The 69,883-nt window shown below is 41.2% G+C and overlaps 8 protein-coding genes across 19 annotated transcripts in view; 3 read left to right on the forward strand and 5 right to left on the reverse strand.

The window, feature by feature from the left end:
* Nucleotides 1-30,143: 30,143 nt before the first annotated feature.
* LOC115767766 (N-glycosylase/DNA lyase) lies at nt 30,144-31,646 on the reverse strand. Of its 2 annotated transcripts, XM_030712088.1 has the most exons (5): nt 31,506-31,646; nt 31,135-31,449; nt 30,552-31,038; nt 30,376-30,485; nt 30,144-30,189 (listed from the first exon to the last, which is right to left on the reverse strand). In XM_030712088.1, the coding sequence occupies exons 1-4, from the start codon at nt 31,595-31,597 to the stop codon at nt 30,408-30,410; spliced, it is 972 nt and encodes a 323-aa protein (XP_030567948.1). In that variant the 5' UTR covers nt 31,598-31,646; the 3' UTR covers nt 30,144-30,189; nt 30,376-30,407. The 2 variants fall into 2 exon arrangements, with proteins under 2 accessions (XP_030567948.1, XP_030567947.1); XM_030712087.1 differs by lacking the exon at nt 30,144-30,189 and having other exon boundaries at nt 30,278-30,485.
* Nucleotides 31,647-32,044: 398 nt separating this feature from the next.
* Nucleotides 32,045-34,758, forward strand: LOC115767764 (solute carrier family 25 member 46). Its single transcript, XM_030712086.1, has 5 exons — nt 32,045-32,229; nt 32,325-32,438; nt 32,503-32,657; nt 32,727-33,066; nt 33,151-34,758. The coding sequence occupies exons 1-5, from the start codon at nt 32,195-32,197 to the stop codon at nt 33,920-33,922; spliced, it is 1,416 nt and encodes a 471-aa protein (XP_030567946.1). The 5' UTR covers nt 32,045-32,194; the 3' UTR covers nt 33,923-34,758.
* Nucleotides 34,759-35,011: 253 nt separating this feature from the next.
* Nucleotides 35,012-36,484, reverse strand: LOC115767751 (39S ribosomal protein L3, mitochondrial). The gene is made up of 4 exons (XM_030712067.1): nt 36,369-36,484; nt 36,199-36,313; nt 35,592-36,136; nt 35,012-35,537 (listed from the first exon to the last, which is right to left on the reverse strand). The coding sequence occupies exons 1-4, from the start codon at nt 36,404-36,406 to the stop codon at nt 35,117-35,119; spliced, it is 1,119 nt and encodes a 372-aa protein (XP_030567927.1). The 5' UTR covers nt 36,407-36,484; the 3' UTR covers nt 35,012-35,116.
* Nucleotides 36,485-36,651: 167 nt separating this feature from the next.
* Nucleotides 36,652-39,619, forward strand: LOC115767750 (pre-rRNA 2'-O-ribose RNA methyltransferase FTSJ3). Its single transcript, XM_030712065.1, has 2 exons — nt 36,652-38,720; nt 38,910-39,619. Exons 1-2 carry the CDS (start codon nt 36,836-36,838, stop codon nt 39,515-39,517), a joined length of 2,493 nt encoding a protein of 830 aa, XP_030567925.1. The 5' UTR covers nt 36,652-36,835; the 3' UTR covers nt 39,518-39,619.
* Nucleotides 39,620-40,302: 683 nt separating this feature from the next.
* On the reverse strand, nt 40,303-41,626 carry LOC115767747 (beta-lactamase-like protein 2 homolog). Of its 3 annotated transcripts, none has more exons than XM_030712060.1 (4): nt 41,338-41,612; nt 41,108-41,277; nt 40,819-41,043; nt 40,303-40,752 (listed from the first exon to the last, which is right to left on the reverse strand). In XM_030712060.1, exons 1-4 carry the CDS (start codon nt 41,454-41,456, stop codon nt 40,373-40,375), a joined length of 894 nt encoding a protein of 297 aa, XP_030567920.1. In that variant the 5' UTR covers nt 41,457-41,612; the 3' UTR covers nt 40,303-40,372. The 3 variants fall into 3 exon arrangements, with proteins under 3 accessions (XP_030567920.1, XP_030567921.1, XP_030567922.1); XM_030712061.1 differs by having other exon boundaries at nt 40,819-41,028; nt 41,338-41,611; XM_030712062.1 differs by having other exon boundaries at nt 40,693-40,766; nt 41,338-41,626.
* Nucleotides 41,627-43,019: 1,393 nt separating this feature from the next.
* On the reverse strand, nt 43,020-50,669 carry LOC115767771 (ras GTPase-activating protein 1). 3 transcript variants are annotated; one of them, XM_030712096.1, is made up of 9 exons: nt 49,516-49,967; nt 48,631-48,796; nt 47,101-47,214; nt 46,952-47,024; nt 46,471-46,880; nt 44,756-45,605; nt 43,788-44,694; nt 43,566-43,716; nt 43,020-43,478 (listed from the first exon to the last, which is right to left on the reverse strand). In XM_030712096.1, exons 1-9 carry the CDS (start codon nt 49,552-49,554, stop codon nt 43,330-43,332), a joined length of 2,859 nt encoding a protein of 952 aa, XP_030567956.1. In that variant the 5' UTR covers nt 49,555-49,967; the 3' UTR covers nt 43,020-43,329. The 3 variants fall into 3 exon arrangements, with proteins under 3 accessions (XP_030567956.1, XP_030567955.1, XP_030567954.1); XM_030712094.1 differs by lacking the exon at nt 49,516-49,967 and adding an exon at nt 50,342-50,669 and having other exon boundaries at nt 43,021-43,478; XM_030712095.1 differs by lacking the exon at nt 49,516-49,967 and having other exon boundaries at nt 48,631-49,461.
* Nucleotides 50,670-51,044: 375 nt separating this feature from the next.
* Nucleotides 51,045-59,103, forward strand: LOC115767754 (zinc finger FYVE domain-containing protein 1-like). 4 transcript variants are annotated; one of them, XM_030712070.1, is made up of 8 exons: nt 51,045-51,384; nt 53,160-53,588; nt 53,652-53,853; nt 54,593-55,202; nt 55,267-55,465; nt 56,294-56,486; nt 57,629-57,821; nt 57,895-59,103. In XM_030712070.1, the coding sequence occupies exons 1-8, from the start codon at nt 51,319-51,321 to the stop codon at nt 58,514-58,516; spliced, it is 2,514 nt and encodes an 837-aa protein (XP_030567930.1). In that variant the 5' UTR covers nt 51,045-51,318; the 3' UTR covers nt 58,517-59,103. The 4 variants fall into 4 exon arrangements, with proteins under 4 accessions (XP_030567930.1, XP_030567932.1, XP_030567933.1 ...); XM_030712072.1 differs by having other exon boundaries at nt 57,651-57,821; XM_030712073.1 differs by having other exon boundaries at nt 57,714-57,821.
* A 2,404-nt stretch (nt 59,104-61,507) lies between these two features.
* Nucleotides 61,508-69,883, reverse strand: part of LOC115767787 (homeobox protein extradenticle) — a 12,732-nt gene continuing 4,356 nt past the window's right edge. For all 4 annotated transcript variants that reach the window (XM_030712116.1, XM_030712115.1, XM_030712117.1 and 1 more), the window contains 3 exons: nt 63,535-63,853; nt 62,194-62,452; nt 61,508-62,128 (listed from right to left, as the gene is read on the reverse strand). In XM_030712116.1, the coding sequence (XP_030567976.1) occupies nt 61,841-62,128; nt 62,194-62,452; nt 63,535-63,853 (866 nt within the window). In that variant the 3' untranslated portion in view covers nt 61,508-61,840. The remainder of the gene's footprint in view (nt 62,129-62,193; nt 62,453-63,534; nt 63,854-69,883) is intronic.

Here is a 69,883-nt window from a genome sequence, read left to right on the forward strand (position 1 = left end):
CACGCACACACACGCACACACACACGCGAACATATACATTAACACACACATGCAACATCCACTTTAAAGGCAAATTGAGCGCGCGGAGTTGTCGCTTTTTCATTTTTCAACACTCTCAAGTTACACCCACCAAATGTGTGTGTGTGTGCGATGGTGTGTATGTGTGTGTTAATATTGACTTGCTACTTTGGCGGAAATTGGGTTAAATGGAGCAAAGCGGAGATTGTCTCCTTGCTGAAATTGCATTTGAATTAAATCAGCAGCCAATCTGCAGTCCATATTGCCGCCTGCCCCACATACAGGACAAAAGGACAACCCCTTACCCTAATCCCACAGATACCCTACCCCCTCCCCCTGCTCCTGGCAGTTGCTGTCCTCCGCCTCGATGGGCCACCAATTATGGGCATTAGTGGTTAATAAGTCACAATGCCCTCAATTGGATCCACAGTTACTAATTGAACAGCATTTTTTGTACCCCTTTCGGAGGGAGGTGGAGGGTTATGGTCTCCCAGAGTGCGGGCCTGTGGCTGTTGGTTAGCTTGTGGGGATTGTGCCGTAACCAAGGCGATTATGAAACGCATCATTTCAATTAAGCCAAGACAAAGGCGAAAAAGTGAAAATGAAAAAACGGAAGAGAGCTTTAAGCGAATGACAAGGGTAAAATCCAGATGGACCAAGAGATTGCAAAAAAAAAAAAATGAACAAAAAAAAAACCTGAAAAAGAGGTAGAGAGAGAAAAAAAAGGCGCCAATGAATCAGTCGATAGATGTCGAATAAATGCATAAAACGGTCGTTGCAAAATTAGAACCTGGCTTAGAAATTAGCAGTGCCCGTTCAATATACCCTGAATCCAGATCTTAGTGCAAATGCATGTAACAATCAGATGGAAGTCAGCTGCGAGCACGAGTCAACAACTTTAACAGCGGCATCAAGAACAACAACAACAACAACCGTGTCCATCTAGACATGTCCGTCTGTCGAACGCACTCAGCTCGTGGTTGAGTTTTTTAATTAAAAATATAATTATTCGCCTTTACCCGTGTGCTGAATTTTTCATTTCATTCTCGATAAACATAACAAATATTTCACTGCACCTTGCCAAAAATGGGCAAAAATCATATTTACATTATTCCTATTCAATTCAAAAGGAAATAAATATATTGTCATAACCAAACTCAAAACGAGTTTATCATCATACACTTCTGTCGATAACTCTTCACATTTCTGTAATATCGATAACTATCGATAGATACGGTTAATCATATCGACAACTCCTCACATTTCTGTAATATCGATAACTATAACGATTTGTAGACCTGGTTGGCACAATTCGTAAGCTCAGGATTTTTATTAGCCTATGCGATATACAAAGAGTGGTTCGATAACTTCGATAACTCTCCACATTTCTGTAATATCGATAAGTATCGATGTTAAGACAATGTTCTTGAATCACAACTCGAAAGTTTAAGTTTTTAATCAATAAATAAATAAATTATTCAATGCCATATATTCATAGAAAGAGCTTAAGTTTTTTCTTTGACCTTTGGTATATATTCACCCTTTGATGGCATATTTAAGCATTGAAAATTTTATAGAGATCGGACTATAAGCAGCGCAGTTAATTGAGGATGCATTTGACAGAGTTAGTGTTGGGGCAAAGAGCAGAAGAAGCACGGCTGTTGGTTGTGCTTGTGCTTGCAATATATACAAAAAGGAATACTTCAATATATCTAAGGACAGCTTGTCGCTTGATTAAGCGTATGTCTTAGTCAGGCACTTTAAACGATTGCATTTATGAGCTATTCTATAAGGCATATGTGAAGCCTACTTTATCACTACTTACGGAATTTGAGATTTTCAGTTAAGCTAACTTGAAGTCGTACTTTATGCTAATCAAACATAGCACAAGTTTTAAATGTGAGAGCATCCACATTGGCAGCACATTGCAGCCAAATCTCATCCGATTTTCACGAAGTTTGGATTTTTCTTCAGGTTTTCCCTCTAGATTAATCTGGCATTCAAATCTCGACACCGATTTTTTAGTCGAAATTCATGTCCAAATCTTACCCCAAGATTCGTATCTAGACATGGGTCACAAATTACCACCCTCATAACTCGGTCAAATCTTATCCGATTTTCACGAAGTTTGGCTTTTTCTTCATGGTTTTCCCTCTAGATTAATCTGGCATTCAAATCTCGACATCGATTTTTTAGTCGACATTCATGTCCAAATCTTACCCCAAGATTCGTATATAGACATGGGTCAAAAATTACCACCTCCATATCTAGGCCAAATCTCATCCGATTTTCACGAAGTTTGGATTTTTCTTCATGGTTTTCCCTCTAGATTAATCTGGCATTCAAATCTCGACACCGATTTTTTAGTCGAAATTCATGTCCAAATCTTACCCCAAGATTCGTATCTAGACATGGGTCACAAATTACCACCCTCATAACTCGGTCAAATCTTATCCGATTTTCACGAAGTTTGGCTTTTTCTTCATGGTTTTCCCTCTAGATTAATCTGGCATTCAAATCTCGACATCGATTTTTTAGTCGACATTCATGTCCAAATCTTACCCCAAGATTCGTATCTAGACATGGGTCAAAAATTACCACCTCCATATCTAGGCCAAATCTCATCCGATTTTCACGAAGTTTGGATTTTTCTTCATGGTTTTCCCTCTAGAATAATCTGGCATTCAAATCTCGACACCGATTTTTTAGTCGAAATTCATGTCCAAATCTTACCCCAAGATTCGTATTCCTACCCCAAGATTCGTATATAGACATGGGTCAAAAATTACCACCTCCATATCTAGGCCAAATCTCATCCGATTTTCACGAAGTTTGGATTTTTCTTCATGGTTTTCCCTCTAGATTAATCTGGCATTCAAATCTCGACACCGATTTTTTAGTCGAAATTCATGTCCAAATCTTACCCCAAGATTCGTATCTAGACATGGGTCACAAATTACCACCCTCATAACTCGGTCAAATCTTATCCGATTTTCACGAAGTTTGGCTTTTTCTTCATGGTTTTCCCTCTAGATTAATCTGGCATTCAAATCTCGACACCGATTTTTTAGTCGAAATTCATGTCCAAATCCTACCCCAAGATTCGTATATAGACATGGGTCAAAAATTACCACCCTCATAACTCGGTCAAATCTTATCCGATTTTCACGAAGTTTGGATTGTTCTTCATGGTTTTCCCTCTAGAATAATCTGGCATTCAAATCTCGACACCGATTTTTTAGTCGAATTTCATGTCCAAATCTTACCCCAGGATTCGTATTCCTACCCCAAGATTCGTATATAGACATAGGTCAAAAATTACCACCTCCATATCTAGGCCAAATCTCATCCGATTTTCACGAAGTTTGGATTTTTCTTCATGGTTTTCCCTCTAGATTAATCTGGCATTCAAATCTCGACACCGATTTTTTAGTCGAAATTCATGTCCAAATCTTACCCCAAGATTCGTATCTAGACATGGGTCACAAATTACCACCCTCATAACTCGGTCAAATCTTACCCGATTTTCACGAAGTTTGGCTTTTTCTTCATGGTTTTCCCTCTAGATTAATCTGGCATTCAAATCTCGACACCGATTTTTTAGTCGAAATTCATGTCCAAATCCTACCCCAAGATTCGTATATAGACATGGGTCAAAAATTACCACCTCCATATCTAGGCCAAATCTCATCCGATTTTCACGAAGTTTGGATTTTTCTTCATGGTTTTCCCTCTAGATTAATCTGGCATTCAAATCTCGACACCGATTTTTTAGTCGAAATTCATGTCCAAATCTTACCCCAAGATTCGTATCTAGACATGGGTCACAAATTACCACCCTCATAACTCGGTCAAATCTTATCCGATTTTCACGAAGTTTGGCTTTTTCTTCATGGTTTTCCCTCTAGATTAATCTGGCATTCAAATCTCGACACCGATTTTTTAGTCGAAATTCATGTCCAAATCTTACCCCAAGATTCGTATCTAGACATGGGTCACAAATTACCACCCTCATAACTCGGTCAAATCTTATCCGATTTTCACGAAGTTTGGCTTTTTCTTCATGGTTTTCCCTCTAGATTAATCTGGCATTCAAATCTCGACACCGATTTTTTAGTCGAAATTCATGTCCAAGTCCTACCCCAAGATTCGTATATAGACATGGGTCAAAAATTACCACCTCCATATCTAGGCCAAATCTCATCCGATTTTCACGAAGTTTGGATTTTTCTTCATGGTTTTCCCTCTAGATTAATCTGGCATTCAAATCTCGACACCGATTTTTTAGTCGAAATTCATGTCCAAATCTTACCCCAAGATTCGTATCTAGACATGGGTCACAAATTACCACCCTCATAACTCGGTCAAGTCGTATCCGATTTTCACGAAGTTTGGCTTTTTCTTCATGGTTTTCCCTCTAGATTAATCTGGCATTCAAATCTCGACACCGATTTTTTAGTCGAAATTCATGTCCAAATCCTACCCCAAGATTCGTATATAGACATGGGTCAAAAATTACCACCCTCATAACTCGGTCAAATCTTATCCGATTTTCACGAAGTTTGGATTGTTCTTCATGGTTTTCCCTCTAGAATAATCTGGCATTCAAATCTCGACACCGATTTTTTAGTCGAAATTCATGTCCAAATCTTACCCCAAGATTCGTATTCCTACCCCAAGATTCGTATATAGACATGGGTCAAAAATTACCACCTCCATATCTAGGCCAAATCTCATCCGATTTTCACGAAGTTTGCATTTTTCTTCATGGTTTTCCCTCTAGATTAATCTGGCATTCAAATCTCGACACCGATTTTTTAGTCGAAATTCATGTCCAAATCTTACCCCAAGATTCGTATCTAGACATGGGTCACAAATTACCACCCTCATAACTCGGTCAAATCTTATCCGATTTTCACGAAGTTTGGCTTTTTCTTCATGGTTTTCCCTCTAGATTAATCTGGCATTCAAATCTCGACACCGATTTTTTAGTCGAAATTCATGTCCAAATCTTACCCCAAGATTCGTATCTAGACATGGGTCACAAATTACCACCCTCATAACTCGGTCAAATCTTACCCGATTTTCACGAAGTTTGGCTTTTTCTTCATGGTTTTCCCTCTAGATTAATCTGGCATTCAAATCTCGACACCGATTTTTTAGTCGAAATTCATGTCCAAATCCTACCCCAAGATTCGTATATAGACATGGGTCAAAAATTACCACCTCCATATCTAGGCCAAATCTCATCCGATTTTCACGAAGTTTGGATTTTTCTTCATGGTTTTCCCTCTAGATTAATCTGGCATTCAAATCTCGACACCGATTTTTTAGTCGAAATTCATGTCCAAATCTTACCCCAAGATTCGTATCTAGACATGGGTCACAAATTACCACCCTCATAACTCGGTCAAATCTTATCCGATTTTCACGAAGTTTGGCTATTTCTTCATGGTTTTCCCTCTAGATTAATCTGGCATTCAAATCTCGACACCGATTTTTTAGTCGAAATTCATGTCCAAATCTTACCCCAAGATTCGTATCTAGACATGGGTCACAAATTACCACCCTCATAACTCGGTCAAGTCGTATCCGATTTTCACGAAGTTTGGCTTTTTCTTCATGGTTTTCCCTCTAGATTAATCTGGCATTCAAATCTCGACACCGATTTTTTAGTCGAAATTCATGTCCAAATCCTACCCCAAGATTCGTATATAGACATGGGTCAAAAATTACCACCCTCATAACTCGGTCAAATCTTATCCGATTTTCACGAAGTTTGGATTTTTCTTCATGGTTTTCCCTCTAGATTAATCTGGCATTCAAATCTCGACACCGATTTTTTAGTCGAAATTCATGTCCAAATCTTACCCCAAGATTCGTATTCCTACCCCAAGATTCGTATAGACATGGGTCAAAAATTACCACCTCCATATCTAGGCCAAATCTCATCCGATTTTCACGAAGTTTGGATTTTTCTTCATGGTTTTCCCTCTAGATTAATCTGGCATTCAAATCTCGACACCGATTTTTTAGTCGAAATTCATGTCCAAATCTTACCCCAAGATTCGTATCTAGACATGGGTCACAAATTACCACCCTCATAACTCGGTCAAATCTTATCCGATTTTCACGAAGTTTGGCTTTTTCTTCATGGTTTTCCCTCTAGATTAATCTGGCATTCAAATCTCGACATCGATTTTTTAGTCGACATTCATGTCCAAATCTTACCCCAAGATTCGTATCTAGACATGGGTCAAAAATTACCACCTCCATATCTAGGCCAAATCTCATCCGATTTTCACGAAGTTTGGATTTTTCTTCATGGTTTTCCCTCTAGATTAATCTGGCATTCAAATCTCGACACCGATTTTTTAGTCGAAATTCATGTCCAAATCTTACCCCAAGATTCGTATCTAGACATGGGTCACAAATTACCACCCTCATAACTCGGTCAAATCTTATCCGATTTTCACGAAGTTTGGCTTTTTCTTCATGGTTTTCCCTCTAGATTAATCTGGCATTCAAATCTCGACACCGATTTTTTAGTCGAAATTCATGTCCAAATCTTACCCCAAGATTCGTATCTAGACATGGGTCACAAATTACCACCCTCATAACTCGGTCAAATCTTATCCGATTTTCACGAAGTTTGGCTTTTTCTTCATGGTTTTCCCTCTAGATTAATCTGGCATTCAAATCTCGACACCGATTTTTTAGTCGAAATTCATGTCCAAGTCCTACCCCAAGATTCGTATATAGACATGGGTCAAAAATTACCACCCTCATAACTCGGTCAAATCTTATCCGATTTTCACGAAGTTTGGCTTTTTCTTCATGGTTTTCCCTCTAGATTAATCTGGCATTCAAATCTCGACACCGATTTTTTAGTCGAAATTCATGTCCAAATCTTACCCCAAGATTCGTATCTAGACATGGGTCACAAATTACCACCCTCATAACTCGGTCAAATCTTATCCGATTTTCACGAAGTTTGGCTTTTTCTTCATGGTTTTCCCTCTAGATTAATCTGGCATTCAAATCTCGACACCGATTTTTTAGTCGAAATTCATGTCCAAGTCCTACCCCAAGATTCGTATATAGACATGGGTCAAAAATTACCACCTCCATATCTAGGCCAAATCTCATCCGATTTTCACGAAGTTTGGATTTTTCTTCATGGTTTTCCCTCTAGATTAATCTGGCATTCAAATCTCGACACCGATTTTTTAGTCGAAATTCATGTCCAAATCTTACCCCAAGATTCGTATCTAGACATGGGTCACAAATTACCACCCTCATAACTCGGTCAAGTCGTATCCGATTTTCACGAAGTTTGGCTTTTTCTTCATGGTTTTCCCTCTAGATTAATCTGGCATTCAAATCTCGACACCGATTTTTTAGTCGAAATTCATGTCCAAATCCTACCCCAAGATTCGTATATAGACATGGGTCAAAAATTACCACCCTCATAACTCGGTCAAATCTTATCCGATTTTCACGAAGTTTGGATTGTTCTTCATGGTTTTCCCTCTAGAATAATCTGGCATTCAAATCTCGACACCGATTTTTTAGTCGAAATTCATGTCCAAATCTTACCCCAAGATTCGTATTCCTACCCCAAGATTCGTATATAGACATGGGTCAAAAATTACCACCTCCATATCTAGGCCAAATCTCATCCGATTTTCACGAAGTTTGGATTTTTCTTCATGGTTTTCCCTCTAGATTAATCTGGCATTCAAATCTCGACACCGATTTTTTAGTCGAAATTCATGTCCAAATCTTACCCCAAGATTCGTATCTAGACATGGGTCACAAATTACCACCCTCATAACTCGGTCAAATCTTATCCGATTTTCACGAAGTTTGGCTTTTTCTTCATGGTTTTCCCTCTAGATTAATCTGGCATTCAAATCTCGACACCGATTTTTTAGTCGAAATTCATGTCCAAATCTTACCCCAAGATTCGTATCTAGACATGGGTCACAAATTACCACCCTCATAACTCGGTCAAATCTTACCCGATTTTCACGAAGTTTGGCTTTTTCTTCATGGTTTTCCCTCTAGATTAATCTGGCATTCAAATCTCGACACCGATTTTTTAGTCGAAATTCATGTCCAAATCCTACCCCAAGATTCGTATATAGACATGGGTCAAAAATTACCACCTCCATATCTAGGCCAAATCTCATCCGATTTTCACGAAGTTTGGATTTTTCTTCATGGTTTTCCCTCTAGATTAATCTGGCATTCAAATCTCGACACCGATTTTTTAGTCGAAATTCATGTCCAAATCTTACCCCAAGATTCGTATCTAGACATGGGTCACAAATTACCACCCTCATAACTCGGTCAAATCTTATCCGATTTTCACGAAGTTTGGCTATTTCTTCATGGTTTTCCCTCTAGATTAATCTGGCATTCAAATCTCGACACCGATTTTTTAGTCGAAATTCATGTCCAAATCTTACCCCAAGATTCGTATCTAGACATGGGTCACAAATTACCACCCTCATAACTCGGTCAAGTCGTATCCGATTTTCACGAAGTTTGGCTTTTTCTTCATGGTTTTCCCTCTAGATTAATCTGGCATTCAAATCTCGACACCGATTTTTTAGTCGAAATTCATGTCCAAATCCTACCCCAAGATTCGTATATAGACATGGGTCAAAAATTACCACCCTCATAACTCGGTCAAATCTTATCCGATTTTCACGAAGTTTGGATTGTTCTTCATGGTTTTCCCTCTAGAATAATCTGGCATTCAAATCTCGACACCGATTTTTTAGTCGAAATTCATGTCCAAATCTTACCCCAAGATTCGTATTCCTACCCCAAGATTCGTATATAGACATGGGTCAAAAATTACCACCTCCATATCTAGGCCAAATCTCATCCGATTTTCACGAAGTTTGGATTTTTCTTCATGGTTTTCCCTCTAGATTAATCTGGCATTCAAATCTCGACACCGATTTTTTAGTCGAAATTCATGTCCAAATCTTACCCCAAGATTCGTATCTAGACATGGGTCACAAATTACCACCCTCATAACTCGGTCAAATCTTATCCGATTTTCACGAAGTTTGGCTTTTTCTTCATGGTTTTCCCTCTAGATTAATCTGGCATTCAAATCTCGACATCGATTTTTTAGTCGACATTCATGTCCAAATCTTACCCCAAGATTCGTATCTAGACATGGGTCAAAAATTACCACCTCCATATCTAGGCCAAATCTCATCCGATTTTCACGAAGTTTGGATTTTTCTTCATGGTTTTCCCTCTAGAATAATCTGGCATTCAAATCTCGACACCGATTTTTTAGTCGAAATTCATGTCCAAATCTTACCCCAAGATTCGTATTCCTACCCCAAGATTCGTATATAGACATGGGTCAAAAATTACCACCTCCATATCTAGGCCAAATCTCATCCGATTTTCACGAAGTTTGGATTTTTCTTCATGGTTTTCCCTCTAGATTAATCTGGCATTCAAATCTCTACACCGATTTTTTAGTCGAAATTCATGTCCAAATCTTACCCCAAGATTCGTATCTAGACATGGGTCACAAATTACCACCCTCATAACTCGGTCAAATCTTATCCGATTTTCACGAAGTTTGGCTTTTTCTTCATGGTTTTCCCTCTAGATTAATCTGGCATTCAAATCTCGACACCGATTTTTTAGTCGAAATTCATGTCCAAGTCCTACCCCAAGATTCGTATATAGACATGGGTCAAAAATTACCACCTCCATATCTAGGCCAAATCTCATCCGATTTTCACGAAGTTTGGATTTTTCTTCATGGTTTTCCCTCTAGATTAATCTGGCATTCAAATCTCGACACCAATTTTTTAGTCGAAATTCATGTCCAAATCTTACCCCAAGATTCGTATCTAGACATGGGTCACAAATTACCACCCTCATAACTCGGTCAAATCTTATCCGATTTTCACGAAGTTTGGCTTTTTCTTCATGGTTTTCCCTCTAGATTAATCTGGCATTCAAATCTCGACACCGATTTTTTAGTCGAAATTCATGTCCAAATCCTACCCCAAGATTCGTATATAGACATGGGTCAAAAATTACCACCCTCATAACTCGGTCAAATCTTATCCGATTTTCACGAAGTTTGGATTGTTCTTCATGGTTTTCCCTCTAGAATAATCTGGCATTCAAATCTCGACACCGATTTTTTAGTCGAAATTCATGTCCAAATCTTACCCCAGGATTCGTATTCCTACCCCAAGATTCGTATATAGACATGGGTCAAAAATTACCACCTCCATATCTAGGCCAAATCTCATCCGATTTTCACGAAGTTTGGATTTTTCTTCATGGTTTTCCCTCTAGATTAATCTGGCATTCAAATCTCGACACCGATTTTTTAGTCGAAATTCATGTCCAAATCTTACCCCAAGATTCGTATCTAGACATGGGTCACAAATTACCACCCTCATAACTCGGTCAAATCTTACCCGATTTTCACGAAGTTTGGCTTTTTCTTCATGGTTTTCCCTCTAGATTAATCTGGCATTCAAATCTCGACACCGATTTTTTAGTCGAAATTCATGTCCAAATCCTACCCCAAGATTCGTATATAGACATGGGTCAAAAATTACCACCTCCATATCTAGGCCAAATCTCATCCGATTTTCACGAAGTTTGGATTTTTCTTCATGGTTTTCCCTCTAGATTAATCTGGCATTCAAATCTCGACACCGATTTTTTAGTCGAAATTCATGTCCAAATCTTACCCCAAGATTCGTATCTAGACATGGGTCACAAATTACCACCCTCATAACTCGGTCAAATCTTATCCGATTTTCACGAAGTTTGGCTTTTTCTTCATGGTTTTCCCTCTAGATTAATCTGGCATTCAAATCTCGACACCGATTTTTTAGTCGAAATTCATGTCCAAATCCTACCCCAAGATTCGTATATAGACATGGGTCAAAAATTACCACCCTCATAACTCGGTCAAATCTTATCCGATTTTCACGAAGTTTGGATTGTTCTTCATGGTTTTCCCTCTAGAATAATCTGGCATTCAAATCTCGACACCGATTTTTTAGTCGAAATTCATGTCCAAATCTTACCCCAAGATTCGTATTCCTACCCCAAGATTCGTATATAGACATGGGTCAAAAATTACCACCTCCATATCTAGGCCAAATCTCATCCGATTTTCACGAAGTTTGGATTTTTCTTCATGGTTTTCCCTCTAGATTAATCTGGCATTCAAATCTCGACACCGATTTTTTAGTCGAAATTCATGTCCAAATCTTACCCCAAGATTCGTATCTAGACATGGGTCACAAATTACCACCCTCATAACTCGGTCAAATCTTATCCGATTTTCACGAAGTTTGGCTTTTTCTTCATGGTTTTCCCTCTAGATTAATCTGGCATTCAAATCTCGACATCGATTTTTTAGTCGACATTCATGTCCAAATCTTACCCCAAGATTCGTATCTAGACATGGGTCAAAAATTACCACCTCCATATCTAGGCCAAATCTCATCCGATTTTCACGAAGTTTGGATTTTTCTTCATGGTTTTCCCTCTAGATTAATCTGGCATTCAAATCTCGACACCGATTTTTTAGTCGAAATTCATGTCCAAATCTTACCCCAAGATTCGTATCTAGACATGGGTCACAAATTACCACCCTCATAACTCGGTCAAATCTTATCCGATTTTCACGAAGTTTGGCTTTTTCTTCATGGTTTTCCCTCTAGATTAATCTGGCATTCAAATCTCGACACCGATTTTTTAGTCGAAATTCATGTCCAAATCTTACCCCAAGATTCGTATCTAGACATGGGTCACAAATTACCACCCTCATAACTCGGTCAAATCTTATCCGATTTTCACGAAGTTTGGCTTTTTCTTCATGGTTTTCCCTCTAGATTAATCTGGCATTCAAATCTCGACACCGATTTTTTAGTCGAAATTCATGTCCAAGTCCTACCCCAAGATTCGTATATAGACATGGGTCAAAAATTACCACCCTCATAACTCGGTCAAATCTTATCCGATTTTCACGAAGTTTGGCTTTTTCTTCATGGTTTTCCCTCTAGATTAATCTGGCATTCAAATCTCGACACCGATTTTTTAGTCGAAATTCATGTCCAAATCTTACCCCAAGATTCGTATCTAGACATGGGTCACAAATTACCACCCTCATAACTCGGTCAAATCTTATCCGATTTTCACGAAGTTTGGCTTTTTCTTCATGGTTTTCCCTCTAGATTAATCTGGCATTCAAATCTCGACACCGATTTTTTAGTCGAAATTCATGTCCAAGTCCTACCCCAAGATTCGTATATAGACATGGGTCAAAAATTACCACCTCCATATCTAGGCCAAATCTCATCCGATTTTCACGAAGTTTGGATTTTTCTTCATGGTTTTCCCTCTAGATTAATCTGGCATTCAAATCTCGACACCGATTTTTTAGTCGAAATTCATGTCCAAATCTTACCCCAAGATTCGTATCTAGACATGGGTCACAAATTACCACCCTCATAACTCGGTCAAGTCGTATCCGATTTTCACGAAGTTTGGCTTTTTCTTCATGGTTTTCCCTCTAGATTAATCTGGCATTCAAATCTCGACACCGATTTTTTAGTCGAAATTCATGTCCAAATCCTACCCCAAGATTCGTATATAGACATGGGTCAAAAATTACCACCCTCATAACTCGGTCAAATCTTATCCGATTTTCACGAAGTTTGGATTGTTCTTCATGGTTTTCCCTCTAGAATAATCTGGCATTCAAATCTCGACACCGATTTTTTAGTCGAAATTCATGTCCAAATCTTACCCCAAGATTCGTATTCCTACCCCAAGATTCGTATATAGACATGGGTCAAAAATTACCACCTCCATATCTAGGCCAAATCTCATCCGATTTTCACGAAGTTTGGATTTTTCTTCATGGTTTTCCCTCTAGATTAATCTGGCATTCAAATCTCGACACCGATTTTTTAGTCGAAATTCATGTCCAAATCTTACCCCAAGATTCGTATCTAGACATGGGTCACAAATTACCACCCTCATAACTCGGTCAAATCTTATCCGATTTTCACGAAGTTTGGCTTTTTCTTCATGGTTTTCCCTCTAGATTAATCTGGCATTCAAATCTCGACACCGATTTTTTAGTCGAAATTCATGTCCAAATCTTACCCCAAGATTCGTATCTAGACATGGGTCACAAATTACCACCCTCATAACTCGGTCAAATCTTACCCGATTTTCACGAAGTTTGGCTTTTTCTTCATGGTTTTCCCTCTAGATTAATCTGGCATTCAAATCTCGACACCGATTTTTTAGTCGAAATTCATGTCCAAATCCTACCCCAAGATTCGTATATAGACATGGGTCAAAAATTACCACCTCCATATCTAGGCCAAATCTCATCCGATTTTCACGAAGTTTGGATTTTTCTTCATGGTTTTCCCTCTAGATTAATCTGGCATTCAAATCTCGACACCGATTTTTTAGTCGAAATTCATGTCCAAATCTTACCCCAAGATTCGTATCTAGACATGGGTCACAAATTACCACCCTCATAACTCGGTCAAATCTTATCCGATTTTCACGAAGTTTGGCTATTTCTTCATGGTTTTCCCTCTAGATTAATCTGGCATTCAAATCTCGACACCGATTTTTTAGTCGAAATTCATGTCCAAATCTTACCCCAAGATTCGTATCTAGACATGGGTCACAAATTACCACCCTCATAACTCGGTCAAGTCGTATCCGATTTTCACGAAGTTTGGCTTTTTCTTCATGGTTTTCCCTCTAGATTAATCTGGCATTCAAATCTCGACACCGATTTTTTAGTCGAAATTCATGTCCAAATCCTACCCCAAGATTCGTATATAGACATGGGTCAAAAATTACCACCCTCATAACTCGGTCAAATCTTATCCGATTTTCACGAAGTTTGGATTGTTCTTCATGGTTTTCCCTCTAGAATAATCTGGCATTCAAATCTCGACACCGATTTTTTAGTCGAAATTCATGTCCAAATCTTACCCCAAGATTCGTATTCCTACCCCAAGATTCGTATATAGACATGGGTCAAAAATTACCACCTCCATATCTAGGCCAAATCTCATCCGATTTTCACGAAGTTTGGATTTTTCTTCATGGTTTTCCCTCTAGATTAATCTGGCATTCAAATCTCGACACCGATTTTTTAGTCGAAATTCATGTCCAAATCTTACCCCAAGATTCGTATCTAGACATGGGTCACAAATTACCACCCTCATAACTCGGTCAAATCTTATCCGATTTTCACGAAGTTTGGCTTTTTCTTCATGGTTTTCCCTCTAGATTAATCTGGCATTCAAATCTCGACATCGATTTTTTAGTCGACATTCATGTCCAAATCTTACCCCAAGATTCGTATCTAGACATGGGTCAAAAATTACCACCTCCATATCTAGGCCAAATCTCATCCGATTTTCACGAAGTTTGGATTTTTCTTCATGGTTTTCCCTCTAGAATAATCTGGCATTCAAATCTCGACACCGATTTTTTAGTCGAAATTCATGTCCAAATCTTACCCCAAGATTCGTATTCCTACCCCAAGATTCGTATATAGACATGGGTCAAAAATTACCACCTCCATATCTAGGCCAAATCTCATCCGATTTTCACGAAGTTTGGATTTTTCTTCATGGTTTTCCCTCTAGATTAATCTGGCATTCAAATCTCTACACCGATTTTTTAGTCGAAATTCATGTCCAAATCTTACCCCAAGATTCGTATCTAGACATGGGTCACAAATTACCACCCTCATAACTCGGTCAAATCTTATCCGATTTTCACGAAGTTTGGCTTTTTCTTCATGGTTTTCCCTCTAGATTAATCTGGCATTCAAATCTCGACACCGATTTTTTAGTCGAAATTCATGTCCAAGTCCTACCCCAAGATTCGTATATAGACATGGGTCAAAAATTACCACCTCCATATCTAGGCCAAATCTCATCCGATTTTCACGAAGTTTGGATTTTTCTTCATGGTTTTCCCTCTAGATTAATCTGGCATTCAAATCTCGACACCAATTTTTTAGTCGAAATTCATGTCCAAATCTTACCCCAAGATTCGTATCTAGACATGGGTCACAAATTACCACCCTCATAACTCGGTCAAATCTTATCCGATTTTCACGAAGTTTGGCTTTTTCTTCATGGTTTTCCCTCTAGATTAATCTGGCATTCAAATCTCGACACCGATTTTTTAGTCGAAATTCATGTCCAAATCCTACCCCAAGATTCGTATATAGACATGGGTCAAAAATTACCACCCTCATAACTCGGTCAAATCTTATCCGATTTTCACGAAGTTTGGATTGTTCTTCATGGTTTTCCCTCTAGAATAATCTGGCATTCAAATCTCGACACCGATTTTTTAGTCGAAATTCATGTCCAAATCTTACCCCAGGATTCGTATTCCTACCCCAAGATTCGTATATAGACATGGGTCAAAAATTACCACCTCCATATCTAGGCCAAATCTCATCCGATTTTCACGAAGTTTGGATTTTTCTTCATGGTTTTCCCTCTAGATTAATCTGGCATTCAAATCTCGACACCGATTTTTTAGTCGAAATTCATGTCCAAATCTTACCCCAAGATTCGTATCTAGACATGGGTCACAAATTACCACCCTCATAACTCGGTCAAATCTTACCCGATTTTCACGAAGTTTGGCTTTTTCTTCATGGTTTTCCCTCTAGATTAATCTGGCATTCAAATCTCGACACCGATTTTTTAGTCGAAATTCATGTCCAAATCCTACCCCAAGATTCGTATATAGACATGGGTCAAAAATTACCACCTCCATATCTAGGCCAAATCTCATCCGATTTTCACGAAGTTTGGATTTTTCTTCATGGTTTTCCCTCTAGATTAATCTGGCATTCAAATCTCGACACCGATTTTTTAGTCGAAATTCATGTCCAAATCTTACCCCAAGATTCGTATCTAGACATGGGTCACAAATTACCACCCTCATAACTCGGTCAAATCTTATCCGATTTTCACGAAGTTTGGCTTTTTCTTCATGGTTTTCCCTCTAGATTAATCTGGCATTCAAATCTCGACACCGATTTTTTAGTCGAAATTCATGTCCAAATCTTACCCCAAGATTCGTATCTAGACATGGGTCACAAATTACCACCCTCATAACTCGGTCAAATCTTATCCGATTTTCACGAAGTTTGGCTTTTTCTTCATGGTCTTCCCTCTAGATTAATCTGGCATTCAAATCTCGACACCGATTTTTTAGTCGAAATTCATGTCCAAGTCCTACCCCAAGATTCGTATATAGACATGGGTCAAAAATTACCACCTCCATATCTAGGCCAAATCTCATCCGATTTTCACGAAGTTTGGATTTTTCTTCATGGTTTTCCCTCTAGATTAATCTGGCATTCAAATCTCGACACCGATTTTTTAGTCGAAATTCATGTCCAAATCTTACCCCAAGATTCGTATCTAGACATGGGTCACAAATTACCACCCTCATAACTCGGTCAAATCTTATCCGATTTTCACGAAGTTTGGCTTTTTCTTCATGGTTTTCCCTCTAGATTAATCTGGCATTCAAATCTCGACACCGATTTTTTAGTCGAAATTCATGTCCAAATCCTACCCCAAGATTCGTATATAGACATGGGTCAAAAATTACCACCCTCATAACTCGGTCAAATCTTATCCGATTTTCACGAAGTTTGGATTGTTCTTCATGGTTTTCCCTCTAGAATAATCTGGCATTCAAATCTCGACACCGATTTTTTAGTCGAAATTCATGTCCAAATCTTACCCCAGGATTCGTATTCCTACCCCAAGATTCGTATATAGACATGGGTCAAAAATTACCACCTCCATATCTAGGCCAAATCTCATCCGATTTTCACGAAGTTTGGATTTTTCTTCATGGTTTTCCCTCTAGATTAATCTGGCATTCAAATCTCGACACCGATTTTTTAGTCGAAATTCATGTCCGAATCGTACCCCAAGATTCGTATCTAGACATGGGTCACAAATTACCACCCTCATAACTCGGTCAAATCTTATCCGATTTTCACGAAGTTTGGCTTTTTCTTCATGGTTTTCCCTCTAGATTAATCTGGCATTCAAATCTCGACACCGATTTTTTAGTCGAAATTCATGTCCAAATCCTACCCCAAGATTCGTATATAGACATGGGTCAAAAATTACCACCTCCATATCTAGGCCAAATCTCATCCGATTTTCACGAAGTTTGGATTTTTCTTCATGGTTTTCCCTCTAGATTAATCTGGCATTCAAATCTCGACACCGATTTTTTAGTCGAAATTCATGTCCAAATCTTACCCCAAGATTCGTATCTAGACATGGGTCACAAATTACCACCCTCATAACTCGGTCAAATCTTATCCGATTTTCACGAAGTTTGGATTTTTCTTCATGGTTTTCCCTCTAGAATAATCTGGCATTCAAATCTCGACACCGATTTTTTAGTCGAAATTCATGTCCAAATCTTACCCCAAGATTCGTATATAGACATGGGTCACAAATTACCACCCTCATAACTCGGTCAAATCTTATCCGATTTTCACGAAGTTTGGCTTTTTCTTCATGGTTTTCCCTCTAGATTAATGTGGCATTCAAATCTTGACACCGATTTTTTAGTCGAAATTCATGTCCAAATCTTACCCCAAGATTCGTATATAGACATGGGTCAAAAATTACCACCCCCATAACTCGGTCAAATCTTATCCGATTTTCACGAAGTTTGGTTTTTTCTTCATGGTTTTCCCTCTAGATTAATCTGGCATTCAAATCTCGACACCGATTTTTTAGTCGAAATTCATGTCCAAATCCTACCCCAAGATTCGTATATAGACATGGGTCAAAAATTACCACCCTCATAACTCGGTCAAATCTTATCCGATTTTCACGAAGTTTGGATTTTTCTTCATGGTTTTCCCTCTAGATTAATCTGGCATTCAAATCTCGACACCGATTTTTTAGTCGAAATTCATGTCCAAATCTTACCCCAAGATTCGTATCTAGACATGGGTCAAAAATTACTACCCTCATAACTCGGTCAAATCTTATCCGATTTTCACGAAGTTTGGCTTTTTCTTCATGGTTTTCCCTCTAGATTAATCTGGCATTCAAATCTCGACACCGATTTTTTAGTCGACATTCATGTCCAAATCTTACCCCAAGATTCGTATCTAGACATGGGTCAAAAATTACCACCCTCATAACTCGGTCAAATCTCATCCGATTTTCACGAAGTTTGGATTTTTCTTCATGGTTTTCCCTCTAGATTAATCTGGCATTCAAATCTCGACACCGATTTTTTAGTCGAAATTCATGTCCAAATCTTACCCCAAGATTCGTATCTAGACATGGGTCACAAATTACCACCCTCATAACTCGGTCAAATCTTATCCGATTTTCACGAAGTTTGGCTTTTTCTTCATGGTTTTCCCTCTAGATTAATCTGGCATTCAAATCTCGACACCGATTTTTTAGTCGAAATTCATGTCCAAGTCCTACCCCAAGATTCGTATATAGACATGGGTCAAAAATTACCACCCTCATAACTCGGTCAAATCTTATCCGATTTTCACGAAGTTTGGATTGTTCTTCATGGTTTTCCCTCTAGAATAATCTGGCATTCAAATCTCGACACCGATTTTTTAGTCGAAATTCATGTCCAAATCTTACCCCAGGATTCGTATTCCTACCCCAAGATTCGTATATAGACATGGGTTAAAAATTACCACCTCCATATCTAGGCCAAATCTCATCCGATTTTCACGAAGTTTGGATTTTTCTTCATGGGTTTCCCTCTAGATTAATCTGGCATTCAAATCTCGACACCGATTTTTTAGTCGAAATTCATGTCCAAATCTTACCCCAAGATTCGCATCTAGACATGGGTCACAAATTACCACCCTCATAACTCGGTCAAATCTTATCCGATTTTCACGAAGTTTGGATTTTTCTTCATGGGTTTCCCTCTAGAATAATCTGGCATTCAAATCTCGACACCGATTTTTTAGTCGAAATTCATGTCCAAATCTTACCCCAAGATTCGTATATAGACATGGGTCAAAAATTACCACCCTCATAACTCGGTCAAATCATATCCGATTTTCACGAAGTTTGGCTTTTTCTTCATGGTTTTCCCTCTAGATTAATGTGGCATTCAAATCTTGACACCGATTTTTTAGTCGAAATTCATGTCCAAATCTTACCCCAAGATTCGTATATAGACATGGGTCAAAAATTACCACCCCCATAACTCGGTCAAATCTTATCCGATTTTCACGAAGTTTGGCTTTTTCTTCATGGTTTTCCCTCTAGATTAATCTGGCATTCAAATCTCGACACCGATTTTTTAGTCGAAATTTATGTCCAAATCTTACCCCAAGATTCGTATCTAGACATGGGTCACAAATTACTACCCTCATAACTCGGTCAAATCTTATCCGATTTTCACGAAGTTTGGCTTTTTCTTCATGGTTTTCCCTCTAGATTAATCTGGCATTCAAATCTCGACACCGATTTTTTAGTCGAAATTCATGTCCAAATCCTACCCCAAGATTCGTATATAGACATGGGTCAAAAATTACCACCTCCATATCTAGGCCAAATCTCATCCGATTTTCACGAAGTTTGGATTTTTCTTCATGGTTTTCCCTCTAGATTAATCTGGCATTCAAATCTCGACACCGACTTTTTAGTCGAAATTCATGTCCAAATCTTACCCCAAGATTCGTATCTAGACATGGGTCACAAATTACCACCCTCATAACTCGGTCAAATCTTATCCGATTTTCACGAAGTTTGGCTTTTTCTTCATGGTTTTCCCTCTAGATTAATCTGGCATTCAAATCTCGACACCGATTTTTTAGTCGAAATTCATGTCCAAATCCTACCCCAAGATTCGTATATAGACATGGGTCAAAAATTACCACCTCCATATCTAGGCCAAATCTCATCCGATTTTCACGAAGTTTGGATTTTTCTTCATGGTTTTCCCTCTAGATTAATCTGGCATTCAAATCTCGACACCGACTTTTTAGTCGAAATTCATGTCCAAATCTTACCCCAAGATTCGTATCTAGACATGGGTCACAAATTACCACCCTCATAACTCGGTCAAATCTTATCCGATTTTCACGAAGTTTGGATTTTTCTTCATGGTTTTCCCTCTAGATTAATCTGGCATTCAAATCTCGACACCGACTTTTTAGTCGAAATTCATGTCCAAATCTTACCCCAAGATTCGTATCTAGACATGGGTCACAAATTACCACCCTCATAACTCGGTCAAATCTTATCCGATTTTCACGAAGTTTGGCTTTTTCTTCATGGTTTTCCCTCTAGATTAATCTGGCATTCAAATCTCGACACCGATTTTTTAGTCGAAATTCATGTCCAAATCCTACCCCAAGATTCGTATATAGACATGGGTCAAAAATTACCACCTCCATATCTAGGCCAAATCTCATCCGATTTTCACGAAGTTTGGATTTTTCTTCATGGTTTTCCCTCTAGATTAATCTGGCATTCAAATCTCGACACCGACTTTTTAGTCGAAATTCATGTCCAAATCTTACCCCAAGATTCGTATCTAGACATGGGTCACAAATTACCACCCTCATAACTCGGTCAAATCTTATCCGATTTTCACGAAGTTTGGCTTTTTCTTCATGGTTTTCCCTCTAGATTAATCTGGCATTCAAATCTCGACACCGATTTTTTAGTCGAAATTCATGTCCAAATCCTACCCCAAGATTCGTATATAGACATGGGTCAAAAATTACCACCTCCATATCTAGGCCAAATCTCATCCGATTTTCACGAAGTTTGGATTTTTCTTCATGGTTTTCCCTCTAGATTAATCTGGCATTCAAATCTCGACACCGACTTTTTAGTCGAAATTCATGTCCAAATCTTACCCCAAGATTCGTATCTAGACATGGGTCACAAATTACCACCCTCATAACTCGGTCAAATCTTATCCGATTTTCACGAAGTTTGGCTTTTTCTTCATGGTTTTCCCTCTAGATTAATCTGGCATTCAAATCTCGACACCGATTTTTTAGTCGAAATTCATGTCCAAATCCTACCCCAAGATTCGTATATAGACATGGGTCAAAAATTACCACCTCCATATCTAGGCCAAATCTCATCCGATTTTCACGAAGTTTGGATTTTTCTTCATGGTTTTCCCTCTAGATTAATCTGGCATTCAAATCTCGACACCGACTTTTTAGTCGAAATTCATGTCCAAATCTTACCCCAAGATTCGTATCTAGACATGGGTCACAAATTACCACCCTCATAACTCGGTCAAATCTTATCCGATTTTCACGAAGTTTGGCTTTTTCTTCATGGTTTTCCCTCTAGATTAATCTGGCATTCAAATCTCGACACCGATTTTTTAGTCGAAATTCATGTCCAAATCTTACCCCAAGATTCGTATCTAGACATGGGTCACAAATTACCACCCTCATAACTCGGTCAAATCTTATCCGATTTTCACGAAGTTTGGATTTTTCTTCATGGTTTTCCCTCTAGAATAATCTGGCATTCAAATCTCGACACCGATTTTTTAGTCGAAATTCATGTCCAAATCTTACCCCAAGATTCGTATATAGACATGGGTCAAAAATTACCACCCTCATAACTCGGTCAAATCTTATCCGATTTTCACGAAGTTTGGCTTTTTCTTCATGGTTTTCCCTCTAGATTAATGTGGCATTTAAATCTTGACACCGATTTTTTAGTCGAAATTCATGTCCAAATCTTACCCCAAGATTCGTATATAGACATGGGTCAAAAATTACCACCCCCATAACTCGGTCAAATCTTATCCGATTTTCACGAAGTTTGGCTTTTTCTTCATGATTTTCCCTCTAGATTAATCTGGCATTCAAATCTCGACACCGATTTTTTAGTCGAAATTCATGTCCAAATCCTACCCCAAGATTCGTATATAGACATGGGTCAAAAATTACCACCCTCATAACTCGGTCAAATCTTATCCGATTTTCACGAAGTTTGGATTGTTCTTCATGGTTTTCCCTCTAGAATAATCTGGCATTCAAATCTCGACACCGATTTTTTAGTCGAAATTCATGTCCAAATCTTACCCCAGGATTCGTATTCCTACCCCAAGATTCGTATATAGACATGGGTCAAAAATTACCACCTCCATATCTAGGCCAAATCTCATCCGATTTTCACGAAGTTTGGATTTTTCTTCATGGTTTTCCCTCTAGATTAATCTGGCATTCAAATCTCGACACCGATTTTTTAGTCGAAATTCATGTCCAAATCTTACCCCAAGATTCGTATCTAGACATGGGTCAAAAATTACCACCCTCATAACTCGGTCAAATCTTATCCGATTTTCACGCAGTTTGGATTTTTCTTCAGCTTCGCCGTTTTTCCGTCCTAATTTCGAATCAATTATAAAACTTAGCCCCGCATTTGGCATTGATCTGTGGAAATGCATCTATTTGACATTTAATTGGCATTTCCATTAGGCAACCAGCAGCTCAGTCCGTTAATTGCTTTTTTTTCTAACTACTTTTTATTTTTATTTTTTTGTTGCGTTCCCTTTGCTGTTGGATTTTATGCTCGAGATTATGCCCATTTGCAGGTTTCACCTGGCAGTGGCCCGTGGAGCCGCCATTGGCATTTGCTCTGTAACCTGGCTTTGGCCATTTAATAAACCCAACGCTTTACAGCTCTTGGGCAACTTTTTGGGGTAGCCTGCAACTTTTTGGCAACTTAACAACAATTTCTGGTTATGCAAACTTGCAACTTTTGCGACCACCAGCGACCATCCAAAACCATTCCACATTCATACCCAAACAGCCAACAGGCAACAAACAGTTCGCAGTTTTCGAACATTTTCACTCCGCGGCAAACACAGAAAACTTTGGCGTTTTACGCGGTTAATGCCGAGAAGCTGAAAACTCGTTGCATGTGACGCTGTAATTTATGTGTAACCTGCACCAACAACAACAACAACAATAACAATAACAAGAACAAGAAATAGCAACACCTTGGCAAGAACTCCATCTTTATGCTCATCTCCAGTAGCTGACGCAACCTTCACTCCCCTTTCTAAACGCCCGTCGTATTTATGACCATTATTTGCGTGGCTGTCGAAAAAGTTTACAACCTGGTCACTGGGGCAATGGCAAAGGTTGCTGAATGTGCCGCTCGTCGAGTGAGCTCAACTGCTTGGCCCTTCGACATGACTGAGATGCCAGCGTTAATTATTACAAATTCGATTCGGGACAGGCTCAATGCAGTTGACATGCTGCCAACGTGCGGCTATTTCTTCAAAATTTCGACCTATGTCTATATACGATAATTGAGCTACGACTTAAACATGCATTTTGACCAGGAATAATGTTGCCAGCTTTAGATGCCAAATTGAGCTAGGGGCCAAACCATGAACAACGGCACAAAACTCGTGAAAAGCGATTTTGTTTTGACCGAGGATCTAGATACTAGAACCAGAGTCTAAGTCAGAGTCAAAGTCAGAGTCTAAGACAGAGTCTAAGTCAGAGTTTGTTAAGAAACATCAACAACAAAATGTGGCTTAGCTGTGTTTGAGCATCGGAATAACAAACGGCTGGTCGCCAGTTCAAACTCAGCAACAATTTTCGATTTTAAACCCGATTTTTATAGTTTACGAATTAAATTAATTAATTAATAGATGTACTTACCTTCTTATATTTAATTTTCAACAGCTTCTTTTTGTCACAGAACTTAAATCATTTTTATCACAAAACAGGAAACACACTTAAACATATTTATGGCGCTCAGAAAAAAAAATTAGAAAAAAATATGAAATCATGAATTAAAACACATTTCCTTGAAGCGAAAAAAAAATAAACATTTTGTCCAAAACTAGGGCAACACAATGAAACACAGAAAAAAAAATCACAGAAAAAATATTTTAAAAAAATTAAATTATTGATTTTGGAAAGCTTCTTTAAAAGAAATCAAATTAACTTTTTATCCTAAAAGAGGAAGCACAGTTAAACACAGAAAAAAAAAATTTGAAAAAAATATAAAAGCACACACATGACACTTTTCCTTTTTGCAATAACTGAAAAACAGATAAAAAGAATTTGAATAAGAAAATATAATTGTCGAAAATCATATATAAAACAAGTAAGAGGTTCTAGTCGGGAGCTCCCGACTAGGGGATACCCTGAACCCTCTTCTTCCAACATCAAATGCATATATATACTCTATTTTAGTAGCTATATGTCAAGTTTGGTGACTCTAGCTCTTATTATTTACCAAAATTGCCCAAAAACAGGGCAAACCGATATCGATTTTTATCGATTGCTTGGAAACGGAGTAAGTTATCGATTATCGGAAACAAACTCGATCTGCGCGGGAACTAGGAGCAACTACATCTAACTCTCTAGCTCTTATAGGTTCGGAGATCCTTGCGTTCATACATACGGACGGACGGACGGACGGACGGACGGACGGACGGACGGACGGACAGTCGGACATGGCTAGATCGACTCAGCTACTTATGCAGATCAAGAATATATATACTTTATGGGGTCGGAGTTGCTTCCTTCTGCCTGTTACATACATTTGGATTTTGCACAAATACAATATACCCTTATACCCATTTTCAATGGGTTCAGGGTATAATTATAATATAGCTCAGCCTTGCCCGTGGCACGTCCAGCATAATTTTCTCTCAATGATCTTTGAAAATGAGTTTGCAGCCGATCAGACTTAAAAGTTTCATAGATGATGAGGATGGAATTTTCCTAAACCTCGTCCTCACACAAGTGCAAATTTCAGTTTCCTAGCTCTTACAGTTTCTGCTGAGCGTCAATCAGTCAGTCAATCAATCAATCAGTCAGTCAATCAGGACAAACAGTTTTATATATAGAGATAACAAACTTGTTGCAATTATAGTTAAATAATTTATTGATTAATATTAATTTAATAACTAGCAGCAATTACAATTACTCAAGTAATTATGAGCCAGGAGTTTAATTACTCAAAGTAATTATGCATGTTAATTGCAGTATTTTAACTACACAGCTCGCACAAGTACCTCAAGTTGTTTTTGCTATTATATTTATGGACACACACACACACACACACACACACACACACACACACACACACACACACACACACACACACACACACACACACACACACACACACACACACACACACACACACACACACACACACACACACACACACACACACACACACACACACACACACACACACACACACACACACACACACACACACACACACACACACACACACACACACACACACACACACACACTCACACACACACACACACACTCACACACACACACACACACTCACACACACACACACACACACTCACACACACACACTCACACACACACACACACACTCACACACACACACGCACGTACACCCATCAGTTAGCTTGAAATTTTGATTTGCTGTGCAAGTTATTTGATTGCACTTCGTGCAACGCATTTTGCAATGTTGTGAATTGAAAATTAAACTGTCTAATAAATAATTTAGAGCATGAAACCCATAACTGTGACGCCCACGTCCAAGTCAGTTAATCCAATGTGTGTATGTGTGTGTGTGTGTGTGTGTGTGTAGTATGTCTGCTTCCGGTGCCGAAAGTTAGGTGTATGTATGTGTGGTCGGTTGGCTGCGGTTAGCTGTTGTCTAAATTAAATTATAGCTGACACCACATGGACTCTTCCCCCCTTAAGGAGCACAAGGACCACGAACCGTGCTCAGCATTAGAGATGGGCGCGTGACAACACAAATACAAACAATGTTGGGGATAAGAGATTCCTAAAACATAAACAAAACAAATACAAGTAGAAACATTTTGCCTTTCCTCTATGTACATTCACAAAGGAAGCACGTGCTTCCTCTTCACCTTGCCGCAGACTATGTCTAGGAATTGCATCCTCAATTAACTTCGGTGTTTAAAGTCCGATTTTTATGAAATTTTCAGTGCTTTAATATGGGCTCTTAAAGTCTTCGAGCTATGCCTTAAAAAAACCGTGTGCGAGATCGATATTTACCAATATTTTTTAAATGACGAGAATCTTCGATAAGGGTTTGAAAAAAAGAACCGAGTCGTTTATCGATACTTATCGATGTTGAGCAGATGCCTGAGTAAATAACTTACAAATATACTTGATCTCACGTACTTCTAAACTCTGAAATTGTTGCGCAGTAGAAGACTCTTCTTTTAAATAAATAAAGAGAATTAAATTTCAATTTCAGATCTTCCTCAAGATTCAAATTAAGATCTAGATTACGTTCAGTCGAGTAAGAAAACAGAGCTGAACACGCTCGCAGCTCCAACTTAAATTTCTTACACAAAAGACGTGCATCTGATGTGACACGAAGCTCAACACGTGCCCATCTCCAATGAGTATCAGCTGGCCGTTAGGAGCGCGTGTTCGTTTCCATATAGAAAAACCTAAGACAAGACACGAATGCACGAACACGACAAACACGCATCTCTAAGCAAAGGTCATCAGTCGTGCCAGTTCGTGTTACGAATGAGTGCACAACTCACGCGAACCATTTATCTTTACACTCGATTCGAAGGTCGTGTCGGTTAGCCTGTTATTTGTCCGACAGGACAAATAGAAAAACCTAAGACAAGACACGAAGACACGTGTCACGAGGCACACCTGATACCAAATTCGTGTCTGGTGCGTGTCACGTAAAAATCAACTGAAATCTATTCGATTTCAATTACGATAGTGTACACGTGACACGCGCTCATCCCTAAGCAATTGTATGGTTAGCCCGTTATTTGTCGGTGCCCAGGTGAATTGGCGGCTTGCATTTTTCTACCAACCTTTATGCCCTTACAGAGGGTATTCGAATTATCTGAGAAAGTGTGCATGGAAGGCAATCGAAGCCAACGGGCATATTTCTATATAAGAATATGAAGACACGAGTCGATTTGGCTGTGCGGCTCGCTCTGTGAGTTGAAGTCAGATAGATCGTACGACTATAGCATATAGCTTGCATAGAAACAATCAAACAACTGAACTCTTTCCCTATAAAAATATTCCTTGTGTTTTTTTAAGATATCTCAAGCAAGCTTGGAACAAGCTAAACTGTATGACTCTCACATTGTTTAAATTAAGACATTTGTTGTTTTGCCAGAAACTGCGTCGGACTGACAAGCGAAGGGTCGCTGGTTCAAATTGAGACCTTGCCAGGGCATTGATTATTCGGCGTGCCAAGGAGATCTTTGCAGAGCAGCAGCTCTTTTTGTTTGTGTTTTTTAGTCCTAAAATTGTTGTGCAAAATTTATAAGTAAATTGCTTTTTATTTTGTGCAAAGTAAAACCACTGAAAAGCTGTTTAGTCTCTCGCGAAGTGTTAGCAAAATACTTTCAGCGGCTTGTAGTTGCGTTCGGGTTTAGTTACTCGCATTCCATGGCAACGGACGGATGCAGGCCGGCTGCCTGGGGGGCAGGCAGGGTTAGCTAACTGCCAGACTGCTTGCCAGGTATGCCCAGCCCCAGCCCCAGCCCCAGCCCCAGCCCCAGACCAGCTCCCTCATCCCGCTCCTCCTCCGGCCTCGACTAGCTCAGCTACACCTTAACCGGGCAAGGTAGGGGTCAGGGGTGTGGCGCAACCGCGCAATGTGCCCGCCATGCAAGTATTTTGCGTTATTTTTTTTTTGTTTTTGTTAAGCTTGTGTTTGTGTTGAGCTCTGGAGCTGACGTTAAAAGGTTTATCCCATTGAAGTTTCTGTTACAGCACAGCGTGCAAAATTAAAGCCAACGGATTAAGTGATGCACTATCCCTTGCCAGCAAAGTAACACAAGAAATTTCAGTTTTCACCCCACCGCCTCCCCCTTCATCAGCCCAGCAACACTTCAAGTGCTCCAAATCAAATGGGTTAAATCTGTTTGGTAATTGCAACTGGTTGCCTGGGAAAGGAATCACCGTTTAGATGTGAAGTCCAGTCAGCCTACACAAAAAAAAACAAGTAAGAGGTTCTAGTCGGGAGCTCCCGACTAGGGGATACCCTGAACCCTCTTCTTCCAACATCAAATGCATATAAATATTCTATTTAAGAAGCTATATGTCAAGTTTGGTGCCTCTAGTTCTTATTATTTACCAGAATTGCCCAAAAAACAGGATATCGATATCGATTTTTATCGATTGCTTGGAAACGGAGTAAGTTATCGATTATCGGAAACAAACTTGATCTGCGCGGGAGCTAGGAGCACCTACATCTAAAATTTCAAGTCTCTAGCTCTTATAGGTTCTGAGATCCTTGCGTTCATACATACGGACGGACGGACAGACAGACGGACATGGCTAGATCGGCTCGGCTATTGATGTTGATCAAGAATATATATACTTTATGGGGTCGGAGAAGCTTCCTTTTGCCTGTTACATACATTTGCATTTTGCAAATGTACCCATTTTTAATGGGTACAGGGTATAAAAAAAAAAGAACAAAAGGAAACGGCTAACTTCGGCACGGCGAAGACTAAATACCCTTGCAAACAAATGAAACTCGTAATTGCAGAGTAAGGTTAAATTAGCTTGAAGACACACGATAGTTTTCGAACTAATAAATTCGGCATGCCAAAGATTTAATACCCTCGTCAGCATTTGCGTTTCGGTTACGGATATGTGAGCAAACAAAATATTTTGTCATAAGGAAACTCATTTTTAAACTGATTCTTCCTACAGAGCTTTATAATATAGTAGTGCCATCTTGATAAGACTTGGCAGATATATAAGCAGCATAATTTAAAAAATAATTGCTGGCGTTGGTCAAGATATCTTGATAAACACAAAAGTTTCTCATACAAGAACTCGGTTTTCGACCGATCGTTCCAATGGCAGCTATGCTATATAGTAGTTCGATGTTGTTAAGATTTTGCATATATATGACGAGCATAGTAAAACTCATATATGCCGAGTTTGGTCAAGATACCTTGAGAAACATAAAAGTTTCCCGTACAAGAACCTACTTATCGACCGATCGTTCCTATGGCAGCTATATGATATAGTAGTCCGATATTGTTAAGATTTTGCATATATATGAGGATCATAGTACAACTTAGATATGCCGAGTTTGGTCAAGATACCTTGAGAAACACAAGTTTCCCGTACAAGAACCTACTTATCGACCGATCGTTCCTATGGCAGCTATATGATATAGTAGTCCGATGTCAAAAAGGTTTGGTATATATATGAGTAGAAAAGTGAAACTAATTAATGTAAAAGTTGGTTAAGATACCATAGAAAACAAAAAAGTTTCCCGTACAAGAGCCTACTTATCAACCGATTGTTCCTATGGCATCTATATGCTGTAGTAGTCTGATTTCGACAAGATTTTGCATATATGTAGAGAGCATGGTAAAACTTCTAAATGCCGAATTTGGTCAAGATAGCTTTAAAAACACAATAGTTTTCCATACAAGAGCTGAATTTTCAAGCAATCGTTCCTATGACAGCTATATGACATAGTAGTCCGATAAAAAAAAACATTTGGTATATATATGAGGAGCAAAGTGAAACCTATAAATGTCCAGTTTGGTCAAGATATCTTAATAAACAAAAAAGTTTTCCATACAAAAACTGAACTTTCGACCGATCATTCCTATGGCAGCTATACGATATAGCGGTACGATCCGACCGGTTTCGATTTATGTAGCAAAAACACGGACATATGCAAAACTGAGAGGCTAGTTTGCATAGGAACAGACAGACGGACAAAAAAGTTGTTCATACAAGAACTTAATTGAATTATGCCGGATGACCAAACTTTCCAAATATATCACGGAACTTATCATCATCATCATTTATCGTACTATCCTAACAAAACCTTTTGAGAATCGGACCACGCTACAGTTCAGAAATAAAGTTTTAAGTATTAAAAACGATTTTAAGTACTGAAGTTTACCCGAAATCTGATATATTCGAGGTTGACTGTGCTCTCTTTTTGCACAGAGAAACTAATTTGAACATTTTTGAAATGTTTAGGTAAAAACTTTTCGCTACTTACAGGCTCTGTTCCGCTTTTAATGCAGCTATCGAGCACAGATCCATACCTAAGATTTACAAAATGGTGAAATTAATAATTTGTCAAAATGTCGTGTGGAAAACAAAAACGGCTATTTGTGAGTTAAACAAGTTATGGACGGGTTAGAGTACACACAGGGATAATTTTGGCTAAAAATAACATAAATATCTATGTGGGATGACGGACACGTTTGTATGTAGGAATATATACATACACATAATGTACATAAAACAAAATCTAATTGAATCATTTTTTGCGCTTCTTAGGCTTGGCTTCTTGTTGGGACCTATCCTGAAACTGCGGCAAGTCCGCACAGAATAGAACCTGCAAAAAAATATTGAAGAAACGGTTCTTAATATTGTTAATCCTATTTTACCGGCCGTTACTCACCGTTTGCGCCCAGCCGGCGTATTTGCCATGCAGCTGCTGAAAATGCTGCGCCACCTCAGCATAGATTTTGCTGGTCACGCTCTTCTGGGTGGCCAGGTGGGGCAGGTAATGGCGCTGCGCTAGCTTAAAAATGTGCGTATCAATGGGCACCGCCTCCAGATGGCCCAGCGACATGAGGCAGATGCAATCGGCCACCTTGTAGCCAATGCCGGGCAGCTGTACCAAAGCCTCGCGCGCCTCAGCGTAGGGCAACTGACGCAGCTGCTCGAACCAGTCATTGCCGCCAAGCGCCTGAATCTGCGACAGCGAACGGGCTATGAACTTGGCACGATAGCCAAACTTGGCGGCACGCAGCTCCGCATCCAGCTCGCTGCAGCTGCGTTCGCTGAGCGCTTTGAGTGTGGGAAACGTGTACTCATCCTGCCCATGAAAGTGTCCAATTTTGTGTCCGTAGGCGGCGCAAAACCATTGAATCATGGCGGATATCCTAAAAGATCAGAGAGAGAGATGAATGCCAATTGGACACCAGCTGGGTTTAAATATGCATATATATCACCCTTGGCGAGTTAAAGGACTTGCCTACCGTTTTATATTGTTGTTTTGGCTGCACATGAAGCAAACAATGTTCTCCAGCGGCTCCTGTGACAGCATGCGCACCGGCTTGCCCACAAATTTGCCAAAATGCTCATCCGCTTGCATCCAGCCGGCCTGCTCCGACTCCAAGTCGAAATCGGCCCGCAGATAGTCGCTCAACAATGAGCCGAAATTGTGTTCACGTTGGGTGCCCGCTGCATGTGCTTCATAAACAATATGCTCGTCCTCGGGCCGCAGCACCCAGTAGGTGTTCAAGGCGACGCCGCAATATTTGACTTTGGGCTCAGCGCACAATTTGCGCCAGCTGAAAAGCGCATTTAGCTAACTAATTGCGTGCGAAAAATGTGTTTATATACGCACCGAAAACTTTGCCCGCCCAGTAGGGTACGCTCCAGATCGCATATCCTGGCTTTTAAGCGTATTATGCCGCTTTGTTTTACGGCTTTTGTCATTTGTGTGTTCAAACTGTAAATTGAAATGAAAAAGCGCGAACAGCTGTAAAAATGCCGATAAGTTCTAGCACAGCCGGCGTGGGTGTGCTTTCGATAACTTTCTTGCGATAACAATACGACACTGGTTGCGTGTATCGATACTTGTGGCAAGCCTTAACAGGCTTTAACACTTAAATTGTTCATTTTAAGAACTTTTTATTCTTCTGATATGCATGTTTCTGTGTGTTGAGAAAGACCCAAAGCAAATGCAGTTTGCATTTCTGTTAACAACTGTAAAGTTAAATTTAAGTCATGTATAGAAGAAGGGAAACAGAGCCAAAAGGCAAGGCATACCAAAGGGTTAACTATCGCGCAAAAGTACTCGTACAGCGTGTGTCTGGCGTATGCCTTCAAATTCAGCGGGGAGCTCGTGCACGTGTCACGCGGCCATCTCTAGTTTGAATTCACACAGTTACATGGAAATCAAAGTTATTTAGTGTTTAAAATAAATAGCAAAGCAGCAGCAGCAGCAGCAGGCTTACACATATACGAAACAGGGACTTAGAGGCATTAACCTTAGAAGGGCTACTCAAGCACACGCCACAAACACACAATATTATGTCAGGCAGCATCAACAATTACAAGACTCTAATGTAAGTGCAACTCGTTAACTTGCAACGCCCGCCACAAAACTAATGCACGCACTCTTGCCCACAACTCGAAAACAACAAAAAACAAATAAACAAAGGCATGCAACGAATCGTGGTTACGGCGAACAGACGCAAGCACAGGCAGAGGCCATCGAACACATGCAAACAATGCCGCAGCTAATCGGAGATCCCGGCGTGCAGCTGGTTAACAGGTAGGTGGAAGGAAGCCAGTCAAGCTGCATTCACTGATTCCACTTATATAAATATGTGCCTTAGCCTCGAGGACCGCGACAAGGCAATTGTGGACAACATAAATGCGGATCAGAATGCGGTCACACATCTGAAGTACATGAATTCGGAGCGCGATCTGTCGCTGCCGCTGGAGAAGCAGACCAAAGCGCTGGACAAGTATCTGGACAGCCAGGAGGATGGTTAGCTTATGGTGGCTGCTGTCAACTTCATCACATGCCTAACTATGTCGTTCTTTGGCCCATCCACAGAGGTGTCGCTGCGCAAGTATCTGGTCTTTGGCGTCCAATGGGTCTCGCTGGTCACCGAGAATCTGCTCAGCCATCCGTTCATTGTGCTGCGACGCCAGTGTCAGGTCTATAATGCATCGCAGCGCTATCATTTGCATCCATTTCAATTGCTGCCCAGCATTGTGCATCTGCATCGACGACAGGGCGTCACCACGTTATGGAAGGGCCTCGGCAGCTGTCTGCTGGTGCGCGGCATGACACTGGCCATAGACGATGTCATCTGCAAGGTGACCAGCTGGCCGAAGGACGTGGATAGCCGCACCACACTCAAACGTTTTGGCCAGCATATACTGCTGAAATGGCAAGTGCCATCCAGTGCATCCTCCATATATATCTACATATATATATATATATATTAATTGATATTTATGTATTTATTGTGCAGCATCAGCATTGGCCTGGTGGTGCCCTTCTATGCCGCCTCGCTGGTGGAGACGGTGCAAAGTGATATTGCCAGCGAGAAGCCCGGCCTATTGGATGTCTTTCGCGAGGGCAGTCTACGTTTGTTCTACTGGAGCTCACCGCAAAAGGGACGCATGCTGCCCGCCTGGGCGCTGATTGGACCCAGCGTCTCCATGGGCATAACCAAATATCTGTTCAGTCTGGTCATACGTGGCGTCTCCTCGCGCATTATGCGACGTCGCCTGATCGTCAAGCAGGAGCAGCGCGGCGCCAAATTTCGCGATGATACGCTCGAGCATCAGAATGCCGAAATCTATGCGAGCCTCATTGCCATGCTGACCACAGAGGTGCTGTTCTTTCCGTTCGAGACCATACTGCATCGCCTGCAGCTGCAGGGCACGCGCACCATTATTGATAATCTGGACAATGGTTATGCTGTGGTGCCCATATTGACCAACTATCAGGGCGCAATTGATTGCTATCGCACCACCATGCTGACGGAGGGCGTGGGTGGCCTTTATAAGGGTTTTGGTGCGATGATATTACAATTTGCCGCCCATGTGGCTGTTATTAAATTGACCAAATGGATTGTCGGACAAATTACGGAAGTTATCTCGAATCGGCCGCCAGCACGAATTGTACAATATTATAATCTGGATCGCGGTGCTGGCAATTCAAATTCAACAACCATATCGCCGAGCATCTCAAGCACCGAACTGGATGTGCACAGCGTGGGACAGAATTCGCTTGATTAGCTTTAGGCTTGATTTGATTTCCAATTTTTAATGCCCAACACATATTCTTCTCTACAAAATTTCATGTATTGCCATTAGGAACGGCAGTTAGGCTCTCCTTCTCTGTAGGCTATCATATATTTCACATGAGAGTCGGGCAACAATATTTATTTCTATTATTATTCTTCTTTCTTTTCTTACTTACTTCGCTTTTCTGTTTCATTTTGCTGTGATAACTTCCGCGCTCGCCCAAGCAGCGAGTCTTGTGTTTCATCATTTTTGTTCTCTCTCTCTCTCTGTTTTCGTCCAAACGCGAACAACCAGCTTACAAATTAGCCAAGCATGTTATATTAATTGAGAACTGAGCGAACAGCTATTGTTTTACACGGCATATCTTTTGGTTATTGCCAAACTAGTGACATTGTAATTAGATCTTTAACAACAACAACAACAACAAATTATTAACAAAATCCTTTAAAATGTAAGAGTGTAAAAGCGCAATTAAAAAAAGTGTTGCTTTAATGATACAAAATGTTCACTTTCTATATTGTTGAGCTCTAAGCTTTATTTGTGTGTGTTTCCCAATTGGAATTCATAATCAGATCTGCTCGAAGATCCGATCTGTTGTTCGTTTATAGATTTTAATAAATGTTACCAAGCCTTAACCCGAATCAAAACATCTTTATAAGCCCGCAAAACTGTACACCTAAAAATATTTAGTTAGTTTCTGAGCTTTTGTTCAAGTGTATATAAAACTTATTTGTAGGCCTACATATAATTATTTCATTTATTTTGAAATGAATCCACCCATTTCGTGAGAATGTGGAAAAATGATTCGAAATTTCATGGATTTTAATAAAAATGGTTGCTTCCAGCAAATGTGCAAAAAGCATGTTCGCCAAATAAACAAAAAAGTGAGGTTAATTTTTCGAACAAAAAAGTGAGGTTAACTTTTTGAACAAGAAAGTGAGGTTAACTTTTCGAACAAAAAAGTGAGGTTACCTTTTTAAACAAAAAAAGTGAGGTTAACTTTTCAAACAAAAAATTGAGGTTAATTTGGCTCACATTGTCAGAAAAGTAACAACATCTGTGGGTTGTAGACAGTTAAAACGAACTTCGTTTCATTTGTTTTGTTTATCTAGGGTATTTTCAAAGTTCTATACATATAGTACAACAAAAAGTGTGTAAAACGAGCTTATGGCTAGGCGGCACTGATTACTCTGGCTTGTAGGTGATGGTCTCATCCTTGAAGTTGTGCACCTGATCATACCAGATGTCCTCCGGCGCATCGTCCTCCGTTTCGTAGAGCGTGGGAAATGGCGGCGAATCCTTGGGCTTGCGCAAAGGCAGAACTGTGTCGTAGATGTAGACCAGACCGTTTGTGGAGCCGGGCACAGCGCTGCCCTGCACCCACATCACATTGTACTTGGTGTTGATGCGCCAAATGCGCAGGCCCTTGATAATGCGCCAGCGATTGCCCATATGACCGGGCATCTTGGTGCCCGGCCAGACGCGACCCTTCTCACCGCCGCCGCCAATGTTGCCGGGACGGCGATGCGTCTTGGTCACGCCATGTGATGCCGGCATGCCCTTGAAGCCGTGCCGCTTGACCACGCCCTGGAAGCCATGATCCACGCTGCAAATGGCAAATGGATAACATGAAGATTCAAATAATGCTTGATACACTCACGTCTTGCCGCGCACATCGACGAATTCGCCCACCCGAAAGTGGCCGACATTTAGTGGTGTGCCTGGCGCCAGAGCCGCCTGCGGTGAGACTATGAAACGCGCCAAATTCTTTGTGGGCATAACGCCCGAGTCCCGAAAGATGCCGCAATACTCTTTGGTCAACAGCGCCGGATTTGTGCTCTCCGCGCCGACCAGCACGCAGCCGTATCTATCCAAATGCTTGACGCTGGGTCGCTGTGCGGGCGTATATTCGCCGGGCGGTATATATTTGACCACATGATTGTCCACCACCTGCAAGAGTGTGGTGCGCACACGTTCGCCATTCTTTAGCCACAGTGGATATTGGCCAATCTTGCGGGCAATGAGACCGCAGCGACGCACGGCCGGCGTCCACGGCTCGATGTCTGTGGGCGCCACGGGCGTCTTGATCAGTTGCTTCTGTTCGTAGGTCTGTATGCCCTTGATGAGAGCCGGTTTGCCGTACGTATCATGCACCACCTCCTTGATAAAGCTGCGATTCTCGCCCGTGACCAGATCGTCCGTTCGCTGCAAGGCAGACGCTTACTTAGTTAAGGTATTCTGACAGAGTTGGTTTGGGCCACACATACCGTGCGCTCCTTGCGTATAAACCAATACGGATTCCTCAAGCGTGGCCGGCTTAGATGTCCCTTTTCGCGCACTTGTGTAACCAAAACGGCGGCCGGGCTGGCGCTGCCACTCAGCCTGGAAATATAGGTTAGAAATGCGCAGAGCATCATCAATTGACATTTGTACAGACCGTAGGCGAGCTAAATCGCAGATAACAGTGCGCAGCATATTAATTATATAATTTTTTAATACAAAAATCAACTTAAATACATAAATAACAATATGCAGCGCACAGCTAGAGCCTAGTGATGTGCAGCTACAGTCGAAAAGTATCGTTGAAATAGGTATCGACATGCCAAAACTATCGATGCTGCCAAAGCCGACAGCAAACATTTTTAAATGTAATTACTTGTGGTTATCTATGCGCAATTGTATTGTCTTATTTAATATTTAGACATTTTCAAATTAATAGAAATCGAACGCAAATATATCGATAGCATGAAGATGATGGCAGCGCTGTCAGCTGTTTGCCATCTGGCAACGCCAACCCATCAAAAGCAACTTTAAACACGTGCATCGCGCTGGTGGCGGCGTGTTCTGTTTCTGTTGTCATTTAACTTAGTTTAATTTGATTTGATTTGATTGGACAACAGCAAAATGGGCAAGAAAACGAAAGTTGGAAAGACGCGCAAGGATAAGTTCTATCAGCTGGCCAAGGAGACGGGCTTTCGATCGCGTGCCGCCTTCAAGCTAATCCAGCTGAATCGCAAATTTGGTTTCCTGCAACAGTCGCAGGTATGCATCGATCTGTGCGCCGCACCTGGCGGCTGGATGCAGGTGGCCAAACAGAATATGCCCGTATCGAGCATTGTCATTGGCGTCGATCTGTTCCCCATACGCCCCATTGCGGGCTGCATCGGCCTCGTCGAGGACATCACAACGGAAAAGTGCCGCCAATCGCTGACCAAGGAGCTGCAATCGTGGAAGGTCGATGTCGTGCTGCACGACGGTGCCCCAAACGTGGGCCGCAACTGGCTGTACGATGCCTATCAGCAGATCTGTCTCACACTGAACGCCCTCAAGCTGGGCACACATTTTCTGCGCGGCGGCGGCTGGTTTGTGACCAAAGTGTTCCGCTCCAAGGACTACAATGCCCTGCTCTGGGTGCTCAAGCAGCTGTTCAAGAAGGTGCATGCCACAAAGCCGAGCGCCTCGCGTAAGGAGTCTGCCGAAATCTTTGTTGTTTGCCAGGGCTATTTGGCGCCGGATCGCATCGATCCGCGCCTGCTGGACGCCAAATATGTGTTCGAGGAGCTGGATCTGGAGGGCAAGCAAAAGAACAGTCTGCTGCATCCGGAGAAGCAGAAACGCATCAAGGCCGAGGGCTATACGGAACAGGATATTGCGCTGCGCAACGATTTGGCCGCCTCGGAGTTCATGCAGGCGGAGAATGCATTGGCCGCTCTGCAGGGCATTGGCTCCATACGCATCGATGATGAGCGCATAGCCAAGCACAAGCGGACCACCAGTGAGATACTCGAGTGCTGCAAGGATCTCAAGGTGCTGGGTCGCAAGGACATCAAGGGTCTGCTGCTCTGGTGGAAGCACATCAAGCAGGAGCTGTTCCAGTCCGAAGCGGAGGGCGTCATCGAGGAGCCAGAGGCCGAACAGCCGGCCGAGCCGCTCACCCAGGACCAAATCGAGGACATGGAGGATGCCGAGCTGCAGCAACAAATCGAAAGCCTCGCCACCGAGGAGCAAAAGGAGCTGAAGCGCAAACGCAAAAAGACGCTCAAATCGAAGGCCAAGCTGCACGAGAAAATGAACCTCAACATGGTCATCAAGGGCGACGACGGACCCGTCGAGGAGACCGAGCACGAGATCTTCGATCTGAAGGGCATCAACAGCGTCAGCGAGCTGGACGCCATGCTCGATGTGCAGCCCGATTTCGATGTGGACGGCGACGCCGTGGAGACACCCAAGCTGCCCAAATACAAGAAATACGACAAGGACGACAAACGCATGGACGATGATGCCAACTACGAGAACGATGACGAGCCCGAGGTGAGCGCCGACGAGGACAGCGACAGCGACTATGAGCAGCAGGGTCTCGGCCTAAGCGACAACGAGGACGAGGAACAGCCCGAAACCAAGGGCAAGCAGAAGAAGAAACAGCGCGGCGAGCATCCGCTTATCAAATCGGGAGATTTCCGGGACAAGGACACCCGGCGACAGCAGCGCGTGGCGCTCTGGTATGAAAAGGACAATCTACAGAATATTGGCAACGAGGAGGATGACGACGAGGAGAACTATGATCTGGACAATCTGGCCAAGGCATACAAGGCCAAGGGCGTGGCCGTGCTCGGCGAGAATCGACCGGCCCTGGAGGACTACGATGCCGGCGGCACCCTGGCCCTGGGCAAGAAGGCCAAACGTCGCGCCCGTCACGATACACAGAAGGAGGACAGCAGCTCCGAGTCATCGGACTCTGATTCCGAGCAGGAAGTGGATGAGGATCAAGTAGCTGGCGACATAGCCAAAGGTGAGACTTAGAACAGAGCGATAAAATAGAAATGGGAATGAACTGATAATGAAAAAGAGTGAGAGAGAAATACGAAGAGAAGGGAGTCACATGAAGGATGCTGGTTCGAATCTCAGCGGCAAGGCCACATTAGCCAAAGCAACTGCACACTATCCACTATAAATATTAATAATTTGTATTTTCTTGCAGCACCCAAGGCGAAGAAGGTGCGCCTCAGCGAGGAGGAGCTGGCGCTGGGTGCGCTTCTGGTGCGTGGCAAGAAGACGCGCCGCGAATTGATCGATGCCGCATGGAATCGGTATGCGTTCAATGATGAGAATCTGCCGGTATGGTTTGAACAGGATGAGGCCGAGCACATGACCAAACCGCAGCCGGTGCCCAAGGAACTGACCGAGGAGTATCAGCGCAAGGTGCAGGAGCTGAATGTGCGGCCCATCAAGAAGGTGATGGAGGCGAAGGCGCGCAAGAAGCGTCGCGCCACCAAGCGTCTGGCCAAGGCCAAAAAGATGGCCGAAAAGATAATGGAGAATGCCGACGCCACCTCCCAGGAGAAGGCCAAGCAGCTGAAGAAGGTCTACAAGAAGGCCCAGGAGAAGAAGAAGGAGATCACCTATGTGGTTGCCAAAAAGCATACAGCCTCGCGTCGCGCCCGCCGTCCAGCTGGCGTCAAGGGACGCTATCGTGTTGTCGATCCGCGCGAGAAGAAGGACAAACGCTCGATTGTCGCCAAAAAGCGTCGCGAGAAGGGCAGCAAGGGGGCCAAGGGTGGCAAGGGCAAGGGCAACAAACGCAAGTAGACCAAGAAAATGCTCTACGTTACGTCTCCAGCCCCGATTGTAGCTTGTAGTCAGCTTATGTAAATGCTAATGTATAGAATAAATATATAATCTAGTGCATAATAGATTTGGAAGTTAACATCTTTGTGTTTAACATGCTCTGAATGTTAGTAACATATGTTATTAACAGCAGTTGTAATGCTGTTAATGCTGCTCTCAACAATGTTAAATTCATAAAGCTGGCACTTGCGTGTTGCTGTTAATGTTAATAACAGCACGCCATTTATGCAGGGCTTAACATATATTAGAAATTAACATTTGGATTTGGAAGTTAACATCTTTGTGTTTAACATGCTCTTAATGTTGCCAACATATGTTATTAACAGCGGTTTTAATGCTGTTAAAATGGCTCTCAAGAATGTTAAATTCATAAAGCTGGCATTTGCGTGTTGCTGTTAATGTTAATAACAGCACGCCATTTACGCAGGGCTTAACATATGTTAGAAATTAACATTTGGATTAAGAAGTTAACATCTTTGTGTTTAACATGCTCTGAATGTTAGTAATATATGTTATTAACAGCAGTTGTAATGCTGTTAAAATTGCTCTCAAGAATGTTAAATGCATAAAGCTGGCATTTGCGTGTTGCTGTTAATGTTAGTAACAGCACGCCATTTATGCAGGGCTTAACATAAGCTGCTTATGTTAAAAAGAGCAACTGTTAAAGCTGCCCTTATACTTTAACAGCCCGACTGTTAAGTAGATAGATACTGCATAAAGTGTAAAGACATTTCAGTTATAAAGCTGCAAAATCTATTTAACATGCATCAAAAAAAACATTTACATAATTATGTTAACAGATGTTGGGCGCATCTCTCAGAGCGCACTGTTAGGCTGATACTCGTAGAACTTCTCCTCGTTCTGCTCGCTAGAGCGCAGCTTGTGCTCCTTTGTGAGCTTGCTCAGATGGTGCTCAACATTGTAGGCGGCCGCGGGCCACAGCTGCTCGGGCGTCTCCTTGTACACCACCTTGACCACATCCATGGGCTGCAGGCGCTGGCCGGGACGCTGGCTAAAGAACTGCAGTATCTGCTGTTCCCGCTGATTGCGATGATTTATATAATACTCAATCTTGCCCACGGGCTCATCGATGACATTGCCATGCCCGGGATAGATGCGCTCCGGCCGTATCTTCAGTATTTTATCCAGGCTGCGCATATAGTCAAACAGATCCTCAAAGACGGCGGTGCCCTCGCCTAAAAGAACGTGACTGCGATTAAGTCGAGCGTGTGTCTCCCGTCACGGAGCCAGCCAAGACTCACCCAGTATGCAATCGCCGCTAAAGAGTGTGCCATCGTCCGTGGTAAGGACAACATGATCTGTGGTATGTCCGGGCGTATGAACAATGCGCACCTTGGCGCCATCAACGGCAAACTCCTGGCTATCCTCCAGTCGCTGCACCGATATGGGGCTGGGTATCTCCGGGCAGACATCGCTGGCATCGCTGCGCCGGAACTTGAACACCTGACAATCTGGATTGAGTCGTACTTTAATGACACACAACACAAGAAGCTAAACTTTCGGTTTATATTCAAGCTGGACCGTACGCACCCTTGTCGGCCAGCTGGGTGCCGACAATGTCCTTGACCCCGCCCACATGATCGTGATGCCAGTGGGTCAGTATGATGGTGGATATGGAGGCCTGCTCCTGGCGCAGCACACCGTTCAGATGCTCAATATACTGCGGCACATTCTCATCGCCCGTGTCTATAAGTATGCGCCTGTTGCGTGCAAATTTTACGTAAATCCCAAATAGCAATTTGAACTTTGGATACGCTCACTTTTTACCGTTGCCCAGCAGATATGTGTTTGTGCCCTGCAGTGTCATTGGGCCGGGATTGCAGCCGAGTATCCGTATTATGGAGGCGGTTAGGCGTGTCACCGGCGGTATTAGTGCCATGATGCTTCAGTGATCGGGCTTTAGCTTCAATTAACTTATCACGTAAATAAAGCAAGTGTAATGTTAGAGCGCTGCCAAGCTGTTCCGCAACAGTTGCGCACCAGCTGTGATGTGTACACACTGTTTTGCAGCGCGCGTTTTATTTGCCTTACATAGTGTAAGTTACATTTCTTATGCATTTACTTTTCTTCGATTTTTAATGCTTGGTTTTTTATTTTTTTTAGCTTTTATAACGTTTTTGTGCACATGGAAATAACTTTGCATAGCAATTGCTTGTCTTCTTATCACATGACCGCATCAGTGTATCCACACCCAATTTGAATGCATAATAATTGAGGTAAGAGCAAGCCGTACTATTGTTATCGATATTTGGCGCCAACTAAATGTATCGATATTTAAGAATTGATTTGAAATTTGAATTCGCGCGCTTTGCTAAACAAGGCAATTTCTTAGCAGAGCAGCCCATTAATAATAACAAAATGTTTTGTTGGTTTTATTATTTTTCGTAAGTTTTCTTTATTTTTGTTTTGTTTTGCTTTTCTTTTGACTAGGATGCAGATGCTGTATACATACTATACATGTATATATATATATATATCTATATATATATATATCTATATATATATATATACATATAGATAACTATTTTGTTTTTGTTTCTTCATTTTGATGCGTTACAAATTACAATATGAACTTAAACATTTGCTCAAAAGTTCAACTATGTTTCGTTTAAATCTTTGCTCATTTTGTCACATACATACGAATTGCAATTGTTATTAGAGAAAGAGATAGAGAAAATACGAGAAGAACAGAGACGTTGTATATATAGAATCGAAAACAAATCAATTGTGCCTGCATACAAGGTAAAAATTTAAAAAAAAAAAAAACAAATACGAACAAATAAAAGTTATTATATATATATATATATATATGAAGGTAAGTTGAAAATGCGCTTGCCTAGCGTAAAACGTCGTATATAATATACATAATAATAATAATACATAATCGAGATACGTTAATAGTTGGATAATATAGCATAATTTACTTGTTTTTGTGTGCATGTATGCGTGCGTTTAAAATATTCGACTTCTTTAATAAGATATCATTTTTTTCATATGGATTCGTATAAGCTAAAATTAATGTTGTAAGACGAAAAGTATTCTTTTTTTTTTTTTATATATATATATATATAATATTGCATTATTATTTGGAGTTTTCTTTAAGTTTAGGTTTTATTTAATGGCCACGCGTGTTTTTCTGTTTTTCTTGATGTCTTTTGTTTTGTTTACTTCCGAAGACATATTTCCGAAAAAAAATGTATAAATACTTTTGTTGTTCGTTTTTTTTCTTCTTCTTTTTGTTGCTTTCTTTTAGGGTTTATCCCATGGTTGAACACATTTTGACCTGGCTAATTACTAAAGTATTTTGTTTTAGCTGCTTTCGTTTGTATAAAAATAAAAAAACGACATACTCCATATACGCTAATTTCTATATATATATATAGAGAGAGAGAGAGAGATGTACATATATATATGTCTGCTATATCGTATATATATGTATATAATATAATAATAATATTTGAAATTTTGGAAGAGAACATATCAAGTTAAATATAATAAAGTACAACCCAAAAAATGGCGCGAGAAAAGCTTGACTAAACTACTTGGAACTATTCTCACAATTATGCACTATGTATATTTGATGGTTTTTCTTTTTCATTTTCCATTCTTTTTGGGCTTTCAACTGTGTATATACTATATATGTTTGTAAATATCTATATAAAAATGTATATACTATATATATATATATATGTATATATATATATATATATAAACTGACTGATGGCTGTTGCTGTTGCTGTCCTTTGTTCATCTTAGCTGATCATCTCGCGGTACTTCAATTTGTGCTTGGTCAGCATATCGGTGACGGTGACCAGTTTCTTGATGGATAAGATATTCGATAGCTCCTGCAGCTCTGGCAAATAGGATACACAAATGTGATGCAATGTGGCTAACTCACGGCCTAAGGGAGAGAAAACAAGCATAAGCAACATGTTGTCGAGTTGTTTTTTTTTTCTTTAAAGTCGACTTTGCTCTTTGTCATGCTCACCCGTATCCTGTGCATTGTGATTGGGATTCTGTTCGACAAACATGCCCAGCGGCGGATTGGGATCGCTGACCAGCGACAGCTGATCCAAGAAGACAATCATGCGCTCCTTGTTCTTGAGTATAAACGGATTGACCACCTCCATATATTGTTCCTGCAAGCGTTAAGCCGGATAAGTCGATAAATCGATTAACTGTTGATAAATTTGAAAAAAAAAAACCGTACCTTGCCGCCAAATTCAATGAGATTCGCTAGATTCTGCAAGCATTTGGCCACCATGATCAGAGAGCGTGTGGCCGCCGTTGGCGGCGTCTCGCTGACCAGGCCAAACTGGCGTGGATTGAGCAGCGCCGGGCAGAGCAGACGCAGGAATATAAAACCAGAGACGACACGTGTCCGCACCAAGCGTTCCGTTGGCCATTTGGCCACGACAGCCTTCTGCAGGCAATTGCATATGTAGCGTACGTTGCGCGGACAGGCGTCCGGCGATGTGAATATCGATTGGGTGACCAGATCGAGTATCTGCAGCAGGAATTCAGCATTTGTGCACGCATCATCGTTGACATCCATTTTGGTTGGATTCAGCTCCGCCGACTGTTTGCTTTCGAGTATGCGCTGCACGGTCTCACTGACCGCCGACTGCAGGAAGCCGCTGCACTCGGTGCGCATATACAAATCCATTAGGGTGGTCGCCAGCGAGGCGCCGCGGAACAGTGTCGTCGTTTCGTTCTCGCGCGCCACCTCCGCCTGGCAGAGGATGCGTATCAATTCCGTTTCGCGTTTCTCGTGCCGAAAGACGCGCAACAGCGCCGTCGCCAGCGGCACACGATCGTTGTGACAGAGCTCGGCGAGCGCCTTGACCGCGTACAGCTCCGGCTCGAGCAGCAGCTGCTGCAGCGGGCTGTACTCCTCGCAGGGCATTATCAGATCGTCCAGATAGCGCATGCGCAGACGCAACGAGCCCCATTCGCCCATCGGTGTCATGCCCGTCAGCTTGTACCAGTCCTCGGTCTCCTGGCCGTTCTTCAGGCTGGCCAAATCGATGGTCAGCTCGGCCACCTCTGAGTCCTTGCCGCGTTTGCCGCGCGACACAACCGTTATGGTCAGGGATACAACATCCGGCGGCACATCGCTGCAATTGTGAATGGTATTAGGAAATATGAAACAATTGGAACAATCGTATGGCAACTCACTCGAGCACAAACTCCTCCTCCCAGACGGGCTCGGGCGCAATCTTGACACGCGTCTTGCCCACCTTGACCTGGTTGAGCGAAATACTGCAATAGGGATGCGGCACCAGCTTGAAGGGCAATCGATGCGCCTCCAGCACATGCAGATTGAGGCAACGCAGCTCACGCAGACGCGACACCTTCTTCTGGGCACGGCTCAGCTGGGAATCGCATTGCGCCTTCAGTGCATTTATCCATTCCACATAGCTCTCCTGGCTGGGCGCGCACAGATAGGTGACTGTGGCCAGGCAGGGCAGCGCTCGTTCCACGATTTGAAAGCAATAGGGTCGCTCCCAGAGCGAATCATGGCACTGATACAGATAGGCGCAAGACAAATCGATGAGGCCCTTGGGCTTAGTTTTTTTGGGATTGTCATAGAAGCAGAGCTGGGTCTCGGTGCCGTCGTTGATGAGCGCAAAGTACAGCTGCTTCCATTTGGTTGTCTTGTCCGACTTCTTGTTCAGATGGCCGTGATGCTTGATGCCCTTGATCTTCTTGAGTCCAATCTGATCGCGGCATTCGCGCAGCGTTGCATAAATCTTTTCGGCCGCCTTCTCCACAACATATTGCTGATTGAACTCCGGCTGTGTGCCGTTCACCACGGGATGGTTCAAAGAATGGCCCTCGACAATTTGCTCCTTTCGATAACGATTGATCACCGCGTCGAGGCATTCGAATGTCCGGCCGCCCATCAGATAGCGTACGCCCTTTTTCTCAATGCGAAATCGCTGAATCTGATTGTTAATGTGAAAAAAGAGCGAATAGTCGCCGGGCGAATTGTCGCTGGGTCGCACCAGAAAGCTGCCAGGACCAGCTGAAAAGGCAGAACACAAGTAAGCCAAAGTTATCGATTAAATGTCGCCATACAAATCGATATTTATCGTTGAGTATTAACATTGATTTCTGAGCGGAGCTTCAATAATAACTGCAAAATGACGTGCAGCCAGCTTCGAACCATTTAACAGTTCTAACGTAACGCAAAAGTTATCGATTAGAAGATAAATTGTTGCCTACATATCGATGTTTATCGATAAATAGTTACATTGAACATGAGCACAGCTTTAAAAGTAGCTTGAAAATGACTTATAATCAATTTTGAATCAGTTTACAGCTATAACTCAATAAAAGTTATCGATAAGAAGCTTAAGTTTGTTATGCATATCGATATTTATCGATAAATAAATACATTTAACCAGGAGCACAGCTTTAAAATGACTTCTAATCAACTTTGAACCAGTTCACAGCTCAAATTTCATTGAAGCTATCGATTCTATATTAAAATCTATTAAATTTGTTGTCTATCGATATTAATCGATACATATTTACAATGACTCATTAGTATGGATCTAAAAATGCACTGTAAAATGAGTTTCAACCAGTTGACAGGCTTGATTCATTTCTCTAAAGTCTGGGCTAACTTTGAACCGGTTCACGCTTTCCTGAACCTATACAAAATACTGGCCTTTGAGACAATGCCACCTTTTTTGAACTGATTCACACTTTACAAGTTATCGATTATGCCCAACCACAGCTCGGTTGGTAAATGGTATATTAAACGCGGAACTACTTATTGGAAAATCTCTATTAAAGCAGTTCACAGTTGTGAACCGGTTCACACTTTCACATGCCGTGTTTATCGATAACTTTATTTATCGAACCAATAACTGTTGCGCACTCACCCTTAACCAGCATATCGACCGCCTCGTTCTTGGTGCAATTCGGATGGAACCAGGGAAACACCGTATTGGGATCAATGGACACATCCAGATCGTCGACTAGTTCACGGAATATCATGCCCTGCTCGCCGGTGCGATGCGCCGTCACCCAAAGCCAGCCATCGCCCATGTCGTTATGCACAAAGAATATGTCGCCCTTCTGGAAGCTCAGCTCATCCGTTTCCGGCATTTTCGTATACGGCAAAATGGCCACCACACGCTTCTTATCATTGACCGGCTCCGGCGGGGCGACGGGTATGACCAGACGTTCACGCTTCAGCAGATCGCTGCACGATGTGTAATAGCCAACCAGATCGCTTAACGAAATGAACTGACGTCCGCCAATGTAAAAGTCGCCGCAAACGGCCGTAATGCTAAAAGAACGCGTGTGAACAGGAGGTTAGCAAAGTGAGGCAACACTTTTTTTTATGGGGACAAAACTCACCGGAAATGATTGATGCCAGTGCGTCCATAATAGCTGAGCACATACGAGCCGGGCTTGCGATCGCTTTCGCGCACTTTATAGAAAAAGAAACCGGACAATATAATATATATATACATATATATGGTAATAGCAATTTGATAAATACGCACCCAGATAACTGCCCAATTTGCCGCTGCCGCGAAGACGCGCCTCCGCCGAATAGCGATCGAGTCTGCCGTGATACCATTCGCTCTCCGGTGGCGCAATTATCGCCGGACGTTCGCCTGCAAGCAAATAATGTTGAAAAATGTGCCAAATTAACAACATTACACAACACGCGACGCGTCGCAAGCGCAAAGTGTGACAAAAAGATATGAAAATCAGACGCAAAATAAAATGAAACCGATCGCAAGAAGAGAAAAAAACATTTCGTGGCACGCCAAACATGATACACCCTAACTTGAACTGATACGAATGCATATATAACTGATTAGGAGGGCTTGCTGTGATAAAAAGTATATATGAAGTTATCGATAACACGCAGCTTTCACTAAAAATCGATAAAAATAATAATCACTCGACTTTAATCTTACTTTTTATACAAAAGTGCGAGAATTAAATGTTAATTAAGTAATTTCTGTTTGGCTTGAAACATTTTCTTGAGAGTCAGCGATAATTCAACTAATCGATAATTATCGATAAAAATGTGCACCGCATCGGGCACAAACCCGATGACTCAGTCAGTGTAGCCTATGCAGTGCAATATATATTGCACATACGAAATTGTCGCAAGCATTTTGCCAAAACCGATAACACGTGCAGAGTTGCATTGGAGGTCAATAGAGTCGAGGTTGGCGATAATTAAATATTTAAATTTGCTAGTATAAATAATAATTAAGAAATAAACAACATTCCCAAGAAACGTACTCAAGTACTTTTCTAATCAATAAAAAGGAAATAAATAAAGGTATATGCATATATATATATGTATATGAATTTATGCATGCATTGTTGCCAACTTCGATATTTTCTAGCCAATTTTGGCTATTTTCAGAGTTCGTCAGCCGAAATAGCGCTCAGAAAGCTAATTTAGCTTGTGTTTTAGCTACTGTTTTTCTAGCTTAAATTGGCAGCACTGAGTGCAGGCAGCGGCCATTTTGCCAACAACTAGGCAGCACTGCATACGAAATGTTGACAGCGATCAATTGTCAACAGATGCCTTTATCGGTTATCAAACAAAAATTAAATGCGATAAGCATACACACACACGCACGCAGCAGCTTAATGTCATGCGCTTATGCGGAAGAGAGAGAGGGAGAGAGAGCGCGCGCGCATGACTCACAAGCAGCTACGCAGACGCAGTAATTGGCCAGCTTTAGTTTGTTGTATTGTCGCTTGAGTTTGTGACGCATGACGCATGGCGCACGACGCACGACGCGCGTCGCGCCTGACACAATAACCGTGCATTGCACCTTGGGCAGCCAGTCGCAAGGCTGCGTTCACAACAGCTGATGATTCACCTAATGTGTGCACATAGATATGTCTGCACATATACATATATAGATGTGTGGATGTGTGCATAAGCAGGGCAAAATCATATGCTGCCATATGTTTACAATTAGGGGCCAATGCACGACAAGTTTTTGTTGTGTGTAAATAATCAATACGAGTTTAAACTTTTTTTTTTTTGATTTACTCACCATTTAACATGTGCGGCCCATCGAATTCGTCCTGATCCAATTCCTGTGCCAGATCGGCCAAATCAATGCCACCAGCGGCCATCATGGCGCCGAGACCCGTTATACCGCCCAAAGCCGCTAGGTTGCCGTCATCGGAGCCGCCCGTTGGCGAGCCAAGTTTATCTTTCTGTATGACAACGTCCACATTACCCAAACGCATTAAATCTGCCATTGATTGGTTATTTGTTGTGGTGTGTGTGTGTGTGTGTGTGTGTGTGTGTGTATGTGTTTTGGTATTTTTTGGTTAGTTGTTATTATGTTGAATAATGCAAATGCGTATGTATGTATATATATGCGCTGTATGCTGTTTATTTATGTGCGTAAGCAGCTGTGCAGATGTTTGTTTGTATGCGTGTGTGCGTATGAGCTATTGTTGTTGCTTTGTTTTGGCTCTGGCGCTGTGCAACAACAGGGCACGCTGCGCCCAACTCACAAAAATAATTGTTCTTGCTGATACTGTTATTGTTGTTGTTGTGCCGGTGATGCGTCGCGCTGTAATAATAATGCAAAATAGACGCAGGCGACAAAGCCACAAATAGAGAGTGAGAGAGAGAAAGCATGAGTTAGTGAGAGCGCATGTACGTATGTGTATGTGTGTGACTGACTCTGTCCGTGCATGCGTGTGTGAGAGCGACGTTGCATGTGTGTGGGTGGCGTTAATAAGCGGGTGAATATATGCAAGCAATTTGTTATAAACAAAGTGCAATCTGCATGACTGCCGCATTTATGGTCATGCGTGTGTGTGTGTGTGTGTGTGTGCCGGCAAAAGCATGCAACTTGAATTGCAAGCACAGAGCGCAGACAAACAGACGTCGCGCCGCTGTCTCGTCGTTGTCGCGCACTTACATCTATGCATGTATATGTGTGTGTGTGTATATGCTGCATTAGAGCTGTGCTGCATGATTCAGTGTTAGTTAATGTTCGAATGGAGCAATTGAACTAAATCCCAGATTACTGTATATTAATATTTGTTCATGTCCGAACAAAATTTCACTTTAACGTTTATTTCTTTTTGAAGAAAATGAATTAAAATTAGTCATAAAAAAAGAAATGAGCCAAAAAAAATACTCCAATTGAACGGTAAAGCACAACTCTGCGCTGTCAATAAAAACACACACACACACACACACACAGAGGCTTTTACGTACAAGGAGCAATGGCACAATAAAAATCAAATGGAACCAAGAAAAACGTTGAATGAAAATTTCTCGTTTCCGTTTTGCCGTCTGACAACAAGCACTGCGCAGCCCCCCCGCAATACACACAGACACACACTCACACATACATCACCACCCCACCCCACCCCAAACAAATGTGTGTAACATGCGAGAAAACAACGAATGAAGTTTTAGATTTATGAGGGCAGGCGACAATCGAAATGTTTTGAACATTTGCGTCCTAATTGCTTAGCAATTGCGGCTATTTAACGGCAAATGCCTTTACCGTTTTAATTAAGTAATTTATATGTGCGGCTGATGATTGGTTGACCATAAAAAACAACTATACGTACTCAAATTTCGGACTCCACCCTCTTGGGGTATGGCAACCCCTTTTCAGATACACGGACAAGATGCGACACGCACACACACACACACACCCAAGGCAGACTCAGTCGGGGCAATGCAAATGAACAAGGCAACAAAAGAAACCAGCAGAAATTTTCTACACTTACAATGTATACGTCAGTATGTATGTATTGTAGATATGTGCGTGTGTATGTGTGTAGGTGGGTATGTGTAAATTTTAGCACCATACACGAGACGGCGACACACAGACACACGAAACGCACACTAGCACAAAACCAAAAAAAAACCGATCAGCACTTTCAGGACATTTCCAATACGGTATTGTTGTGTTGTTTTTATTTGGCAAACTAATTCACTGATTTGTCGTTGTTGGATAGCACAGCCAATTTAGAAATACTCGGGGGTTCGCCTTCGCTATGTGTGCCCGCACCGTGCCCGTACAATATGCGTTTTGTTTTTTGCGGCGCACACACACATTGGGGATGCTGATATCAACGCATATCGATACATCGATGTTATTGCTGTACGCCAAGCACAACGATACTTTTAGGCGATACTTAAATTCAAATAACGATACCGACTGCAGCTGACAGCAACAACTATCAATACAAGTCAATAGCAATAACTTAGCATGTGTTGTTAAAAATCTTGCAACTGCTGTTTTTTTTCTTATTTTTTAATTTTAACAAATTAAATATCTTATGTTTGATAGATCATCGTTAGTAACTGCTGCGCCTCATATCGAAATGCGGCCATATCTGTAAGCGATAGGGCAACACTCTTTATCGATATATTGATCGGTTCGTTGTCGCATCTCTATTACAGAGTATTGCTATTATTTTTTGACAATGCGTGCGCGTTTTCGTCGATTGTTGTTGTGTGTGCGCGCAAATAGTGAAATTATTAGCTAAAGTGGATAAACGCTGAGTGTATGCATTATATCTATATAGGCAACGCTAGTTGAATTGATAAGCAGCTAATCAAGTGCACCGCCATTGGCAGCTAACCGCACTCTTAGCCAAATAAACGCATACAAACACAAGTCACACATATTTAGTAATATTTGGCTGCAGGTTGCAGCTGCAACGAAAATCCCTACCAAAATCAACACAGCATTCATATAATGATAAATCTGGACACGACGAATAAAAATCAATCGTCAATAATGCAACCTTTGCACTATTTTCAGGTAAGAGACAGAGATCAATACGGCTTTGTCAATTATTGCAACAGAAGCAGCAACAACAGCAATAACAATAACCAAAAATCATATGTTCCAGTTGACATTCAACGTTATTGTTGTTAGGGCCAAAAGTATTGCGCATTGTTAATTCAGTTTTGCTCATGAATAGCACGTTGATAAAAACAAACACACACACATGCATGCACATAAATACCGACACACGCAAACAGCCGCAGCTGTTCTACACACACATGCGCATAGCTATGTGTATAAATTATAGCAAGGCTTTTGGCGCATAGCATTTAACGGCTGTAAGCCCAGCCCCAAAACAGCTGCGTCGCACTTTACATACGAAAAGGGGCACGGCAAAAACAACGATAATCGCGTATGCCAAACAACAACACGACAACATAAACAAAGTGTTCGAAAACAACTCGTAGTTTTACAACAACAATAACAACACTGGCATAATCGAGCTACGCTTTTGCCTTTGTTGCTGCTTCTGTTCCATTTGCCATTTCTTTCACACACGTAGTTCCTGTATGGCGAAATAATATTTAAAATATATAAGTATGTACATGTGCATGTATGCAACAGTCGCGGTTGGTTTTGTTTTTGTTTTTTGGCTTGTGGGCACTGATAAGCTCTTGATAAGCGACTCAGCCATAACAACAATACCGCGGCTTAATCTAGAAAACTATATTATTTTATTTCAAAATTAAATTGTTCATAAAAAAGAACAAAAAAAAAAAATAACAGAGCGACAAAGTAGTAAACAAATGCCGTTAATAAATTACATTCACAGTATTAAAGCTGTTAACATACTGTTAACATGCTGCATTTGCAAATTAGCCCTTAGGTGAACAGAGTACACAAAGTACTTTTTAAAAAATATTGTTTTTATTGCAAAAGCAATGCAAGAATAAATACATATGTATAAATATATACATATAAAGATGTTGCAATCGCTACTTCTGATATTTTTGTTGAATTTCTGCCATTTCCTTTCAAATACAATTTTTTGTTTATTTATTGTTTATTATTTCATTTCCTTGATGAAATAAGAAAAAGAATAAATAATTATCTCATGCCTAACCAAATGGCGTCAATTGGCTAAAAGCAATATATCACAACCACACTTTTTGTTCGTAGAGCAAAAAATGTTAAAGAATTTTCTCTATTTCTATTTGTCTATTTGTCAGCAACAAAATTATTGCTATTGAAAAATAGCCATACACGAACCTTTTGATCAGCAAACATTTTGTAATGTCAACATCGACAAAATTAATAAGAATAGTAGTCCACTTAGGGTTAAAGTGTCAATACACCTAGGCGAAGCCTGTTAACATTGACAGAATGCAAACTGTTAACGCGCTGTAAACGTAGAAATATGTTTTTACTCCACACAACACACACACGCGCGCAAATAATAACAAAAGAAATGCCTGACGTTTATATTTTTTTTTAATAACAAATTGCGTCGTCACTTTTTGAGCAGCAGCAAAAGCAAACGTTGCCCGCAGACGCTGAGTCATAAAAATCAGCGCTTAACTCGGCTGCTGCTGCTGCTGCTGTTGGTGCTGGGCTAACGGCACCTGTAAATTGCATACGGAATTGTTGTTGTTGCTGCATAGGCTAAGATCGTCTGCAAATTTCCTTTTGACGATGGCCTTTCTAGTTTCCATAACAGAGGTGCGCGACAAAATGTTAACAGCCCCCAGCAAGTTAACATAATTCATACGTTCTCTCTCTGCTCTCTCTCTCTCTCTCTCTGAACACAGGACGAGGTATTGCGACCGGATGTGATAAACGATGCCGAATTCAAATCGATACCTTTTATCGATACCAATGAGCACGACTCGATTGACAATGCCAATGGGACGGCGTCGCGGGCCTTTCTCTTTCTCGATGCCGATGAGAATCTGCAGATGGCAACGCCCGAATTGTTTTGCAAGAAACTGAAATGCCAGGAACTGGACAAAATCAAAGTGATCTCAATATTTGGCAATACGGGCGATGGCAAATCGCATACGATGAATCAAGTATTTTTCGACGGTGAGCCCGTCTTTCGTACATCGCCCGAGCAGAGCTCCTGCACAATTGGCGTCTATGCGGCCATGCAGCGGGAACAGGGTGTTCTCTGTCTGGACACCGAGGGACTTCTGGGCACCACGGCCAAAAGCAGTAAACGCATGCGTATGCTGCTCAAGGTAAATGCAAATTAATCGACACGCCTATCGATTGCACAATTTGGGTTTTCTTCTTATCGATAGATACTCGCCATTTCGGATATTGTCGTTTATCGAACACGCTCGGAGCGCTTGCATAGCGATATGTACGAGTTTCTGGGCACCGCTTCGAAAGCGTTCTGCCTGCATTTCACTCAGGCGCTGCAGGCCATGGGCAACGGCAGCACCCTGGGACCAGCTGTGATCATATTCCACGAGACGCACTATACAAAGCCGCTGGAAAGCTGTACGTACTGGGGCTTACCTAAACTTGTGGCTTTTCAAAACGTATTTTAAAGCTGCTTTAAGTCTTTTTAACCTATTAAGAAGCTGCTTTGAACCTATTTGAGACATGTTTCAAACCGACTTTAAACCTGGTTTAAATGTAAACCTATCTGACAGCTGCCTTAAACCTATTCAAAACTGTTTTAAACCTACTTTAAATCAATTTAAGCCTGCTTTGAACTTAATTTGTCTCAAACCTACTTTAAGGATTCTTTAAACATACTTCAAACCTGTTTGAAAACTTATTTTAATCCTTTTTAAACATGCTTTGAAACTATTTGAAAATTCTTGAAATCTGCCTAAAACCTGCTTTAAATTGATTCAAACCTGATTTAAACTCATTTTAAACTTGCTTTAAACCTACTTTAAATATATTTAAGCCATTTTTAAACCTAATTTAAACTTGCTTAAAACCTACTTCAAGGCGAATTTCAACCCACTTCAAGCCTGCTTAAAAACGTACTTAAAACCTCTTTAAAACTTGCTTTAAACCTATTGAAAAACAGCTTTAAATCTATTTTCAATTAGCTTTAAGCCTGCCTAAAACGTGCTTTAAATTTATTCAAATCTGTTTTTAACCCATTTTAAACCTGCTTTGAACCCATTTCAAACCTGCTTTAAACCCATTTCAAACCTGCTTTAAACCCATTTAAAACCTGCTTTAAGCTTGCTTTAAACCTACTTTAAACCCCCTTTTACAGCCGTTGAGGAGAGCGCCGAGGATAAGCTGCGCAACAGCTTCGCCCTGCTGAACTATGAGACAAACGCGTTTAGCTCCCTGCGCTATGTGGGCATCCAGACGGACGCAAAGAAGTCAACGAATTTCAAAAAGATTAGCGACGCGTTGCGCTTGGAGATTGAGAATACGGCGGTGCGTTCGCCGCGCCAGCCATCGGTTGTGTTCAAGGCAATGAAGCTGTTGAATCAGAAATTCGCCGGCGAGATTATCGAGAAGGCGATAAATCCATTTCCCGAGCAGTATTTCACCTGCGGCGCCCACTGCGAATCCTGCAGCCGTCGCTGCCAGCGCTCCATGGGCCACGTCAGCGACGGCGAATCCCATTTCAATACGCAGCCCTGCAACTATCAGCATCAGTACGAGAACAAGCTGTATCTGTGCAAGGCGTGCTATAACAATGGCAAAGAGATTGTCGTCAGCATACGCGCCCAATCCCAAACGGACACCGCCTGGTCCGGCCTGGCCAAGTACGTGTGGAAGGGCGATGTCATCGAGTGTCCCTATTGTGGCGAAATCTATCGGGCGCGCCAGTATTGGTATGGCAACAAATCGCCCGAGGCATCTGTCGTGCAGTAAGTCAATCCGAGTCGAACCCAATCAATCAATCAATCAATCAATCAATCATTTTGTTTACAGCGTGCAGGTGGTCCACGTGTGGAAGGGCGGCAATGCCGCGTTGCGCGCTAATGTCCATTCGGCCCAAATGGTGCTCGACAGCGTCAACAGCATCAGCGAGGCCTTCACCAACATTTCGGCGCCGTGGGCGAAGGCCATCAGCGGCATGCTGGCGGACAAGGTGGCGCCCAGCTACTGGCGTCCCAATCAGGAGATCATTGTTAGTTATGCTAAGTGCCAGGGCTAGTTAATCTGCTCGAAAAGCTTCAAATTGCAGCTGTGCGCATATGTGACCCGTTCGTATAAACCTTATGTATTCTCGAACTAAATCCGCAACAGGCACTAGAAGAGCGGGAGACAGTACAAGATTATGTGCAGCAGGTCTTTGAGCAGGCAGCAGAAAGCATCTTCGACCCCATAAAGTATATATGTTCTGGAGTCGAATCCATCTAGCCCTGTCCGTCTGTCTGTCCGTCGAAAACTACGAAAGCTAGAGACTTCAATTTGTAAAACATTTTTGTACTCCATACGCCGATTGATCTCAGGACCTTTTTTTTCGATATCAACACCCGTTTTCATAGTATCGATAAGTATCGATTTATATTTCCGACATTTCAGCCCATTTTTGTGGTATATATAAATATCGATTTATATTTTTTCGACTTTTTCACCCATTTTCCGAGTATCGATAAATATCGATTTAGATATGATCGACATCTTCACGTTGTATCGATAAATATCGATTTCGAAAATTGACTCAATTCTCGTAATTGCTCAAAATCGATAACTATCGATTTACAGCCTCTGTTTTAGAAGCATATCTCGAAGATTATTAGAGCTAGAGACATCAAATTTGTAAGACTGATGCGCGAATATTATTCTCTAGCGATATTTATATTTCGCAGGGTTCTATAGACCTATCTCCATCTTAAATTCAGCCTAGTGTTGGGTAGCTCGCACAGCTCAGCTTGCAGGGTATCGTCTAGTTGGGCGGGCTCGTTCACTTATTCTTTTCATTGAACCTTTCTTTTCTCCCGTTTGCTTACAGCTGTGCCACGCTTGCAAGCGCAACTTCGAGAAGACTGGCATGCCCAAGCATCATTGTCGCGGCTGCGGCGAGGGCTTCTGCCACACGTGCAGCCAGCACCGGGTCCCGGTGCCGGCTCGCGGCTGGCTGCAGCCGGTCCGCGTCTGCAACGATTGCCATCAGCAGCTGCAGCGCAAATCGGACACGACGCCGGGTAAGAGCCAAATAAAAGCACACGAATCAGCTCATGCGCTCGCGAGCACTCGCTATCTGCCTCTATCTATCCCTCTCTGTTGCTTAACAGCGCGCTTGTATGTTAGCCCTTTGGTGTTAACAAACTGTTAAAGTGAGCCTTTTATGCTCTGTTTACAATATTCGTTCCCTTGTCCGGATACAATTCCTTAAGAAACTAATGCAAATACAAATAATCCAATAGATCCCACCCAATAGCTCCAATAGAGCTCCTGTTACGTTAACATTTGAGTGCTAACTTTAAATTATTATGTTCAGCTGCCTCGTTTTTGAGTCAGATTTTTATTACGTGAACCAATCAGTCAATCAAGAAATAAGTCGAATATTATCGAGCTGCCTTTAATGTTAAAAATGTTGTATACAGGATGGCAGCATTTAACATTTAAGTACAACTGAGCTAGAAGATTGTACTATGCATATAACAGCTGTTAAGCGAACTAATGTTAAGAGCAGCATCAACAGTTAAGAGCACCTATCAGCTGTTAGATATGGAAGAACAATATAGAACTAACAGCAGCTTAACATAGATATATTCTTAATGGCAACCCTTTTATTCACATCTGTTAAGCATAGAATTTACATAAGAATAACAGTGTACAACTAACAGCAGCTTAACATAGATATATTCTTAATGGCAACCCTTTATTCACATCTGTTAAGCATAGAATTTACAACAGTGTACAGTGTACAACTAACAGCAGCTTAATATGGATATATTCTTAACAGCTAAACTTTTTGTAAACAGCTGTTAAGCATAGAATTTACATAAGAATAACAGTGTACAACTAACAGCAGCTTAACATAGATATATTCTTAACGGGGACACATCTATTAACAGCTGTTAAGCATAGACTACACAATTGCTAACAGTTATTTAACATAGACTTTTAAGTAACAGCGAGATGTTTATTAACAGCTGTTTAACATCAAAATGTTATTTAAAGGACGCCTTAAGCTGGGACTTTCCTTTGACTAGAACGTGGCGTGGCACCAAATCCCGCTGTCTCTTTCCAGCTCTCCTCCGCCTTCGCTCTCTCTCTCTCTATCTCTCTTTCCTCGTGCGTTCTCTCTCTCTCGCTGTCGCTGCCTGATTGTCTGTAAAAGTTTCTTCGTTTGTTACACACAGCGCACACTCAAGATCAAGCTGCATTTACTTATTGCAATTCAAATCTGACTATCGCATGCACAGGCTCCAGGCCGACCAACGACGAGGGCGACATCCTGGTGCGCAAATATGGCGAGACCATTTACAATACCATCAGCAGCGTTGCCGCCGTGGCCATCGACTATCCCAGGGGTAAGCGTAGACACGGTATACAAACCAAAATAAAACGGCCAAACTAATCCAAACCAATGCCCTCCCTAACCAGAGATGATCAAGGACAGCGCTCGGCCGGCGTACTGGGTGCCCGATGCCGAATCGCCCAGCTGCTACATCTGCAAGTCTGTATTCGGGCGCGTCGAGGAGCTGGAGCTGGCCAAGCAGGCGGATGGCCGCAGCAAGCAGCAGCACCTGGCCAAGCACTCAAAATCGAATGGTGCAGCTGGAGGAGGAGCAGGAGGTGGAGGAGGTGGTGGAGGAGCAGCTGCATCCGCAGCAACGGCTGGCGATTGCCGCCGGCATCATTGCCGGCGCTGCGGCCAGGCGGTCTGCAGCAGCTGCTCCAAGCGGCGCATGCCGGTGCCGGAGCGCGGCTGGCAGACGGATGTTCGTGTCTGCGATGGCTGCGCCTGTGTGCCGAGTGCCTCGAACCAAAGCGTCGGTGGCGGCGGCAGCAGCATCACCAGCGCCATATCGGATGCGATCAACGGAGATGCCAGCACAGAGACAAGCGAACGCAGGCGCAGCGAGACCAGCAGCAGCAACAGCTGCAGCGATTATCGCAATGGCAATCCAATTGCCAGCAGCGCCTGCAATGCCAGCGACGATGCCAAGGCCAAGACCGAATGAGACGCGGCGCGCCGGGCCAGCCACAGACCCAACAAATCTAATACCAATCCCAACAACAACAACAACAACAACACAGTCACAATCTGGACCAAGTGTCCAGGCAGGCGTTAGGCCCACGCCCACCCGGCCGCCTCAGGCTCAAGCTACAAGAAATCGTACAATGTGATACTTCCTCTGATACATGTACCATATACTACACACACATATATATATATATATCTAACAATAATGTTGCTTATCTTCTTTGTACATATATATATATATATATATCTTTTATCTTTTGTATTCGATCTGAAGTGCAGCGCTTTTTTTTTAAATTTATTTTTTATTTTTGTGTTTCTGTTTTTTCCATCTTTTTGTGCTGTTTTTTTTTTTTGTTTCTTAAGTCAACTAGTGTAATTTATGGAAGAACAAATTTAATAAATTTTAAACCAAATATGTTGAAGAGAGAGGCAAGTGAATATATTTTATAAGAGAAATTGCCCGGCGTTGGCCGGCACAGACAAAAACCGCTTTCTGCTAAATTAAAAAAAAAAAATACTAAGGGTATTCCCGCTACAAAGACAGCAATAAAGTTCTCAGACAATAAAGACAAAGACAACAAATTTGTTGTTTATAACAATTTAAACTCTTTTGAATATTATTTAATTTGAGCCAGCGACCTCTCGCTTGTCAGTTCAAACCGCAGTCAACTTAATTAAAGCCAAGTTCACTTTTTTGTTGTTGTTGTTTATTTAATTATAGTATAGCATTGTTCTTGTTGGTTTTCATTTTAAAATAATTATAATTGTATTCCATATATAGATTGATGTATATATAGATATATATATATATATATATACCGATCTGTTGTTTTAACAGTTAGCTGAAATAGTTTTCGTATTTGTTACTTTATTCGATATTACAATACTTTTTCCATAGAATACTAAGAGAAGTTTTTTTTTTCTTCCTCTTTTTAATTAAACGTATTTGAACTCTTCTTCCGTCAAGTTTTGGAAACAAAAAAAAAAATGTTTGTTATAAATTTGATTTACATCGTATACATGTTTTACGTGTTTTTGTTTTTGTTTTTGTTGAAATTGTTGCCATAAATAGTGTAATAAACAGTTTATAGTTCGTAATACTTGCTGACAATTAAGTTAGGTTAAATCTGAACTGTTATATGGGCGTATAACAGTGGCAAACGCTGCGCTTGCTGGTATACAATATATGTTATATATATCAAGTATTTCAGTTTTGCTCTTTGTTCGGCATGATAAATGGGAGTTACGCTCTAGTATACGCTCCTCTGGTATACAAGTATACATATATATATATATGTGTGTGTGTGTGTGTGTGTGTGTATATAGATATTATTTGTTCGTATTTCGTGGTATACATGCGTTTTGTTGTTGTAAATTTAATTTTAGTATACAATTGTTTAGTTCGTGTTAATGTTGTATTTAGCTTGACTACGAAAAAAAAATATATATATATGTATATATATAACTATTTAAACTAACGCCTAGTAGAAAGTTATGCTGCGCTTCGCTCATTTCATTTTTTACGTATTTGAGGTTCACAATTAATATAAAAGCGCAAAAAGCTTGTTAGTTTTTTTTGTAGTTCTGGTAAAAGCCAAACAAAAATGGGCTTAAATTGATTAGAATACATGAAAAACAAAAAAGCATTACTTAAGCTAAGCACACAAAAAGCTAGAAATTCCAACCAGGCTTCAAATTGTGCAAATTACAATTTATGCATATTGGAAAATTAAATCTAAGTTTTATTTGCTTTTCTTTATGAATTAATTTGATATTGCAACGCAAAGGACTTCAGCTATAGAAAAAAAGTAGCTGAATTTAGTGAGTTCTGCAAAAAAAAAGCTGAATTTAATTGAAAAAATAGCCAAAAATAGCTAAGGAGACTTGAGTTGCCAGAAAATAGCTAAATCAGTTGGAAATTTCAACTCTTTACGGCTGACCAGCTTTGAAAATAGCCAAATTTAGCCAGAAAAGAGCTGAATTGGCAACGTTCCTTTTGCTGGCGGGCAGAAAAAAATAAACATCTAACTAAATTGAAAACTCTTAAATGTCATTTATTTACTATAAATTTTATATGCCATCAATTTTCAGTTAGCATAAAAATGCTAGAAAAGCAGCCGGAAACAGCTAAAAAAAAACATTAATTGATTCCCTTAAAATCTTTGAATAAGATCTAAAGGATATAATTGTCAAGAGTTCAAAAAACATTCCGAAATTTTGATAGCATGAAATATGCCCGATCTGTGTGTACTCTATATGAATACAAAAAAAAAAGCTGAATCTCTTTATCGAAATTCGACGGACACACGGAAAGCAAATATATATATATAAATGTAAATACGTATATATATACTATGGGAGGAGTTGCTATAAAGGTATTGCTTCTGCTTGTTACACACATGTGCATTAAAACATCATACCCTGCTATTCACACACAGAGTCAGGGTATACAAGAATCTACAAATTGAAGGCATACAAAATTTCAAATATATCGCATATAAAACACATTCCAAAATGACATTTAACATAGTTTAACAACTTTTTTGATTCAAGAGTTATTCAACTTTAAATATATATAGTTTTTTTTTTGCCTGCCAAACAATAGGCCAACAACCACTGTGCAAGCATGTGTGTGTATAACAGTGTGCGTGCATGCAGTAGTTGCCGTGTGTGTGTGCGAACTTAACGAAGGTGTGCGTGTGCGTGCATGTGTGTGTGTGCGTGTGTGTGTGTGCGTGTGCGTGCATGTGTGTGTGTGTGTGTGTGTGTGTGTGCATATTTGCTGCTGTGCTGTTAGCTGCATTTTTGTTGTTTCTTACATTTTGCTTATTTGCCTCATGTTATAATTAAGACATAATCGTATACATAATTGATTGTATGCTGCACACGCACACACACACATGCACGCACATGCATGCACGCACACGCACACATTCGTTAAGTTCGTCAAGTGCTGCACACGCACACATGCACGCACATGCACACATGCACGTACATGCACACATGCATGCACGCCCACGCACACATTCGTTAAGTGCTGCACACGCACACATGCACGCACACATTCGTTAAGTTCGTTAAGTGCTGCACACGCACGCACACGCACACCTTCGTTAAGTGCTGCACACGCACACACAAACATGCACGCGCATGCATGCACACTCACGCACACATTCGTTAAGTTCGTTAAGTTTTGTTCTGCAGCACATTTGCTCGATACACGATAAAGATAAACGACGAAAGAAAAAGAAGAAAATTGGATTGAAAACAAAAAAAAAGTACTTTCTATTAGTTGATTTTGTTGTTGTTGTTGTTGTGATTTTAGCTTTGGCAAGCCTATCCTCAAGGACTAAGATCCTGATGCAGATTGGGATCGTAGCCGCCCATGCTGTTATCGTACGGCTGCTGCTGATCGTAACCGCCGGAGCCCATCGGATAGCCCATCGAGTCCTGCGGCGGTGCGGGCGACATCATGGGCGTTGTGGTGCCGCTGGGCGGACCCGCCATTGAATAGGGCGAGGCGCCGGCTGCCTTTTTGGCCGCATACAGATTGGCCTCCTCCTGGGCCTTGCCGATGTTCTTCTTGTAGCGAATGCGCTTGTTGCCAAACCAGTTCGATACTTGCGATACCTGCAGCAATTCGAATCAAGTATCGATTAGACAAACATAATCGATAGCTATTTATCGATACGCACCGTTATGCCACACTTGCGGGCCAGCTCCTCCTTGGCCTCTTCGGATGGATACGGATTGCTCAGATGACTGTAAAAATACTCATTGAGTATTTCGGATGCCTGTTTGCTGAAATTGCGACGCTTGCGGCGCGCGTCCAAGAATCGAGATCGCAATATCATCACCGCCTCGCAGGTCGATTGCTTCAGCTGCATTTGTATCGAGCTGAATTTCTTGTGGATTATCTGCACCATGCGCTCGATTTCTTTGGGTGTGATGGGTCTGTTAAAACAAAAATAGATAACCGATTAATCCAGCTTGCATAAGGTATCGATTTATCGATGTTATGCGCAGCCAATGTTGCCACTAGGTAAGATTTTTAACTAATATTGTAATCCATAAACTATCTTTGACTCGCCGCAGATGACTTTATCGATCAATTAAACTGAAATATGCTTAAAACAAAAAATCGATATTTATCGATATTATGAGAAAACACAATATGGTAATCTATAAAATATCTCAGTCCCGCCGCGGATGGCTTTAACGACCCTCACAGCTCCAAGCTACGATAAATTGAAATCGATATATATCGATATTATGAAAAAGGCAGTAATCGAAAAGAAGTCAAAGCCTGAGTAAATATTTTTAGACCTGCGTAAAGGGTATTCGAATTTTGTCATGAAACAATGAGGTGTGTAATGCATAGCAGAAGATATCTCTGAATCCGTGAAGCATATATATTCTGGATCAGCATCAACGGCCGAGTTGCTTATGTACATATGAGCCCAATCTTTACAGGATTACATTACTTTTTCTTTAGCTCCATAGAAAGAATCGGTCCCGTTTCATCAAATGTCTGAAAGTGTATTCAATTTTCGGCGTGTCGTAAATAACCTTACTTTTTCCTTTTATCGATCGCTTAAGTAAATAATCTATTGGCAACATTGTTACATTTCGTCAAGTTAATCATTCGTTAAGCTTGTCATATTTCAAAAGGTAGCCTGTATTGCGATAGCTTTCAGTAGATCATCTGGTAACTCTCTCATGCTCTCTCTCTCTCTCTCTCTCGCTCTCTTCGCTGTCTTACATTATTAAATTTCGTCAAGTTAATCATTCGTTAAGCTTGTCATATTTCAAAAGGTAGCCTGTATTGCGATAGCTTTCAGTATATCATCTGGCAACTCTCTCATTTCCTCTCTCTCTCTCTCTCTCTCTCTCTCTTTCTCACATTGTTACATTTCGTCTAGTTAATCATTCGTTAAGCTTGTAATATTTCAAAAGGTAGCCTGTACTGCGATAGTTTTCAATAGATCATCTGGCAACTCTCACACGCTCTCTCTCTCTCTTTCTCGCTCTCTCACCTGGTGCGGCTCTGCTCGCGCAGCAGATTCATGACGTGCGTGGTAAACTCATTGCAGGCCTGCTCGTACTTCTCCAGCTCCTGGTGATAGATCTGTCGGATCTGTGCCAGCTTGGCGCGATAATCCGAATGCTCGATGGCATTGTCGGCGCCATCGATGGACAGTGAACCGCCTTGGCTGGCGGCCGCTGCTGAGGCAGCCGCGGCGCCGCCGCCGCCCTTTTCTGGCCCAGCCACGCCCTCGGCAATCAGCATGTTGTCCAGGCGCATCAGTTGCGGATCTGGCGGCTCCTCCTCCTGCGTGTTGCGAATGGAGAGCACTGCAAGACACAACAACAACAAAAAAAAAAAACAATCAGCAAAGAACATGGCTTTAAAGTTTGCTGCAAAATAACAAAATGGCGACGGCGTTGCCAGTCCTAGCCGGCGTTGCCCCATCAGCGCTTATTGCATTCGTTCAGCTGCGGCTGGGGCTGGGGCTGAGCGCAAGGAGCACATAAAATTTTATTATTATGCGAAAAACAATAACAAAAGTTTTCACTACACACACACACACACACACACACACGCGCGCACAGGGAGTCTCACGTATCTGCTGTGCTGCCATATTGTCTAGGGAAATGCGTGCTGCTGTTGTGTATTATCTTTGCTTATTCGCAAGTCCTGGCTATGCATGAATTGGATTTTGCGCCACACTTGCCGCAGCTTGAATCTTAATCACGTTCGCCAAGGAGTTAGCCAGAGCTGAGAAACATTTCGCAGCTGCTTCCTCAGCTCATCAGCATGGCCGGAGCGTATCCTTGTGCTTCCCTTCCCTTCCCTTCCCTTCCCTTTCGCTTCTTCGTCTACCTCGTCTATGTATTATGCAGACAAGGAAAACAATTGCCAGGAACTGGATAAGCATAAGCACAAGACAAGTAATGAAATCCCAACCCCGCCCCCTCTCACACACCTTACTTGGCCAAAATGCACGCAACTCGTCCTTTCAACGGCTTTTGCCTTGAATAAAACATTTCGGGGGCCCAGACTTGAATCTCACGCTGTGCAGCGAAAATTCCCAAAACTCCGAATCGAAATGTTTCAAAGTTTTTCGCCAAAGTTTCAAATGACATTTGCCGAAAGATAAGAATAGACGCCTTAAGAATGGTGAAGTGCAGGGCCTAGAGTGAGGTTAAGTCGAACTATGTTCAAGTTTTCAAAGCTTTAAGCTGAATTTTAAATAAATCACAATAGTTTACAGTTAATCAGAAGATAAAGCCGAACAGTTCAAAAGCTCGAAGCGGAGTAAAGCTTTCAGATTAAGCTGAAATCGAAAGTCGAAAGCTCGAGCGAGAGAAAAACAGTGCCGAAAGTGAGGTTAAGTCGAACTATATTCAAGTTTTCAAAGCTTTAAGCTGTATATTAAATAAATCACAATAGCTGAAAGCTTTATGAAAAGATATGATCAAACAGATTAAAGCTCTAAACGGAGAAAAGCTTTGACATTTAAGTGCAATCGAGTGGAAGGAAAACATTTCCCAGAGTGAGGTTAAGTCGCTATATATTAAAGTTTTCATGAGCTTTCGAAGCTTTAAATGTTCCCTGAGTGAGGTTAAGTCGCTATATATTAAAGTTTCCGTGAGCTTTCGAAGCTTTTAATGTTACTTTCACAAAAAACTCGAAAGATCAAATCTGTGAGCTAAATTTGGGGTGCGTTAAAGGCGCTACAAAAACATCAAATCACGACTTGAAAGCTTCAAAGCGAGAGAAAATTGCGTTCAAGTGTGCTTAAACTGGAAAGCTTTAAGTTAGTTTAAGCTCGAAGCGCTCGAAAGCTTTGCAAGTAAAATCTGATATTGTTCAAAATGTGAAACAGTTCGCAGGACAAAGATCCTTAAAAAGTAACCAAATAACAAAATGGAGGGTAAACAAAAGTGTTTTGCAATCGTTTTCCACTTATTTTCCACACTTACGGGCGGAATTCACAAGAAACTATGACGTTGGGCAACTGCTGTTAGAATTTTAGCTTTAACAGTTTAACAATTAACCATCAATCGGTCAATCAAACCTTTGATGCTTAGCTCAATCAAAATAAAAACTTGAAAACAAGCTTTAAAGCTGTCAGTCTCTTGATAGACACGCACAGAATGTCATTAGCTCATTGGCTGAGCGCAAAATGCAGGTGCTAACAGTTAAATTAACATTAACAGCGTCACATTAACATTTCTACAGGACATGTTATTAAATTCTCTATTAAATTTATGGCTGCCGGTAGCCAGAGCGAGGCGAGAAGAGGAAACATATTGCGACACTGGCGACAGCTGCTCCAATATCCAAACAAAGGCGGCTGGGGGCGTGGCTGTCTGCCCGCCTGCCTGCCTGCCTGTGTGTGTGTGTGTGTAATGTTATTAAAAGATTACAGCAAGAGTTGGTTGGGCGACAGCTGCTGTTTGTGTTTTGCGTGCGACATCGGTGGTTGGTTTATTTGCTAAAGGTCAGCCCGAATATTGCCAAAGTTTTCCCAGACACACTTTCAAACGGGGGGCGGGCGGACGTCTTCTCTGTGGGCCAAGTTTTTGGGGCGTGGTCTGGCCGCTATCAGCGCTTTTTGCTGCTGATTACCCAAAACTAAAAACTAAATTTAAGTTTGACAATTTGTTCTTATCTGCAACTTGTAAATCAATCAATGTTTAAAGGATTTACAACAAATCTTTAACTTTTTGTGGCGAGAAGTTCTCCAGAAACCAAAAAACCAAGCCAAGTATGCCAAGTTTTTCTATTTCCTTTTCCATAATCAGCATGAGTTTTGGTTCAGCCTAATTTCGGATTGCAGTTGGGGTTCTATTGAACCTCAGAGTTTTCAATCCAAGACAGCTCAATTAACATTTTAGAAATAGTTTCCGAAATGAAAACCACATGCAGCTGATAATATAGTTAAGTATCTCCGTAAGCCCCGTTAGGAACTGAGTCTATAAAAGTATCTTAAAGATTTCCAACCTGAAAGAAAAGTATCTACAAGTCCATTGAAACCCGAGTCTCTAAAAGCATCTAAAACATTTCCAGCCCTAAGAAAAGTATCTATAAGTCCATTGAAGCCCGAGTTTCTAAAAGTATCTTAAACATTTCCAGCCATAAGAAAAGTATCTATAAGTCCATTGAAACCCGAGTCTCTAAAAGTATCTTCAACATTTCCAGCCCTAAGAAAAGTATCTATAAGTCCATTGAAACCCGAGTCTATAAAAGTATCTAAAGCATTTCCAGCCCAAAGAAAAGTATCTACAAGTCCATTGAAACCCGAGTCTCTAAAAGTATCTTCAACATTTCCAGCCCTAAGAAAAGTATCTATAAGTCCATTGAAACCCGAGTCTATAAAAGTATCTAAAGCATTTCCAGCCCAAAGAAAAGTATCTACAAGTCCATTGAAACCCGAGTCTCTAAAAGTATCTTCAACATTTCCAGCCCTAAGAAAAGTATCTATAAGTCCATTGAAACCCGAGTCTATAAAAGTATCTAAAGCATTTCCAGCCCAAAGAAAAGTATCTACAAGTCCATTGAAACCCAAGTCTCTAAAAGTATCTTAAACATTTCCAGCCCAAAGAAAAGTATCTATAAGTTTATTGAAACCCCATTTCTAGGGGTTTAAGTTCTAGAAAGACGCATTCACTAATTGTGCTAAAAGACTTTCGCTTTAAGAAACCATCGAGCTGCCCTTTCTATAGAAATGTTGCCGAAATTTGTTTCTATTCCAGCTAAACTGAAAGAGCTCGAGAACTTCAAGAGCTAGACTTACGAAATTTGGTATGCAGTTTCTTAAATCCCATCAAATTATAATTCAACTCTAAGTTCTAGAAAATATTGCATGCGCAGTCAGTTATTTGAAGACTTTGCATCTGCTTTCAGTTTTAAGAATTTTATATCTAATATTGATTTGCCTTCAACTGAAACCGAATTAAAGCAACAAATTTAACTCTATGCTTAGCATATATGCAATCTATGAAGTTAGGTTCCTGAGATCCTACAGCTTCTCGAAATGACAATCCTTTTGTTTGGCGTCTTAGGAGGCGGTGGGGAAGGGGGGTAGGCGTGTCTGGCAGGATGCGTATCATTTGCGTATCTAATGAAGCATTTAAAAGCAGCCAGCCAAATTGTCGGATGGATACCAACTGGAGGGGTTGAGTGGAGGGAGGGAGGGGAGGTGGAGGGGGAGGGGGTGTCTAAATGGCATTTCCAGCTCGTAAATTTGAATGGGCCAAAAAGCAAAAAAGGACAACGCGCAGCGCAGAAGGAGGTGCCGATTGCCTGCCTTACGTGTAATAAACATGCCGGGCTCTTCTCGGCTATCTGTCAGTTACAAGTATATATAGCTACACACACACACACATATATATATATATATATATATATATATATATATATATATATATATATCTATACGTATCTATATGTATATATACACGCATCCGACTCGTCGCGAGTCGCAAAATACGTGTGCGTGGTATTTTGCATGCCTGTCGAACAGGTTTGCGCTTTTCACAAACTAATTTCAAGACGAGCACACACACACACAGAAACACGCACACACACACGCACACACAGTTATACAAACGCAGACAAGCTGATAAAATATGTTAAACAAGGCAAACTGTGAAGAGCTTCAAAATCCAATTGTGAACCTTTTTTTGAATACCCTTTCATATTTTCGGGAAATCGGTTAATATCATATCTGATCTATCTGAACTCGGGTCTCCATGAAGGAAACCTGGTACAGACGCTTCTTCTTTTCTCAGCGAGCACATTAGTTGGAACCAGGTTAATATATCATATTTTTGAAATCGGCTTCCATTTGAGCTAGCTTATTGAATATTGATACAGATGCTTCTTATTCTTATTGCTGGATATCATATATCATATATCATATGCTGACCTACCTGAACTCGGCTCCTATTGAAACTATCTGTAGGAAACTTGGTACACACTCTTCTTAAAGCTCTCGAAAGTGTTCAAGTGAAAACCAGTTGGATAGCTTTACGATATCATATAGCTACCTCAAAGAACTCGGCTGCCATTTGCGCTAGCTGTATGAAACTTGGTACTGAAGCGTCTTTTTGTTCTATGAATGTGCATAAGTTGGAACTGGTTGGATACGATCTTCCTATCATAAAGCTATGTGAACTCGGCTCCCAATGAAGCTAGCTCTGGGAAACTTGGTATAGATTCTTTTTAATGCTGCAGCAAGAACATAACTTGGAACTAGTTGGATAGGTTCACGATATCATATAGCTACCTCAAAGAACTCGGCTGCCATTTGAGCTTTCTTTATGAAACTTGGTATAGACGTTTTTGAATGCTCTAGAAGAAGATTAAGTGAGGCCCAGTTGGATAGGTTTACGATATCATATCGGCTCTGAATGCAGTTAACTGTAGGAATCTTGGCAGTCGGAGGAGCATTGATATGCCCGATTGGATTAGTATTTCGTAAAGCTATCTTTGAAAATTCCAGCGTATACTTGACTATTTTATGAATATTATAGTCTAAAGATATTAAAAGCGCAGACTTTTTGAAGTTCCTAAGTTCTTCGAATACTTTATCACATGGTATTACATCTATTCAAGATTGTGTTGTGGCGCGTCCAGTTGTCTTTCCATAAGATATATATAAGGTTTAAGTTTCTATTCTGAGTACTTCGCCAGGAATTATCTTAGCATGGGCACGACTCGAATTTCCACAACAATTGCTTTTGCTTTTGAAGCAAAATTATTGAAAATATATAAATTTTTTTGTCCGACTTTGGTGCCAGGGTATTTTCATGTTCGGACTTGTATGTTATTTTGATCTGTTTTTTTTTGTTTTATTTTTAAAATACTCGTTTCGGTCACCTACCCGCCCCCCCCCCCCCCCCCCCCTCGGTAGCTGCTCCCCGCCGTTCCACTTGGGGCTTGGGTCAAGTGTTTCTCTTCTTTTTTTTTGTCTTCTCGGCAAGTTTTATTCTTGTTTACTTTGTCGACGCCCGCCATCGATACGCGGCGCCCTGCAAGTGTTATCGCTTTGTACACACGCACACACACACACACACACACACACGGCTTGATAAAATTATGTATATACACAAAATATTTTCAAGCGATTTGATTTCACCTTGTGCGGCACTTGGCCGGGATCTAGGGCCGCATTCGATAGTTCACAAAGCTGCCCCACGCGCAATTCAAACTCCCCCGCCCCCCTTCATGCTCGCCACGCCCCTTTTGCTTTTGTCACCTGATCGAAGGCCCATATGAAAAGTGTGTGAGCAGAGTGTGCGAACCTTTCTCAAGTTCCAACGAGAAATAACATTAAAAATAACTTCGAAACAACATTTTCCGTATACCCTGTA

This window comes from Drosophila novamexicana, unplaced genomic scaffold (assembly GCF_003285875.2).
Source record: "Drosophila novamexicana strain 15010-1031.04,08,12 unplaced genomic scaffold, DnovRS2.1 tig00001453-arrow-arrow-pilon, whole genome shotgun sequence".
NCBI lineage: Eukaryota > Metazoa > Arthropoda > Insecta > Diptera > Drosophilidae > Drosophila > Drosophila novamexicana.

Coding starts and splice junctions, on each gene's coding strand:
- LOC115767766 (XM_030712088.1), bottom strand. CDS start 31,597: ATGACAAAAGCCGTAAAACAAAGCGGCATAATACGCTTAAAAGCCAGG. Junction 31,450..31,505: donor CTGGGCGGGCAAAGTTTTCG/GTGCGTATATAA, acceptor TGCGCTTTTCAG/CTGGCGCAAATTGTGCGCTG. Junction 31,039..31,134: donor CAAAACAACAATATAAAACG/GTAGGCAAGTCC, acceptor CTGATCTTTTAG/GATATCCGCCATGATTCAAT.
- LOC115767764 (XM_030712086.1), top strand. CDS start 32,195: ATGTCAGGCAGCATCAACAATTACAAGACTCTAAT. Junction 32,658..32,726: donor TCTGGACAGCCAGGAGGATG/GTTAGCTTATGG, acceptor GCCCATCCACAG/AGGTGTCGCTGCGCAAGTAT. Junction 33,067..33,150: donor CAGCATATACTGCTGAAATG/GCAAGTGCCATC, acceptor TTTATTGTGCAG/CATCAGCATTGGCCTGGTGG.
- LOC115767751 (XM_030712067.1), bottom strand. CDS start 36,406: ATGCTGCGCACTGTTATCTGCGATTTAGCTCGCCTACG. Junction 36,314..36,368: donor TGCGATTTAGCTCGCCTACG/GTCTGTACAAAT, acceptor CTATATTTCCAG/GCTGAGTGGCAGCGCCAGCC. Junction 36,137..36,198: donor TTATACGCAAGGAGCGCACG/GTATGTGTGGCC, acceptor TCTGCCTTGCAG/CGAACGGACGATCTGGTCAC.
- LOC115767750 (XM_030712065.1), top strand. CDS start 36,836: ATGGGCAAGAAAACGAAAGTTGGAAAGACGCGCAAGGATAAGTTCTAT. Junction 38,721..38,909: donor AGCTGGCGACATAGCCAAAG/GTGAGACTTAGA, acceptor ATTTTCTTGCAG/CACCCAAGGCGAAGAAGGTG.
- LOC115767747 (XM_030712060.1), bottom strand. CDS start 41,456: ATGGCACTAATACCGCCGGTGACACGCCTAACCGCCTCCATAATACGG. Junction 41,278..41,337: donor CTGCTGGGCAACGGTAAAAA/GTGAGCGTATCC, acceptor TGCACGCAACAG/GCGCATACTTATAGACACGG. Junction 40,753..40,818: donor TAGCGGCGATTGCATACTGG/GTGAGTCTTGGC, acceptor ACGTTCTTTTAG/GCGAGGGCACCGCCGTCTTT.
- LOC115767771 (XM_030712094.1), bottom strand. CDS start 50,422: ATGGTGCTAAAATTTACACATACCCACCTACACACATACACACGCACA. Junction 46,881..46,951: donor ACTGGCATCAATCATTTCCG/GTGAGTTTTGTC, acceptor GCGTTCTTTTAG/CATTACGGCCGTTTGCGGCG. Junction 43,479..43,565: donor TCACAATGCACAGGATACGG/GTGAGCATGACA, acceptor TCTCTCCCTTAG/GCCGTGAGTTAGCCACATTG.
- LOC115767754 (XM_030712070.1), top strand. CDS start 51,319: ATGATAAATCTGGACACGACGAATAAAAATCAATCGTCAATAATGCAA. Junction 53,589..53,651: donor GCATGCGTATGCTGCTCAAG/GTAAATGCAAAT, acceptor TCTTATCGATAG/ATACTCGCCATTTCGGATAT. Junction 53,854..54,592: donor TACAAAGCCGCTGGAAAGCT/GTACGTACTGGG, acceptor CCCCTTTTACAG/CCGTTGAGGAGAGCGCCGAG.